The sequence below is a fragment of the Musa acuminata genome, chromosome BXJ1-5 (genome assembly GCF_036884655.1).
Source record: "Musa acuminata AAA Group cultivar baxijiao chromosome BXJ1-5, Cavendish_Baxijiao_AAA, whole genome shotgun sequence".
Classification (NCBI taxonomy): domain Eukaryota; kingdom Viridiplantae; phylum Streptophyta; class Magnoliopsida; order Zingiberales; family Musaceae; genus Musa; species Musa acuminata.
The window spans coordinates 35,014,682-35,086,770 of record NC_088331.1 but is presented as its reverse complement, the minus strand read 5'-3'; the positions used below and the strand labels follow the sequence as shown (position 1 = coordinate 35,086,770).

At 37.2% G+C, this 72,089-nt stretch overlaps 2 protein-coding genes across 4 annotated transcripts; both read right to left on the bottom strand.

Annotated features, from left to right (window-relative positions):
* Positions 1–32,918: 32,918 nt before the first annotated feature.
* On the bottom strand, positions 32,919–38,724 carry LOC103998339 (uncharacterized). 3 transcript variants are annotated; one of them, XM_009419788.3, is made up of 3 exons: positions 38,498–38,724; positions 35,298–37,446; positions 32,919–35,216 (listed from the first exon to the last, which is right to left on the bottom strand). In XM_009419788.3, exons 2-3 carry the CDS (start codon positions 37,414–37,416, stop codon positions 33,259–33,261), a joined length of 4,077 nt encoding a protein of 1,358 aa, XP_009418063.2. In that variant the 5' UTR covers positions 37,417–37,446; positions 38,498–38,724; the 3' UTR covers positions 32,919–33,258. The 3 variants fall into 3 exon arrangements, with proteins under 3 accessions (XP_009418063.2, XP_018674145.2, XP_018674146.2); XM_018818600.2 differs by lacking the exon at positions 38,498–38,724 and adding an exon at positions 38,365–38,492; XM_018818601.2 differs by lacking the exon at positions 38,498–38,724 and adding an exon at positions 38,417–38,484.
* A 12,901-nt stretch (positions 38,725–51,625) lies between these two features.
* On the bottom strand, positions 51,626–58,572 carry LOC135674151 (vacuolar protein sorting 38-like). The gene is made up of 6 exons (XM_065183686.1): positions 58,186–58,572; positions 57,311–57,517; positions 56,875–57,043; positions 53,538–53,701; positions 53,067–53,297; positions 51,626–51,998 (listed from the first exon to the last, which is right to left on the bottom strand). The coding sequence occupies exons 1-6, from the start codon at positions 58,414–58,416 to the stop codon at positions 51,882–51,884; spliced, it is 1,119 nt and encodes a 372-aa protein (XP_065039758.1). The 5' UTR covers positions 58,417–58,572; the 3' UTR covers positions 51,626–51,881.
* Positions 58,573–72,089: the final 13,517 nt, after the last annotated feature.

Genomic DNA, 72,089 nt, shown 5'->3' with positions numbered 1-72,089 from the left:
ATGATCATAATTTTTGTATTTTTATTTTTAAACATGTAATTTTCAAGAAAATTAGTTCTAAACTAAAAAAGAAAATATATCATAAAAGCATCAAGTAATTTCAAAATAAACCAAAGGCATTTTAATTACCTCAATGTCGTAAGCTAGTAAGGCGTAGTTTGCCACCTCGCTTTTGTTGACTTTCTCGTCTTCAGATGAGCTCGATTCATCCCAATTTTTGTTCTTCTTCTTGCGTTTAAAGCAAGTAGTTCCATTCTTTTTGCTTTTTAATTTTCGTTTCATTTGTAGTTTAAGTTCACCATCACTTGAGCTTATGCTCGAGTGGTCTTCAAATGTTCTATGTCCCAAATCCTTCCTGTTCTTTGGAAGGTGGTTCTCAAGTTCTTCACGTGCATTGCACGTCATTTCATATGTGATCAATGAACCAATTAGTTCTTCAAGTGGAAAATGGTTCAAGTTTTTCGATTCTTGAATAGCAGTTACTTTTGAATCCCAAGTTTTAGAAAGTGAGCGCAAAACTTTGTTAACGAGTTCAAAATCCGAAAAGCTTTTACCAAGTGATTTTAAACCATTGACGACATCCGTAAAACGGGTGTACATGTCAACAACGGTTTCGCTTGGTTTCATATGAAAAAGCTCGAAATCAAGCAGTAAAATATTAACTTTCGAGTCTTTGACTCTACTAGTTCCCTCGTGCGTGATTTCAAGAGTGCGCCAAATATCGAAAGCCGTTTCACACGTAGAAATCCGATTGAACTCATTTTTGTCCAATGCGCAAAATAAGGCATTCATAGCTTTTGCGTTTAAAGAAAAATTCTTCTTCTCCAAAACCGACCATTCGTTCATCGGTTTGGAGGGAAGTTGAAAACCGTTTTCAATGATATTCCATAAATCCAGATTTAGAGAAATTAAGAAAACTCTCATTCGAGTTTTCCAATAAGTGTAGTCCAATCCGTTAAAGAACGGTGGACGAAAGACCGAACAGCCCTCTTGCAAAGTCATTTCTCTCGGGTGTAAATCCGAAATGAGAAATACCCCGCTCTGATACCAATTGTTAGGATCGAGAGCACTAAGAGGGGGGGGGGTGAATTAGTGCAGCGGAAATCTTACAGTAATTTAAAAGCTAAAGCTGCGTTCGTCCGATAAAAAATGATTTCGATATAAAAGCAGAATCACAGTGCAGTTTGCGTCTAAGCGCAGTTTTGCGTCTAAGCGCAGTTTGCGTCTAAACACAGTTTGCGTCTAAGCGCAGTTTGCGTCTAAGCACAGTTTGCGTCTAAGCGCAATTTGCGTCTAAGCGCAGTTTGCGTCTAAGCGCAGTTTGCGTCTAAACTCAGTTTTACGTCCAAACGCAGTTTTACGTCAAAACGCAGTTTTACGTCTAAACGCAGTTTTAGGTCTAAACGCAGTTTTGCGTCTAAACGCAGTTTTGCATCTAAACGCAGTTTTACGTCTAAACGCAGTTTTACGTCTAAACGCAGTTTTACGTCTAAACGCAGTTTTACGTCTAAACGCAGTTTTGCGTCTAAACGCAGTTTTACGTCTAAACGTAATTTTACGTCTAAATGTAGTTTTGCTTCTAAAAGCAGTTTTGAACCTTGAAAAGCGTTTTACGTAGAAAGCAATTTGCAGTTATAAATGGAATCCGAATGTAAGCGTAAACTGCAGTGTGAAGATCGTACGAAAACACGATTTACGTTTGAATGCAGATTCTGAAAGATCAGAGCTTAGAAACTCGTTCGTAAAGGCGCAGAGGGCAGTAGCAATGTAGGAGGTTTGCAGTAATGATAAAGTGCTCAAGGTAAAAGCAAACCAGAGATTTAGAGTGGTTCGGTCAGTCTTGACCTACTCCACTTTTGGCTTCCTCCTCCGACGAGGTCACCGACGTCAACTAGCTGCCTTCCTTCAATGGGTGATGGCTAACTGCCCTTTTACAGTTTCTCTCCTTTTGACAGGCTCAGGAGACAACCTTTACAGATCCTTTCTCTCCTCTCTTTACAACTCAAGACTTAAAGAACAGAAGGAGGAGAACTTTAGGACTTTACACAAATTTGAGCTCTTAGAATCACTGAAAAGATCAAGAATTCGGTGTGGATCTGTATCCTTTCAGTGTTGAATGGGTGGGGTATTTATAGGCCCCAACCCAATTCAAATTTGGAGCTCAAAACGATCACATCCCGGAATTCCGGGATCAGGCGGTTGCACCTCTTGACTGGAGAGGTGGCACCGCCTGGCAGAGCTCGAAGACTGAGCTCAGGCGATTGCACCTCTCTGCCAGAGCTCGAAGACTGAGCTCAGTGGTTGCATCGCCTGGCAGAGCTCGAAGTCTGAGCTCGGTGGTTGCATCACCTGGCAGAGCTCGAAACTGAGCTCAGGCTGATGCACCTCTCTGCCAGAGGTGGTTGCACCTCTCTGCCAGAGCTCGAAGACCGAGCTCAGGCGATGCATCTCCTGTCCAAAGAGGTTGCACCTCTCTGCCAGAGCTCGAAGACCGAGCTCGGTGGTTGCACCTCTTGGCAGAGCTCGAAACTTGAGCTCTGGCGGTGCTACCTCTTGACAGAGGAGGTTGCACCGCCCAGTCTCGCTTGGAGACTGAGCCCTGGGCGGTTGCACCTCTTGGCTGGGGCGGTTGCACCGCCCAATCTGGCTGGGAGACATAGCCTGGGCGGTTGCACCTCTTGGCTGGGGCGGTTGCACCTCTTTTACTATTCCAGCTCACTTGGTTTGGCTCCAAACTTGGTCCAAACCAGTCCGAACTTGGGCCTAATTGGCCCCTACTTGGGTTATAGGATTAACACCTAATCCTAACCCTAATTAACGTGCTAACTATGAATTTAAAGACATTTTCTAAGCTATTACAAAGTCCGCAAGTCAAGACTTCTTCTAGCGAGCTTCCGGCAAACTTCCGGCGGTCTTCCGATGAACTCTCGGAAACCATTCTGCGGACTCCCGGCAAGCTCCTAGACTTCACGATTTGATCTTAGCGAGTTCCAACGAGCTTCGTCGGCAAGCTCCGATCTTTCTCGGCGAGCTCCGTGAACTTCCAACGAACCTTCCGGCGAGCTTCCGAAAAACCCTTCGGCAAGCTCCCAACTCATTCTCGGCTAGTTCCGGTAGCATTCCCGACGAACCTTCGGACTTCCGTCGAACTCTCGAACTCGCAACAAATCCTTCGCGCTTGACTCTGACACTTTGTTTCGCTTTATGTCTTCATTGTTATCATAGTTAATCCTGCACAACAAAACAAAACTTCAATCGAGACAATTAATCCTAAGCAATTAACCAAGTTGTCCGACATGTCATTGGTCCCTCGACGCTTCGTCCGATTCTTCGGCGCATCGTCCTCTCATGCAGCCTATTGCCCAATCGGCCAGTTGACTCCGCAACTCCGATATCCTTGGCACAATACCCGCTCTTCTTGGCCCGATGCCCGAGTCCACGGCCCGAAGCCTTCTGTCGATACGCCGACCGATCCACCGGCCCGACGTCCAATCTTCTGACATGTTCCTTCGGCACAACATGATTTTCCTGCTTTAATTGTCTCATCCTGATCGAAGCATCCTGCGTCACTCAAAACGCAGATTAAATCATAAACATATATCAAGTAGTTTCATCATCAAAATACGAGATTCAACAACAAACACATTAGAGTTGGAACTTCTCCTTTTTGTTGATGACAAAGGGGGAGAAGTATGATGTTATGCATAAGTTCATGATGACGTGTTGCAAGTATTCATGATGAATATTGCAATGACTTGAATTCAGTTTGAATTCAAGGTTCTATCAATATGGCATATTGATAGGGGGAGTTTGTTTAAACTCTAGGAGTTAAGTTTAACTCCGTCATCAATTGGTTGTTATCATCAAAAAGGGGGAGATTATTGAATCTCATATTTTGATGATGAAACCAATTGATAATTGTGTTTATGTTTTAATCTGTGTTTTGAGTGATGCAAGATGTTTCGATCAGGATGAGACAATTAAAGCAGGAAAAATCATGTTGGGCCCGAGGAACATGTCAAAAGATTGGACGTCGGGCTGGTGGATCGGTCGACGTATCGACAGAAGGCTTCGGGCCGTGGACTCGAGCATCGGGCCAAGAAGAGCAAGTATTGTGCCAAGGATATCGGAGTTGTGGAGTCAACTGGCCGATTAGGCAATAGGCTACAGGAGAGGACGATGCGCCGAAGAATCGGACGAAGCGTCGAGGGACCAATGACATGCCGGACAACTTGATTAATGCTTAGTATTAATTGTCTAGATCGAAGTTTATTTTACACGTGCAGGATTAACTACAATGGAAGTAAGATATGCAACAGGAGTTGCACCGGAGTCAAGACCATGATCATGTTACGGGTTCGAGAGTTCGACGGAAGTCTGAACGGTCGTCGGAGGTTCTACGGGAACAAATCCGAGAAGTCCAGGAGTTTGCCAAAGAAGCTCGTCGGAACTCACCAAGTGGATTACCGCAAGTCCAGGAGTTTGCCAGAAGTCCACCGGAGCATCGCTGAGGGTTCATCGGATGTTCGCCGGAAGTTCACCAAAAGCTCGTCGGAAGAAGCAATTGACGCACCGGAGTAAGTTGCAGTAAATGTCTTAAGAAATATCATAGTTAGCATATAGATTAATCCAGGAATGGGAGGTGATATCCCATTAACTTAATATGGGAGCAATTGGGCCCTTGACAGGCCCAAAGTGGGCTGAATGGATTAGCCCATTCGGACCTAGATTTCCTGGCCGGCGGTGGCACTGCCCAGGAGCTCAGTCTCCCAAGAAAACTAGGCGGTGGAACTGCCCCAGTCAGGCAGGGGCACCACCTAGGCTTAGTCTCCGAGTGAGACTGGGTGGTGGAACCGCCCCAGTTAAGTGATGGCACCGCTAGAGCTCGATCTCCGAGCTTTGTCAGGCGATCGTACCCCTAGGACCCCGGAAATCTGGGAGATGACATTTTTGAGCTCCAAATTCAAACCAGTTTGGGGCCTATATATACCCCACCCTTTCCTGCATGAAAGGGCACCGAAAATCCAATCTTACTCTGTGATTTTTAGAGCTCAAAAGTGTTGTAAAGGCTAGAAGTTCCCCTCCCTCTTTTCTTCCAAGTTTTGATCTTTCAATAGAGGAGAGAAAATTCTGTAAGGGTTGTCTCCTAAGCCCATCAAAAGGAGTGAAACTGTAAAAGGGTGGTTGGCCTTAACCTATTGAAGGAAGGCCTCTAGTGGACGTCGGTGACCTCATCGAAGGAGGAAGCCAAAAGTAGATGTAGGTCAAGATTGACCCAACCACTCTAAATTTCAGTTTGCATTTACTTTCTGTTCTCTATCTTAACTGCAAACTACCTTCATAGCTTTACTTTAACTGCACTTTGCCTAATCTAAGTTAAAGCAATTTCCGAATCGGCTTTCATACCGAAATCGCTTTTATCGTACGAACGTCGTATTTCGGTTTGCAATTACATTATGTTCTCTATCTTAACTGCAAACTGCCTCTATATCTTTACTTTAACATCATCTCGCTTAATCACAAGTTAAAGTGATTTTCGAATCGGCTTTCTTACCGAAATCGTTTTAATCGTACGAACATCATTTTAAATCGTCAAAAGTTTTCCGCTGCACTAATTCACCCCCCCCTTAGTGCTCTTGATCCTAACATGCAAGTCCTTGATATGTTTAACTATTGGTATCTACGACTTGATGTATTACTTGGTGAGCATTTACGGAGTTAGGAATATTAATTTGTCTGAATGCATGAATTTCATAAATTTCATTTTTGGACTTTCTTGATTCTTTGATCACTTAAATTTAGTGCTGAAAATTTTATGATACGAATTTTACATGATGATAAGATTGTATGCTTCAATAACATGTTGACTTTGATGTTGAAAATTTTGTGCCTTGATGCTAAAAGTTTCCATGATGATTAGCATGTTATACTTTCATGATTGTGATTTGAGAAGTTCTAATCATACATCGGATTCTTAATCTTTGAATACTACAAAGCACTAATGATTTTACCTTCATGAGTGGGATTGAAAAACTATGATAAAACATTGTCCGAATGCATGATTTTGTTATATTTTTCTTCCGGACTTAATGTATTTCTTGAATAAAGCTTTCATGAGCCTATGTCATATTGAATTTATTTCATATCCATGCTCCATCACTTAATGATTTTTGATACATGAAATTAATTGACAAATGCATCTCTCATGGACTTGTCTTTTGTGATTTTTTATTGAGAAATGGATTTGATGTAATCCTTCTTTCACATGAATTCCTTCTTAATGAAGGAAGACTTTTTTTTATATGAACACTTGCAAGGATTTAATTTCACATATATATCTTGATCCTTGTAAAAAATGAAGCATGATTTTATTATTTTGAATGAAAAATAAAATGAAACTCTCTTATCATTTTTAACTTCATTCAAAGTTGGTTCTCAATGGCTTTTCTTCACTTTCCTCCTTCATGCAAAGTTTTGATAATAAGTAAAAGGAAAGAAGTTAATGAATGATATCATGTCATGAATGCTTGAAAAATAATTAGTATGAATTTCTTTACAAGTTGAAAAATGACATAAATTTTTACCATAATTATATATATTGTTGAATTGTTCTCCTTTTTGTTGATGACAAATGGGGAGAAATATGTGGTAAATTGATGATAAATGTATGCAATTTTACACTTGAAATGTTTACATTATGATAAGATATCTAGAGCTTAATTTGAAATATTACAAATTGATATCTTGTCATAGAATGAATTGCTATGATTATTATCCTTCATATTTGAAATATAAGACTTGAAAATGGATATCATGCCTTGACATCATTTTCAGAAAGTTACATCATGATAGGAATCATGATGGGTGTATTAATAAGTTTAAATGAACTTAACTTATAAATATGTCTCTTGAATTCAAAGGCTTTGAATTCAAGAATGACTTTTCTCAAGTATGACATATAGATAGAGGGAGTTAAGGTTAACTCCGTCATCAATTGATTATCATCATCAAAAAGGGGGAGATTGTTGAATCTCAGATTTTGATGATGAAGCTAATTGTCATTTGTTTATCTAATCTATATGTTGAGAAAAGTGTGAAAGATTAACTATGATGGCAATAAGACATGCAGCAGGTGTTATGCCGGAGTCAAGATCAAGATCATGTTGGGAGTTCGAGGGTTCGTTGGAAGTTCTGTGGGAACCAGTCGAGAAGTCTAGGAGCTTGATATAGAAGCTTGTCAAAACTCACCAAGAAGATTGTCGCGAAGTCCAGGAGCTTGCTGGGAGTCTGCCGGAGCATCGCCGAGGGTTCGTCGGATGTTCGTCGGAAGTTCACCGAAAGCTCGCCGAAAGAAGCGATTGACGCACCGGAACACAGAATTACAGTAATCATGTCATAATTGTTATAGCTAGAGTATAGATTAAGTTAGGATTGGGAGGTAATCCCACTGACTTAATTAGGGGCCAATTGGGCCCTTAACAAACCCAAATTGGGTCGAATGGAACAACCCATTCGGACCCAGAATTCCTGGCCGGCGGTGGCACTGCCCAGGAGACTCGGTCTCCTAGGGATTCTAGGTGGTAGTACCACCCCTGTCAGGCGGTGGTACCGCCGGTAGTTATTGCTGCCAGCAATGGTACCGTCGACAGTTATTGCTGCCAACGGTGGTACCGCCGGAGCTCGGTCTTCGAGCACTGTCAGGCAGTAGTACCGTCCAGACTGAGTGATGGTACCACTCAGTGTCCGATGACAGGCGGTATTACCACCCAATAGTGGTGGTGGTACCGCTAGGACTCCGAAAATCCGGGAATGGACACTTTTAGGCTCCATTTTCAAACTCATTGGAGCCTATATAAACCCCACCCTTTCCTGCATGAAAGGGCATGAAAAACTTACTTTAATCTTGAGTCTTTGAGGCCTTAAAGTGTTGAAAAGACTAGAATTCTCCTCCTTTCTTCTAAGTGTTGAGATCATTCAAGAGAGGAGTGAAAACTTGTAAGGGTTGTCTCCTAAACCTATCAAAAGGAGAAAAGCTGTAAAAGGGTGGTTGGCCTTCATCTATTGAAGGAAAGCCTCTAGTTGATGCCGGTGACCTCGTCGGAGGAGGAAGCCGATAGTGGATGTAGGTCACATTGATCGAACCACTCTAAAATCTCAGTTTGTTTTTACTTTGAGCAACTTTCCTTTATAGCAAACTGTCTCTCCTTCTTACTGTGCTTTAAATACATCTACGTTCGCTTTGACATAAAACATATTCCGAGATCGGCTTTCTACGAAAACTTTACGAAATCTACGTTATTGTGATTTACACTACTGCAAATTACCTTAGTCTTCTCTTACATTTTCACTTTAGACTTCAAGCTCAAATTCCTTCCGAAACAAATTGAGTTGAATCGGCTTTAATCGAAACAAGGTTTTTGAAATCGTGAAAGTTTTCTGCTATACTAATTCACTTCCCCCCCCCCTCTTAGTGCGCTCTTGATCCTAACAACTTTCATATTGATGAAGATTAATGAATTTGGTACCATTATCAATGAGATGATGACCACATCCCAAATCAACTATCTAGTCATATTTGAAGTTGATAGATGTCATGGCCTCATCTTCAATAGTAGCATTGGAACAATCTTCTTTATTTGTAATATTTTCTCTTTTAATATTAACGTGATAATATTTCTTGATATAGCCTAACTTGACATATCTATGACACTTGATCTTCTTTCAATTTATACCATTGTTTGAAAAAGACCTTTGCTTGCTATCAGTGTTTTCCTTCTTCTCTTTATTTTTATCATTATCCTTTTTCTTATTCGTAAAAAAGACATCTCTATCTTCTTCGGAAGTAGAAATTCCCATCATTTGATGAGCTAAAGATTCTTAGGAAGCAAGAAGATTTTCCATCTTTATTAAATATTATTGTTGAATCTATCTTTAAATAGATGTAACGTAAGAAATATATATTTTTTAAAAAATCAAGAATAATATAATATTTCATTTGTGTACGGTTGTGTCATGCGATGGTACCGCCTAGGCAAGCAGTGGTACCGCCAATGCTCAAGGTGGCACGCGGTGGTATCGTGGTAATGAATCTTTAGAAATAAGCAAGATGAATAAGGTATCGTGGTGGCCAATATATAGATTATGAAAAAACCTTCATTCCTATGACAAGACTTAAAGCCAAAAGGATACTCCTTACCTATACATATTGTAAAAAAATTATTTTTTCCAAACCATATTCATAATTTATCTAAGGCTCTCTATGGGTTAAAGCAAGCCCCAAGAGCTTGGTAGGAGAGACTTAGTTCTTTTCTTATTCAAAATAATTTTATGAAAGGCAAGGTTGATACCACATTATTTATTAAATATTTTAAAAATAAATTTTTTATTATTCAAATTTATGTTGATAATATTATTTTTGGTTTTACAAATAAATCTTTATGTGAATCATTTGCCAAAAGTATGAGCCATAAATTTAAAATAAGTTTAATGGGTAAATTAATATTTTTATTAGGATTACAAACTAAGCAACTAAGTGTTGAAACTTTTATTAGTCAATCTAAGTATGCTTTAGATCTATTAAAATGATTTTACATAGATAGTGATAAGGCTATTAACACACCAATGAGCACTTCAATAAAATTAGATATGGACAATGAAGGAAAATACTTTGATCAAAAGACTTATAGAGGTATAAGATGTAGCTTACTATATCTTACTGTAACTAGACCTGATATAATGTTTAGTGTTGGGCTTTGTGTAAGATTTTAATCCAATCCCAAACAATCTCACTTTAAAGTAATAAAAATAATTTTTAGGTACCTAAAAGGAACATCATCTCTAGGATTATGGTATCCTAAATCTAATTACTTTGATTTGATTGCTTATATTGATGCTGACTTTACATGATATAGAATAGATAGAAAAAGTACCTTTGGAATATGTCAACTTCTAGGTCATGCATTTGTTTCTTGGTCTTCCAAGAAACAAAATTATGTTACATTATCTACGGTCGAGGATGAATATGTAGCAGCAAGTGCATACTATGCAATTAATACTTTAGAAGACTATGGACTTTATTTGAAAATCATTCCTATAAAATGTGATAATACAAGTGCAATTTATTTAACAAAGAACATTATTCAACACTCTAGGATTAAACACATTGATATTACATATCATTTTATTAGGGATCATGTTAATAATCATGATATATCTTTAGATTTTATTGACACAAACCATCAATTAGCAGATATTTTTACTAAACTATTGAATAAAGAATAATTCAGTTTTATTAGAAGAGAATTACGCATGTTAAATCTTCCAAACACATGAATTTTTCTCATATGATTATTTTAAAAATAAATTATTATCTTGATTTCTCGTTATTTATGACTTGATTGATCTCTCATTATTTAAATTTATATCTTTCAAGTTATGATTGAGACATTGATGTAAAGGGAGAAAAATAACACCATTGCATCCTTCCCTTTTTTTTTTATAATGACAAAGGGGGAGAGAGAAGTACTAGGTTATACATTTCAAAAAGAAGCAAAAACTTGCTAGCTTGCATATCTCAAAGAGAAGTAAAAACTTGCTAGCTTGCATATTTCAAAGAGAAGTAAAAACTGTTAGGATTATGAATAACACTAAGAGGGGGGATAAATTAGTGGTATCGTAAAAATTAAGTCGATTCAAAACTTTCGGCTTGATAAAAACGTATTGAAAAAGATATTGAAAGTGTGCTTGACTTAGAATAAGAGTGATAAGAAATTAAGACAGAAAACAATAGTAATGAAGAGCAACAAGAAAGTTCACACCAATTTTATAGTGGTTTAGTCATCGTGACCTATGTCCACTCCCGATTCCTCCTCCGTTGAGGCCACCGGCATATAGGTGGAGATCAACCACCCTCTTACAACACTTTTTCCTTTTTATAAGTTTAGGAGAGAACCTTTTACAAGCCTTATACCTCTCTTAGATTGATCATAAAGCTAAAGGAGGAGAAGGATGATATTTAGCACTTTTTCAACCCTTTTATAACCAAAATCTTAAAACTTTTGTTCACACTTTTCACGCTCTTTCATACAGAAAAGAGTGGGATATTTAAAGGCCCTAATGGCTTCAAAAATAGAGCCAAAAAGTATCTTATCCTCGATTTTTGAGGTACTAGTGGTACTACCGCTATTATTAGGCGATACCACCACCTATAGATTGATACTGGGTGATACCACCACCTAATCTAGGCGGTACCACAGCCCAGTCTGGACGATACCACTACCTGATAGAGTCTCGGAGACTGGGCTCTAGTAGTACCATCGCTTGACAACATTAACTGCCAATGGTACCATCGCCTCGTAGCATTAACTGTCGACGGTACCACTACCCAAACCACTTGGGAGGCTAAGCCTCAAGTGATACCATTGCCCAGTCTAGGTGGTGCCATCTCTTGGCATGTCTCCAAATGGCTGAATGGGCCATCCAACTAGCCCAATTCTGCCTTGTTAAAGGCCCAATTGGCCCCTAATTGAGTTAGTATGATTTCTCCCAAAACTAACTCAAATTAAAGTCCTAACTACAATAGTTAAGGCTAAAACAATTATGATACATGTAATCTAAGTTGTCTTACATGTCAATTATTCAACCGAACTCTCGGTGAACTTACGGCAAACTCCCAGCAATCTTTTGTCGAACTCCTAGCGAACTTCCGACGACCTTTCAGCGAACTCCTGGTGAACTTCCAACGAGCTTTCACTGCATCATCTGATCCTTCTATGTATCCCCCGATTCATCCAGCCCAATGCCCGATTATTGAATCCAGCCCAATTTCGATTCTTCTTTAATCATTTTGCCTTTCTCATGATCATAGTTAATCTTGCATCACTTATCTCAATATATGAATTAGATCATTAATTCACTAATTGATTTCATCATCAAAATCTGAGATTCAACAATCTCTCCCTTTTTTATGATGACAACCAATTGATAACGGAGTTAACCTTAACTCCCCCTATCTATATGCAATATTGAGATAAGGCAAACTTGGATTCAAAAGGAATCATGACCTTTGAATTTAAGTGAAACAATTTCGATCATAGTGATCAAATGCAATATATCAAAATTTCATATATTGTGCATCATCATAGTTTCAAGTCGTCAAAAGATAATATGCACAAACTCATCACTTCATGTATGATAACAAATCAATATCACTTTAGGCATAAACTATATGATACTAAAGCATTCATCACTTCATGTATGATACCAAAATTAACATCATTTTGGGCATAACATTCATGATACTAAAGCATTCATATTTTCAATCATTTTGGGCATAACATATATGATACTAAAGCACCATTTATCATTTCATGCATGATACCAAATTTAACATAACATACATGATACTAACGTATTTTTTAACCATTTATCACTTCATGCATGATACCACATTCAATATTATTTTGGCATGATTCCAAACATTCATCATTTCTCTCCCTTTGTCATCAACAAAAAGGAGAATCATTCAACAATTTATGCAAGTATTTTAAGCTATTCAAGTAAGTTTTACACAAATTTTTCCAAGCTAGCAAATTTATGAAATAAGAAGTTTAAGCAAAAACTACAAGATAACTACTTTTTATTCTTGAAATAGGCGAGCTAGCACTTTTGCTCAAGCACTTTTTAGTTATTCTTGAGATATGCAAGTTTCTTTCTTCCTTTTGTCATAAAAATAAAAGGTAGAGTAAGAAGAAGAAGAGAGGAATTCATTCCTCACAAGAAAAATCAAGTTATATAAACCAAATCCATGAAAGGATTTGAACCTAATCAAATCCATGAAAAATAAGTTTCATTGAATCAAGCTTCTACTATCGCAAAAAGAAAGGATTCATCATAAAAGATCAAAATGTGTATACTAAAAATTCATAAATCAAATTTTTATTCTTGAATTAGAAGGAAGAAGGATTCATAGGAATTGATTATCGCATAAAAGATCAAGTTTACTAAAAATCCATGATTAAAAAATTCTTCTTTCGTGAGTAGAGAGAGAAATAATTATAAGAAGAGATCATCAATTGAAGGAACAAAAATCCATGAATAAAACTTCAAGAAGGTGATAGGAAATGATCTCGATAAAAAGAAAACTCAATTTTCAAAAGCTGAGAAATCCAAAAAAGGTATAAGAGGAACTTATGCATTCAAAAGATTTAACATGCCTAAATCTTAGAGTGTTGCATGTATCATAATATCATCAAGAAGTGCATCATAATATTAGAAAGTACATAATATCAAAAAGTATATCATAGAGTGTAAGGATAAGGAGTACAACATATCAAGGAGTACAACACATCAGGGTACTATTGAGTTTTCTCCTTTATCAACATAAAAGAAAGGAGAAATATACAAGCTATTCAGGTAGTCATAAACTAAAATGTCTAAACAGAGTGTCAAGTTATCGATGAATTTACTGTATCTCAGTTAAGATTTGATTTTGACATAGTTTAATTCAATCCAGTCGAGTCACTATGGAATCGATAGATGAGGAGGGTGCTGGCTCCGTTGGAGGTGCTGCCTCAAAGGGACTAGTAGGAAGAGATTGACTTTCCTTATATATATGTGTTTCTAGTTCTGGTTCAGGTGGGGGAGGATCAATTCTCCTAGGTAATCTAGTCCAAATACCATTTCTTATTATACATCTTAATCTTCTTAATATGTTTCTGTTGATGATATTAAATCTATCTAGTTTCATAATTTCTTCATATGGTGGAATTACTATGTCATGTGCATGTATTAATCTAGCAATCAAGCCACCATATGGAAGTATCACATCTTTTGTTGACAATTCAATCATATTTTACCATATCAGATATCCAAAATAGTTATCATGTTCTTTCATAATTCAATACATTGTTCCTAATTTCATTTGACTAACTTCATCATGATGGTATTGCTTTAGAAGTAGAATACTAATCATGATGTGATGAAGTAGTTTTGTATTGAAAGATAGCAAATGTTCATAACTTTTTGGAAGGATAGACAAATTTGGGTTTCCAAAAATAGTACCTAAAGCCTCAAAGTATGTAATCTCAATCGATTTTGTGTCTCATTGTCTTCTAAAATAGCAACCTCTTCCTTTCTCAAGAATTCATATAAGGTTACAAATTACGCTATCCGTAATGGGTATGTGATGCCCTAAGAGATAAGTGGACACCCTATCGTGTTCATTTACATGCAAGTTATTATAAAACAATCGAAAAAGTCTAGGATAGATACTAATTTGAAGAATTGGAAGAATATCTAAGTTAGCAAATCATTGAATGTTTTAAAACCACTCAACTCTTCTAGATCTACATATTTTCCTATATGCACATTTCTAGACTCAAAAGTTAAAAATTTTAGGGCATGATTATATGAGTCAAATAATGTGGAGTCAAATGTGTTAGGATCAAGAGCACTAAGAGGGGGGGGGGGGGGGGTGGGGTGAATTAGTGCAGTGGAAAACTTTCGACGATTAAAAATGCGTTCGTACGTTAAAATCCGATTTCGACGTAAAAGTCGTTTCGTGCAGATAATAACTTTGAAAGTTTACGAAAACGTATTTGAAGTAAAGTAAGGAAGGCAGTTTGTAGTTAAGATAGAAATTAGAATGTAAGCGCAAACTGAAATATAATGTTTGTACGATAAAACTGATTTCCATCTTAACGCCGATTCAGAAAATACTTAACTATGAAACACGTTAGTAAATGAGTAGAAGGCAGTAAGCTATTGAGTAGGTTTGCAGTAAAGATAAGATGCTCAAAGTAAATGCAAACCGAGATTTAGAGTGGTTCGGTCAATCTTGACCTACATCCACTTTTGGCTTCCTCCACCAATGAGGTCACCGACGTCCACTAGAGGCCTTCCTTCAATAGACGAAGGCCAACCATCCTTTTATAGTTTCACTCCTTTTGACGGTCTTAGGAGACAACCCTTACAAACTTTTCTCCCCTCTCTTGAAAGATCAAAACTTGGAAAAAGAGGGAGGATAACTTCTAGCCTTTACAACACTTTTGAACTCTAAAAATCATAGAGTAAGATTGGATTTTCAGTGCCATTTCATGCAGGAAAGGGTGGGGTATATATAGGCCCCAAACTGGTTTGAATTTGGAGCTCAAAAATGTCATCTCCTGGATATCCGGGGTCCTGGCGGTACTACCGCTTGATTGGGGCGGTACGACCACTTGGCAACCCGGAGACTGAGCCTCTAGGCGGTGCCACCGCTTGACAGGGGCGGTTGCACCACCCAGTCTCGCTCGGAGACTGATCCCTGGCGATGCCACCGCCTGACTAAGGCGGTTGCACCGCCTAGCAGAGCTAGGAGACCGAGCTCAAGCGGTTCCACCGCCTATCAAGGGCGATTGCACCGCCCAGTCTCGCTCGGAGACTGAGCCCAGGCGGTGCCACCGCCTGCCTGGGGTGGTTGCACCGCCCAGCTTTCCTAGGAGACCCTCTCCTGGGTGGTGCCACCGCCTAGTAGGAATTCTGGTCCGAATGGGTTGATCCATTCGACCTAATTGCCCCCAGATTAAGTTAATGGGATCACCGCCCATTCTTAACTTAATCTACATGCTAACTATGACATTTCTTAATACATTTACTACAGCTTGCTCTGGTGCGTCAATCGCTTCTTCTGGCGAGCTTCCGACGAACTTCCAGCGAACATCCGACGAACCTTCGGCGATGCTCCGACGGACTTCCGGCAAACTCCTGGACTTGCGACGATCCACTTGACAATTCTGACGAGCTTCTTTTGGTAAGCTCCTAGACTTCTCGGATTTATTCCCGTAGAACCTCCGACGACCGTCCGGACTTCCGTCGAACTCTCGAACTTCCAACGTGTTCATAGTCTTGACTCCGGCATAACTCTTGCTGCATGTCTTTCTTCCATCGTAGTTAATCCTGCACATGTAAAACAAAACTTCGATCGAGACAATTAATCCTAAGCAATTAACCAAGTTGTTCGGCATGTCATTGGTCCCTTGACGCTTCATCGATTATTCGGTGCATCGTCCTCTCCTACGGCCTATTGCCCAATTGGCCAATTGACTCCGTAACTCCGATATCCTTGGCACAATACCCGCTCTTCTTGGCTCGATGCCCATGTCCACGGCCCGAAGCCTTCTGTCGATACGTCGACCGATCCACCGGCCCGATGTCCAATCTTCTGACATGTTCCTCCGGCACAACCTGATTTTTCCTGCTTTAATTATCTCATCCTGATCGAAGCATCCTGCGTCACTCAAAACGCAGATTAAGACATAAACACAATTATCAATTAGTTTCATCATCAAAATATGAGATTCAATAATCTCTCCCTTTTTTATGATGACAACCAATTGATGACAGAGTTAAACTTAACTCCCGGAGTTTAAACAAACTCCCCCTATCAATATGCCATATTGATAGAACCTTGAATTCAAACTGAATTCAAGTCATTGCAATATTCATCATGAATACTTGCAACACGTCATCATGAACATATGCATAAACTTATGCATAACATGTCATGTCATCAACATACTTCTCCCCCTTTGTCATCAATAAAAAGGAGAAGTACAACTATTCTTGTGTTTGTAATATAAGTTCAACTCATTACATGAAAAACATAATATTAAATTTTTATCATCATGCAATCTAGCAATTTTACAACATTTTAGAACTTGCAAGCTAGCAATTTAGAGATGTTCAAGAAAGCAACTCTTGCTTCTTGAAATATGTAAGTTTTACAAGCTAGCAAATTCAAATATATGCAAGTTGGCATATTTGCTTTTCTTAAGATAGGCATAATAGCACATTTTTGCATTTTCTTGATGTTTCAAGCTAGCAATTCTCGCTGATGTTCAAGATAGCAATTTCTTCTCTTTTGAAAAGTGTAATTTTTGCTTTCTTCTTTAATTGTGCAAGCTAGCTATCTCCCCCATTAGTCATTGTCAAAAAGAAGGGAAGACCCTTTTTAAAGAAGGGAAGACCCTTTATGTCAATTTCTAAATCATGACAAAGGTGAGTAATCATTCTTATTTCAAAATTCCATAATTGAGACAAACCTTGAATTCAAATTAAGGCAATTTTAATCATGATTCACATCATATGCAATACATCACATAAAAAGCATAAGTATTGCATGCATCATTTTAGCAACAAATCGTAGTATTTCATCACATGGCAAGATATCAGCAAGTAAAATTACGATGCAAGTTCTTAATATCTTAACATGATGCAAACATGGCATATGGCAATCATAGCATTTCAATTATCAATTTACCATATATTTTGATGCAAGCTTTTTTTGATATCTTAACATAATTCAAATTCAAATATGGCACTTATAGCATTAATTCATATATTTCTCATTCAAATATGGCACTCATAGTATCAATTCATATATTTCTCCCCCCTTTGTCATCAACAAAAGGAGAAGTAGCTCTAGCTATTTTAAAAGATATGCAAGTTTTTGTAACATGAAGCTAGATTTTCATCACAACATATAAGCACAAAAGCATAGCAAGATTCTTAAGTTCAATCATGGCAATTCAACACTTCTTGTGCAAAATTGCACTTTGCTTTTCTTTGCATGTTCTAACTAGCAAAAGCTTTCTCCCCTTTGTTTTTGTCGAAAAGAAGGGAAGAGTACAAGCTAGCCAACATTTGCCTTGAGCTAGCAATCTTTCTCCCCCTATGTCATTACCAAAAAGAAGGGAGAAATTAATGGCCAAAAAAATTTAATCATTATACAAGCCATATTACAAAATCATGTCATGATATCAAGAAAATTCAAGAAGGACATGATTCATTCGACAAGTCCTTATTTGTGATTCACATAAGGCATTTAAAGAATTTTTGAAATATAGGAGAATGATTAATTTAAGCATGCAATGTTTCGATCAAATTCAAGTCATGAATACCAATACTTTCATATTGTGAGTATCAATTCATGAATACCAAAAGATATTATTTGTGATTCCAAGTTTTCAAGATCAAGATTATGATTTAGATAAAACTCATTCAAATCAAATCGTTAACTTGAAACTCATAATCAAGTCATCAAAATCAATTTCGAGATTCACAAAATATCATGAAATCATTAATCTCGATCAGATGGAAAAAGTATTTTTTAAGTGATTCTTTTTCATCTAAGCATGCCTTAGTCTTTATATGCCAAATCAAGATAAGCATGAAAGTTCAAGACGTAAAGACAAAATCTTATAAAACAACTCATCAAGCAAGATTTTAAACATCTATTTTCAAGCCATATAAAGAGTAAGTCAAGGATTCAATTATCTCATGTCATGAATTCCAATAGACATCTCAAAATATCAACATCACATTAAAAAGATATTTCAAAAATATATATCGATAAGTGATTCATTTGTATCATTTCATGTTAGGATCAAGAGCACTAAGAGGGGGGGGGGGGGGGGGGGGGGTGAATTAATGCAGCGGAAATCTTTCAACGATAAAACACGTTCGAACGATAAAAACAATTTCGGTGTGAAAGCCGATTCTAAGATTACTTCAACTTAAGATCAAGCGAGATGACTTTAAAATCAATCTATGAAGGAAGTTTGCAGTTATGATAAAAACCAGAATATAAGCGCAAACTGAAATACGACGTTCGTATGAAGAAGCTGATTTACGTCTAAAAGCTGATTCGTAAATCACTTGATTAGGCGAGATGCAATTTAAGCAAGGATATAAAGGTAGTTTGCAGTTATGATTGAAATCAAAGTGTAAACGCAAACTGAAATATGATGATCGTACAAAAAAACATATTTACGTCTAAACACTAATTCGGAAAGTGCAAAGCTTAAATTCCGATCATATATGCGCAGAAAGTAGTAAGCTTTAGAGGAGGTTTGCAGTAAAGATAATATGCTCAAAGTAAATGCAAACCGAGATTTAGAGTGGTTCGGTCAATCTTGACCTACTCCACTTTTGGCTTCCTCCACCGTCGAGGTCACCGACGTCAACTAGAGGCCTTCCTTCAATAGGCGAAGGCCAACCACCCTTTTACAGTTTCACTCCTTTTGACGGGCTTAGGAGACAACCCTTATAGAATTTTCTCTCCTCTCTTTACAACTCAGAACTTGGAAGAACAGAGGGAGAAGAACTTTTGGCCTTTACAACAATTTTGAGCTCTAAGAATCACAGAAAAAGATCAAGATTTCGGTGTAAGTTCATGCTCTTTCAGTGCTGAATGGGTGGGGTATTTATAGGCCCCAACCTAGTTCAAATTTGGAGCTCAAAACTATCAATTCCCAGAATTCCAGGATCAGGCGGTTGCACCTCCTGATTGGGGCGGTTGCACCGCCTGGCAGAGCTCGAAGACTGAGTCTCTGTGCAGTGCTACCTCTTATCAGGGGTGGTTGCACCTCTTGCCAGAGCTCGAAGACCGAGCTCAGGTAGTTGCACCTCCTGACTGAGGCGGTTGCACCGCCTGGCAGAGCTCGAAGACCGAGCTCAAGCGGTGCCACCTCCTGTCAGGGGAGGTTGCACCGCCTAGTCTCGCTCGGAGACTGAGCCCAGGTAGTGCCACCTCCTGGCTGGGGCGGTTGCACCACCCAGTCTCGCTGGGAGACTTAGCCCAGGCGGTGCCACCTCCTGGCTTGGGCGGTTGCACCTCCCACAGCAATCAAGGTCCGAATGGGTTGATCCATTCGGCCCAATTTGGGTTTTTTAAGGGGCCTAATTGTCCCAAGATTAAGTTAATGGGATCACCTCTCATTTCCAACTTAATCATTGTGCTAACTACGTTAATTCCTAAGACAATTTCTGCAGCTTGCTCCGGTGCATCAATCGCTTCTTCCGGCGAGTTTCCGGCCAACTTCCGTCGATCATCCGATGAACCCTCGGTGATGCTCCTGCGGACTTCCGGCAAACTCCTGGACTTGCGACGATCCACTTGGTGAGTTCCGACGAGCTTCTTTTGGAAAGCTTATGGACTTCTCGGATTTGTTCCTGTAGAACCTCCGATGACTGTCCGAACTTCCGTCTTGTATTGCATATGTCATCAACGAACCAATTAGTTCTTCAAGTGGTAAGTTGTTTAGGTTTTTAGCTTCTTGTATTGCAGTTACGTTTGAATCCCACTTCTTAGAAACAGAACACAAAATCTTGTTTACGAGTTCAAAATCCGAAAAACATTTGCCAAGAGCTCTTAAACCATTGACGACATCCGTAAAACGGGTGTACATGTCACCAATGGTTTCGCTTGGCTTCATTTGAAAAAGCTCGAAATCAAGCATCAAAAAGTTGATTTTCGAATCTTTAACTCTAGAAGTGCTTTTGTGTGTGATTTCAAGAGTGTGTCATATGTCAAAACCCGTTTCACACGAAGAAACCCGATTGAACTTATTTTTGTCCAAAGCGCAAAATAAGGCATTCATAGCCTTTGCGTTTAAAGAAAAATACTTCTTCTCCAAATCCGACCATTCGTTCATCGGTTTAGAGGGAAGTTGAAAACCGTTTTCAACAATATTCCATAAATCCAAATTCATAGAAATAAAGAAAACTCTCATTCGAGTTTTCCAATAAGTGTAGTCCAATCCGTTAAACAACGGTGGACGAACAACCGAAAAACCCTCTTTAAAGCCATGAAGAGCTATTTCTCTTGGGTGTAAATCCGAAATGAGAAATACCGAGCTCTGATACCAATTGTTAGGATCAAGAGTACTAAGAGGGGGGGGGGGGGTGAATTAGTGCAGCGGAAAACTTTCGACAATTAAAACTGTGTTCGTACGTTGAAATCTGATTCCGATGTAAAAGTCATCTCATGTAGATAATAACTTTGAAAGCATACGGAAACATATTTGAAGTAAAGTAAGAAAGGCAATTTGCAGTTAAGATAAAAATCAGAATGTAAGCGCAAACTGAAATATGATGTTCGTACGATAAAACTGATTTCCGTCTTAACGCCGATTCGGAAAATACTTAACTATGAAACACATTCGTAAATGAGCAGAAGGCAATAAGCTATTGAGGAGGTTTGCAGTAAAGATAAGATGCTTAAAGTAAATGCAAACCGAGATTTAAAGTGGTTCGGTCAATCTTGACCTACATCCACTTTTGGCTTCCTCCACCAACGAGGTCACCAACGTCCACTAGAAGCCTTCCTTCAATAGGCGAAGGCCAACCACCCTTTTACAGTTTCACTCCTTTTGACGGGCTTAGGAGACAACCCTTACAAACTTTTCTCTCCTCTCTTGAAAGATCAAAACTTGGAAAAAGAGGGAGGAGAACTTCTAGCCTTTATAACACTTTTGAGCTCTAAAAATCATAGAGTAAGATTGGATTTTCGGTGCCCTTTCATGTAGGAAAGGGTGGGGTATATATAGGCCCCAAACTGGTTTGAATTTGGAGCTCAAAAATGTCATCTCCTGGATTTCCGGGGTCCTAGCGGTACTACCGCCTGACTGGGGCGGTACAACCACCTGGCAGCTCGGAGACTGAGCCTCTGGGCGATGCCACCACCTGACAGGGGCGGTTGCACCACCTAGTCTCACTCGGAGACTGAGCCTTGGCGGTGCCACCACCTAACTGGGGCGGTTGCATCGCTTGGCAGAGCTCGGAGACCGAGTTCAAGCGGTTCCACTGCTTGTCAAGGGCGGTTGCACTGCCCAATCTCGCTCGGAGACTGAGCCCAAGCGGTGCCACCGCCTGCCTGGGGTGGTTGCACTACCCAGCTTTCCTGGGAGACCCTCTCCTGGGCGGTGCCACCGCCTAGCAGGAATTCTGGTCCGAATGGGTTGATCCATTCGGCCCAATTTGGGTCTATCAAGGGCCCAATTGCCCCCAGATTAAGTTAATGGGATTACCTCCCATTCCTAACTTAATCTATATGCTAACTACGATATTTCTTAAGACATTTACTACAGCTTGCTCCGGTGCGTTAATCGCTTCTTCCGGCGAACATCCGATAAACATTCGACGATGCTCCAATGGACTTCCGGCAAACTCCTGGACTTGCGATGATCCACTTGGCGAGTTCCGACGAGCTTCTTTTGGCAAGCTCCTGGACTTCTCGGATTTGTTCCCGTAGAACCTCTGACGACCGTCTGGACTTCTATCGAACTCTCAAACTCCCAACGTGATCATAGTCTTGACTCCGGCGCAACTCCTACTGCATGTCTTTCTTCTATTGTGGTTAATCCTGCATATGTAAAACAAAACTTCGATCGAGACAATTAATCTTAAGCAATTAACCAAGTTGTCCGGCATGTCATTGGTCCCTCGACGCTTCATCTGATTATTCGGCGCATCGTCCTCTCCTGCAACCTATTGCCCAATCGGCCAGTTGACTCCACAACTCCAATATCCTTGGCACAATACTTGCTCTTCTTGGCCCGATGCCTGAGTCCACGGCCCAAAGCCTTCTATCGATACGTCGACTGATCCACTAGCCCGACGTCCAATATTCTGACATGTTCCTCCGGCATAACCTGATTTTTCTTGTTTTAATTGTCTCATCCTGATCGAAGCATCCAACGTCACTTAAAACGCAGATTAAGACATAAACACAATTATCAATTGGTTTCATCATCAAAATACAAGATTGAACAAAAGGTTTCATCTAATCTTCTCTTTCCTTTGTCCCTCGAGGATCTTCTAGGTGCCATGGAACTATATATATTAACAATGAGAGAGCTACATATAAGAAACAAGATCAATCAATGAATTGAGAGAAAAGTTTTAAGGATTACCCTTGTAGTGATCTCCAAGAGATTTGAGATTGATCCTTAGATTTGTAGAAGAGAAGGGTTTTCTTTGGTTTCTAGAGGAAGAGCAAGGAGAACGAGAAGTGGAGAAAGGTTTAGTGATGTGGAGGAGAGGTGGAGGAAGGTTTGGGGGCAGTTTTATCGTCGGTCCTAAAAGCTCCTTAATAGGGCACGTTTCGGGTAGTGGTACCGCCAACTGGACGGTGCTACCGCCTATGGTAGTGTGCTCTGGTGGTGTTACCACTGGTGCACTGCCTTCGGCTCATTTTCAAGCTACAATTTTATATTTCAACCTTTCAAGCTTCAATATTTGACCTTTAATAACTCAACAACCATATTTAACATTCTAGTAGTGTTAACATACAAGTCAATATCCGATAATATTCAAGCTAACATTTAAGCGGATGATGCCAATCCTATATTTAGCATTCAAGTCATCACTTTGCTTATTGAAAGTGCAAGCTTCACAACACTTTTGAGATGTGCAGGCCAACAATTTTTTGTCCTTATACATCAATGATTCAATCATATCATGAGACATACAAATCATAAATACAAGAAAATTTATAATACACTTTAAGTCATAGACATCAAGAGGTCTAGTGATATATCATAGTTTATTTGGATAAATCCTTTCCTTAGTCAAAAAGGGGCAAAATCATAGGAAAATGATTAATGAAAAAGTTAGAAATAAATTAAAAAATAATCAATATTTATTTAGATAAATGTTCTCGAGAAACAAGAAAATTATTTCATATATGGTACATCTCAAGTCGTAAACATCGACATATCATCTCATATGAGAAACTATAAGATTAAAAATAGCTAATGTTCTTTAGCTTAATTCGTTTTTATACTTAGTATGCTCTAGCATTCCATACACAAATCATTCATCATGATTTAAAGCCTAAAGATAATATTTATCACAAAAAACATCAAGATCAAAAGTATAGCTCATAATTCCAAAACATAAGATTTTAAATCATCATTACTTCAAATCCTCATGCATAATATAAAATCTTCAAGTATGATTTCATAAAGCATCCTCAATTAAAATCATTTTTTTTCAGCTAGTAAGCTTTGTGAAATGTATTGGATATGCGATCATAAGCCTCGAGCATCCACTATCAAAATTTTATTTTTACTCCTAACTTTCGATTGTAGAGATGTCTATAAGAAAGGTGGGTCCACTTTAGCTACTCATTTAGCTTTGAGTCCCTTATGAAAAGCTCTGCCTATTTTGACTAATGTCGTTGAGTTACTTAGGGTTCTTTTAGGAATCCAAACTAATTTGTGTAGACTATACATTTTAAATGGACATTTGTAAGCAAAATGACTATATTTTTCATAAAAATTATATCTTTCTCTAGGTGAAACATGTAATATAGGTCCTTTAACGAAGATAGTTAGCTTTTGTTGAGTGTTACTCACAAAGCCAATTCCTTCCTTTCTATAAACATTACCCTTATTAGCAAGGATCATGTTTAGAGATTTATTACATATTTTAATTTTTTTAATATTTCTTGTAGTAAAACATTTTTTTCCTAAGTGAATATATCTCTTCACACTTAGTGCAAGAAGCTAACATACTATCATCATACTCATTTTTTAATTTATCAAATTCACTAATAAGAGAAGCATAATCTTTTTTTAATAATTTATATTTTTTACTAACTAATTTATATTCATCAAACAAATTATAAAAAGCACTTAATAATTCATCAAAAGATAAATGAGCTTCGATCGAGTCACTTACCTCGTCGCCAAATGTCATTAATGTGTAGTTAGCAACTTCTTTGTTGGTTGGCTCCTTGTCTTCGAATGCACTTGAGTTGTCCCAAGTAGCTTTGAGCACTTTCATTTTCTTTGGTAGCTTCTTCTTCTTTTGGGGATAATCATTTATGAAGTATCACAACTTCTTGCATTCATAGTAGATTATTTGATCCTTTTTTAGTTCACTTTTGTTCTTAAAGTCTTATTTTGTTTTGTTCCTTTTTAATAATTTTTTAAACTTTCTTGTAAGGAGTGCTAAGTCGTCATCATCATCATCGTCATCACTTGAGTTTTTACCCAAGTGGCCTTCTTTGGTTCTAAGTGTCATGTCCTTCTTGTTCTTTGGAAGATTGTTTTCAAGTTCATCATATGTTATACACGTCATTTCATAGGTCATTAAGGACCCGATAAGTTCTTCAAGCAAAAAATTATTTAGGTCCTTTGCTTCTTGTATTGCCGTTACTTTAGGATCCCAACTTTTTGGAAGGGATCTTAATATCTTGTTAACAAGTTCAAAATCAGAAAAACTTTTACCAAGTACTTTTAGACTATTGACGACATCCATAAAATGGGTGTACATGTCTCCAATGGTCTCGTTTGGTTTCATATGAAACAACTTATAGCTATGAACCAAAAGATTAATTTTTGTCTCTATAACCCTACTTGTGTCTTCGTGTGTGACTTTGAGTGTGTGTCAAATGTCATGTACAGTTTTGCATATAGAAACCCGATTAAATTTGGTTTTATCAAGAGTACAAAACAAAGCGTTCATCGCTTTAGCATTCAAGGAGAAAGTCTTCTTTTCCAAATCATTCTATTTGTTTATTGGTTTGGAAGACTTCTTAAAATCGCTTTCAATAATGTTCCACAATTCGAAATCCATAGAAAGCAAGAAAATTCTCATTCTAGTTTTCTAATACGTGTAGTCCGTCCCATTGAACATAAAAGGATGAGTGATAGAAAGACCCTCTTGATTGCCAGCAAAAGCCATTTCTCTTGGGTTTTAAACCAAATAGAGAGTAACATTACTCTAATACCAACTGTTAGGATTGTGAATGACACTAAGAGGGGGGGTGAATTAGTGCTATCGTAAAAATAGGTCGATTCGAAACTTTCGATTTGATAAAAACGTATCGAAAAAGATATTGAAAGTGTGCTTGACTTAGAATAAGAGTGATAAGCAATTAAGGCAGAAAACAATAGTAATGAAGAGCCACAAGAATGTGCACACCAATTTTATAGTGGTTCGGTCATCGTGACTTATGTCCACTCTTGATTTCTCCTCCGTTGAGCCTACCGGTGTTCACTATCGGTTTTCCTTCCATCGACAAAGACCAACTACTCTCTTACAACACTTTCTCCTTTTTACAGGTTTAGGAGACAACTTTTTATAAGCCTCACACCTCTCTTAGATTGATCACAAAGCTAAAGGAGGAGGACACTTAACACTTTTTTAACACTTTTACAACCAAAATCTCAAGACTTTTGTTCACACTTTTGTGGTCTTTCATGTAAAAAAGAGTGGGGGTATTTATAGGCCCCAATGGCTTCAAAAATATAGCTAAAAAGTGTTTCATTCCTGGTTTCTAATGTACTGATGGTACCATCGTTATTATTGGGTGGTACCATTGCCTATAGACTGACACTAGGTAGTACCACTGCATAGTTTGGGTGGTATAACTACCTAATAGAGCCTCGGAGACTGGGCTCTAGTGGTACCATCGCCTAGCAGCATTAACTACCGATGGTACCATCGCCTAAACCACTTGGGAAGTTAAGCCTCAGGACTAGTCTAGGTGGTGTCACCGGTTGACGTGGCTCCAAATGATTGAATGGGCCATCCAATCGACCTAATTCAACCTTGTTAAAGGCACAATTGGCCCCTAATTGAGTTAGTAGGATTTTTCTCAAAACTAACTCAAACTAAAGTCCTAACTATGATAGTTAAGGCTAAAATAATTGTGATACACGTAATCTAAGTTGTCTGGTATGTCAATTGTTCAACCGAACTCTCGGTGAACTTCCAGCGAACTCCCGATGATCTTCTGACGAACTCCCAGCGAACTTCCGTTGAGCTTTCGACAAACTCTTAGCAAACTTCCAGCAAGCTTTCACTACATCGTCCGATCCTTTAGTATATCCCGCGATTCATTCAGCTTGATGCCTGATCATTGACTTCGGCCCAACTTCGATTCTTCTTTAATTATTTTGCCTTTCTCACAATCGTAGTTAGTCCTGAATCACTTATCTCAACACATGGATTAGATCATTAATTCACCAATTGATTTCATCATCAAAATCTGAAATTCAATAAAAACTTACACATTTCTGCTTTTTGTTGATGATAAAGGGGGAGAAGTTGACTATATTCTTTGTTGTTTTAAAATTTTGATGATTTAGAATTATGTATATAATGATATATTAACTCATGATTTGATATTATGATACATATAATGATATTTTAACTATGCATATGAAGTGTGAAATGATTATTTTGATATAACCTTTGTAAAGAAAGTCAAATTTAACTAGCATTAGCATTAGAAGGTTATCTTTTTCTAAATTCAAGTTTATTTCAATATGACATATAGATAGGGGGAGTTTAGTTAAAACTCCGTCATTAATTGGTTGTCATCATCAAAAAGAGGGAGATTGTTGAATCCTAAATTTTGATGATGAAATTAATTGATGAGTTTATGATATAATGAGTGTTTGAGAAAAGTACCGTAGGACAAACTTCAATTATGGAAAGACAAATCAATTAAAGCAGGAGAATCAGATGTTGGGCCAGAGTGGATCTTGTTAGAGATTGGGCATCGGGCTAGAAGGATCAAATATTGTGCCAAGAAGATCAAATGTTATGGGAGGTCAACATGATGATGGATTGAGCAATACGCCGAAGGAAAGAATGACATGCCAAAGTAAGATTCATGACATGTCGGACAACATAGGATTCATGATTGCAATAATTGTCTTATCAAAGTAGTTTAAGTGTCTTATTGAGTTTGTTTTGGGTGTAACCATGTCAACCTAATTAGGAGTTCATTGGGCCTATTGAAAGGCCAATTCATTGACCTTAGGTTAGGCTAGGCGGTGGTACCTCTTGTGAGTTGGAAAGTACATAATATACTTCTCTAGAAAACCCGACGGTGGTACCACCTAGTATCAAGCGATGGTACTACTAGAACACAGTCTCCTTGGCTATGTCAGGCGATGGTACCGCTAGTGCTCAGGGTGATAAGTAGTGGTATCACCCAATGCAGGTGGTGGTACCGTCGGTACCCCGAAAACCCGAGGATTTAAATTTTTAGCTCCATTTTTTAAGCCATTTAGGGCCTATAAATACCCCACTCATGCTTGCTTAATGCAACAAGAAATGGGAAAGAATTCTTGAGGATAAAAGTATTATAGACTCTTGAAAAGTGTTGAGTATCTTCTTTCTTGAGTTTAGAAGTCTTTCTAAGGGTGGTATAAGATCTTTTATAAAAGAGGGATGTAAAGGTTCTCTCTTGAGCCTATGAAAAGAAGAAAGTGTTCTAACAAGGATAGTTCATCTCCGCCCATTGAAAAGAAGATCGGTAGTGAAAGCCAATGACCTCGAGGGAAGAGAAATCGGGAGTGGATGTAGGTCGATATGATCGAACTACTATATATCTGGTTTGAATTTCATTTATACTTATTATTCCTATTACTAACTGATTTAGTTGCTTACTATATTTAATCACATTCTAAGTTAAACACATTTCCGATACGGGTTTCATCAATCGAAACTTTCAAACCGAAATTTTTTGAAAGTACTAATTTACCCCCACCCCCTCTCAGTGCCTCTATTATCCTAATAATTAATGATCCTATGAGTTCTTCAAGAGGAAAATTGTTCAAGTTCTTTACTTCTTGAATTATAGTTACCTTTGGATCCTAACTTTTTGGAAGAGATCTTAAAATTTTATTAACCAATTCAAGATTAGTATAATATTTACCAAGAGCTTTTAAACCATTAACAATATCCGTAAAATAGGTGTACATATCACCAATGGTTTCACTTACTTCATTCTAAATAATTCATAACTATGTACCAAAAAATTAATCTTAAATTCTTTTACTCTATTTGTGTCTTCATGAGTAACTTCAAGTGCGTGTCAAATATCATGTGTAGTTTCACATCTAGAAACACGAATAAACTTATTTTTGTCAAAAGCACAAAATAAAACATTCATAGTTTTAGCATTTAAAGAAAATATTTTTTTTTCAAGATCATTTCATTCATTTCTCAATTTAGAAAATTTTTTAAAACCACATTCAATGATATTTCACAAATCAAAATCCATAGAAATCAAGAAAATTTACATTTGTGTCTTCCAATTAGTGTAGTTCGTCCCACTAAATATAGGAGGACGAGTGACAGAGTGACTCTCTTGATTGCTAGAAAAAGTCATTTAATCTCTCTTACGTGTTAAACTAATTAAGAAAATCTGGCTTTGATACCAATTGTTAGGATCGTAAAGGCACTAAGTGGGGGGGGGGTGAAATAGTGCTTTCAAAATAAAGTTTCGATTTAAAAAATTTTAATCAAAAAATATACATCGGAAATATAATTAACTTAGAACATGATTAAGAGTAGTGAGCAACTAAATTAGTTAGTAATAGCAAGAAAAAATATAAAGAGAAATGTAAACCAGATTTATAGTGGTTCGATCGTCCCAACCTATGTTCTCTCCCAATTCCTTTTCCCTCGAGGCCACCAGTTTTCATTATCTTTCTTCTTTTCAATTGGCAAAGATCAACTATCCTTGTTACAACTTTTTCTCCTTTTCATAGGCTTAGGAGAAAACCTTCGCACCTCTCTTTTATAAGAAAACCACACAACTTCTCAATTTGACCTCTAAATTGAAGAAGAAAGAGTTTCAACACTTTTCAAGAGAGTTTACATACTTCAAATCATAAGTTTTTATACTTTTACTAAGCAATCATGAGTGGAGTATTTATAGACACCAAATGACTTAAAAAATAGAGCCAAAAATTTAAATCATCGAGTTTTTGAGGTACTAGCAGTACTACCGCTCGCGTCGGACGATACTACCACCATATAGAGCCTGGGAATATGGGCTCTAGCGGTACCACCATTGAATAGAGCTTAGGATTCTAGGCTCTAGTGGTACCACTACCTACTTGAGCGGTACTACCATCGGGATTCCCAGAAAAGCATAATTCGTGCTTTCCAAATCTCAAGCGGTACCATCGCATAGGCCTAACGGTACCACCGCTTGGGCCTAGTGGTACTACCACCTAACCCAACCCCAGGTCACTGAATTGGCCTTCCAATAGGCCCATTTTGACCTTAGTTTAGGCCCAATGGGCTCCTAATCAAGTTGACATGATTATGCCCTAAAACTAACTCAATTAGACTCTAAACAATTTCAATCAAGACTTAACAACTCTAATTACAATCATGAAGCCTTCAACACGTTGTTTGTTATATTATCTATTCATCCAGTACTTTATCCGAACCTTCGGTGCATCGTTCTTTCCTTCGATGTATTGCATGATTCATTATTATATTGACCTCTCACAACATTCAATTTTCTTAGCGTAATACCTGATCCTCTCAGCCCGATGCCCGAACTCATGACACAAAGTCCATCCTCCGGAATGTCGACCAATCCTTCGGCCTAACGTCCAATTTCTGATATGATGCTCTCCAGCCCAACGTTTGATTCTCCTACTTTAATTCAAGTCCATGATCGAAGTTTCTCATACATCACTTATCTCAAATGCTTATTAGTCCATAAACTCATCAATTGATTTTATAATCAAAATTCGAGATTCAACATAGCATACCGATCTATCCAGGTATCTTGATGTCCCTCTCGAGTAACTTATGATCGGGAATATTTAGGATCTGTGTTTATAGACGAATTAATCTCACTATCATGATCTCATCATGATCAAATTCTCATTGCATAGATCCAAAGACATCATAATATATTCATCATCAATATAAAGTGATAAAATGCTATAATAATAATAACCAAAAAGATTATGCAGCGTATCATGTGTCATCACTCACGTGATTGACTTGCAGGGCACTTGTAATTAGTAGGCTAGGCAAGACTTCTAATCTTCAATAGGCCCTTGGATAACGGTCGACCAAACTAGTAAGTGACGTTGAAATTATTTTAAATCATGACTCCCAGAATTAAGCTCTTCATGTTTCATTAAATATTTCTTTAATGTTGAAAAAACTAACTTCAATATCTTCTTCTACACTTGCACTATAAGAAAACATGTCATTAGCCATGGATTGTATGCTCAAACATTTAAATTTATCATTCAATGATAATTTATTGACGAGGTTGTCACTAAAAAGTTTTTTAATGACAAACTATCATTTGTCACTAATATATCCTCACTAAATCTCCTGTATATATAAATTGGTCATGGTATTGTCACTAATTCTGTCACAAATATTTTTTATATATGATAAAAATATTATGATTATCATAAATGATATTTTAGTTAATAAATATTATTATTATTATTATTATTATTACTAAAACTAATTTTGGTGATATAATATATTTTTTCATCAAAATTCATACGAATAGACTTAAGCAAGATATAATATTTTTATAAATAAAAGAGACAAATTTTTTCTTCGCCCTCCTAAGACAAACCCTAGTTACCGCTTGATGTAGTCGCCTGTCAATCTTCACTCATCGTTGTCTTTGGTATTATCTTTGGTTTCTCTATGATAATGTCCACCACTTGATCTAATATTCTTTGACATTCTCTTTGATATTTTAGTTGATAAATATTATTATTGTTGCCACTAAATCATTATTAATGATAAATCATATCTTCTCACTAATGTTTATTATGTAATATTTAAATTTATTGGTTTAAATAAATATTAAATTTAAATATACAATCTGGACTATAGGATTATATATGACAAACATCTTAAAATTATGATAGGACCATAAGAAAAACCCTAAATCGACTACATTATATTTAGTTAACCCTAGCTGCAATCGTTTTTCGTATTCTCAAGCATTCAATTGCTCCGTCATTGCTACTCCATCACCGTGTCTACATCGTTGTTCTATCGCAACGACTATATTGCCAATCCATCATGATTGTAGCCCTACTTTGATATTGTTGGTGTCTTAGCCACTCTATGATCATTTCTCTTTCACTGTGATGTCATAGATCTGTTCTTTCATCAATCAAAGGATTATGGTGCTTCTTTCATTTCTAAAACTTGAGGATCATAGCTTGATGATGATTAGGACCCAATGATATTCACTTGATTAGTACATTCAATGTTATATGCATAAACGAATCAATCGAAATAATCATGTGAAACATCACCCTATCTCATAATTGGACTTTGATTAAAGAAGGGAATCATTGCAAATGATGTTTGGATGGATTCGTAGAACTGCCTCAGAAAAACGTAGGATGGATATCCTCTAGTTTTCTAAAGGTAGCATAAAGACGAACTCAATTTTGCAATTGGATTTTTTTTTGTGGACACCACTGGGAGTTCTTATAAGTTTTCTTTACTTGTTCTCTTTATTTCTTTTACTGTTATGAAATATCAAATTAGAGTAATTAGTTATTTCTCTTTATTGAAAAGTCCACTTAGTTTCTCGTTATCGAACAAGATGTCCATTTTATCTTAAGAATGGCCAAACACTACCTTTTCAATCTTAAAAGAGGCATAAGCTCTCTCGGGTGGAGAAAAAGGCATCATTTTCGGTGAGGTCAAATGCCAAACAACTTCGTTAAGGCATATTTACACTCTTCGGTAATGACACCTTTCAAGGCATCTTCTCTTACGATTCGCTTCTTTAATCTAATTGGATATAAATCTATTTTATGATCAATCATCCCACAAAAATTAAGAATATTCTCGAAAGCCAAAAATCGAAAAAGAAAAGGAATCTCCCTCTATAGAGGATATTCTAACAAACTTGGCCCTGCTTGAAGATATTGAAGGGGAGGAAGTATGGAGAATCAAATCCTAGTGGGGATAGAGATGACCCTCTTAATGAGGAGTTAAAAAATTGAGTTTTCAAAGAAAGAGAAACAAAAGAAACAACAACCTCGTTCATGTCATCTTCGAGGACATACATACTCTTTAAAGTTTTGGAATAAAAGCTTTGAAAAAAATCTAAGTTCCCAAGAACTTGCCCTAGAGGCCAAGGCACCATTGCTGTCTGACAACGTCTTTCTCCATGGGATCTAATTCCAATGCAAGGTTTGAATTTTCTCTGATCTTGCATGGTTTAATTTCCATGGCCTCATCCACTGAAATCTTTTCAGGTTCCCACCCCATGAGCCTTTCGGAAAATACTAGCCCAAGAGAGATCAACATGATAACGAGTCCAAGAATGTCAACAACAAATGCATTCTTCACTCATCATCCTCTCAATGCCATTACACAGTAAGATTCACTTAGCGATAGAAACTAATTACAATCTCTTCGACTGACTGCAAACTGAAAAATGATATACATTGTTTAAAGAAAAAGCCAATAAAGTATCGACAAGCAAATCAAAAACATCAAGAACTCATTTGAGAAGAATCACCATGTAGAAGAAATCACTTCCCAGGAAAAGAAAAAAGCCAGTTTGATTTAAACCATACTACCCGAATGAACCCGATAACCAAAGAAAAGGAAAACCACAAGTCATTATCTGAACTTTAACTTGAAATTGAGCTATAGTCAGGCTTACTTTTGGATTTTCTGATTCTTCATTGAGGTCCAAGAGTTGGAGCCAAAATCTTCTGGCACTGTTCCAACCTCTAATTTAAGTTCATTTCGTTCCACTCTAGAGCAAGACTCCCGAATGTCATCACCAGGCCGCACTCCGAGGACCTCAGCTTTCAGATGCTCAACTGTTTCTTCTATGTCCTCAAGAGATTTTGCTCCAAGAACAAGGAAGTCTGACTGTATCTTCTTCGGCTCCTTTTCGGAAGGTATAACTTCAGGAATCATAGGTTTAAATACATGCTCTTCGGTAATTTGTTGGGTTGCCGAGTGGATGTCTTCAACAGATTTTGCTTCAAGAACAAGAAGATCAGTATCAGTCACTCTTTGCTCATGACCCCCTTGAGCAATGACTATTGCACGTGGCTCAAGCACAGAATCTGTTGCCAATGACTTGTCAAATCTCGAGTCTAGCAGAGATAACATCACATCTTCTTCATGAGGTCTATTCATCACTGATACCATTTCTTGAATAGAGCTTGATGCAAGGATTTGTAGCATAGGATTGTAAACAGTCCCCTCAAGGTCCTCATTAGATGACCAAAATGATGAAGTCCCAACTTCAGATTCCATGTCTTTTAAATTGTTTACCACTGAATGCAACTCTTCAGTTCGACCAAGGTCAGCACCAGAGGATATACTTTGTGACATATTGGCAAGCACACTAGATTTACCTATAGAAACTTCAGGCTCACGTGGACAGACATGCAAACCACAACTTGAAGGATCGGTACTTACACAATCGGATGAAACATCACTCGACATCATCAATTCAAATCCCAGTTGATCAGGTGTACTTTCTTCGGCATGGAAGTCCCCAACTTTATCCAACTCTGAAAGCAGGCTTTCATCTATATCTGTTGCTTCCAGGACCTCTGGATGGTTCTCATCAGAGCTTTCTAATTTATCAAGAACTTTTTTCCCACCCCAGACTGCATTCTGGATTACATCTCTTGACTCAGCTGAATCTCGACTTAACTTCACCTCAAACACAGACTCCATCGTAGGAAGCACTGGGAAGTCCATGCTTTCTGTTAGTTCAACCAACTGGAACTCGGTCGTTGCACCATGATGACTGGAAACATCAGTAATAAGGACCGAAGGACTATGTAATTCTAGCTCATGAATAAGAAAATCCCTACTAAGACTATGACTAGCTTCATCAGTGAAAGGGAATTGTTTGATGTCAAGTATATTCATATAAGGCTCTTCAGTTATCTGCAACCCAGATAAACAAATAACTTCATTAGGATTTGGGGAGCTTACTTCCTCTTCAGCAGGTTCAAGATCTTCTAGATTCCCCTCAGGGATCGGGTACAAGTCCAAAATGCTGGTATGAGGTTTTCCAAAATCATCAGTAAATGACTGGGACTGTATCTGAGGTTTATCTCTTACTAGCAGTTCCTTGTCAAATTTGGACAAAACCAAATCACCAGAAAAGTGTGAAACCTCCGAAAAAGAAGATGTTAAAGCATCAACGATCATGTTTCCTTCTTTTGAAGTGCTTGAAATCATATCAACCGTAGCACTCTCACTTGATTCAGTCACCAAGGAAGATAAATCATGAAAAGAAGACAAATCATTCACAATATCAAGATGCGGTGGTTCTGGAAACACAGGTGAAAACAAGTGACCAGAATCCCCTTGGACTGGTGAAAGTTCATTTTCAATAATATCATGCTGTCCAGCCTTATTGCTTTTCTTTAATCGTGTTTCATTTACTTCTGTAAAAACTATACCTTGAGGAGTCATCAAAAGCCCTTCATCATGCGACAGAAATTTTTCTACTGTGCTTCCTTTGATAGATAAAAGATTTATGAAGGATTTAACATCAGCTAAATCAGGTACTACTTGAGATGATTCCACTCCCAGAACTTCTGTTTGCATCCAAGATGAACTAGCACTAGAAGCTTCATTATCTGTGGAAATGAAAATTCACCAAATGAACCAACGACAAAGTATCAGGACTTTGCCAATGCATCAGAAAACAATTCTCTTACCTGCATCAAGCAGACCTCCATTACTTGTTGAAATTCGAGACATAGCTTCTTCTGTTGCCAATGTGCTAGAATCAGAGATGGGATACAGAAATTGATAGTCATCAGCTTTATTATCCATACCGAAAAGATTAGAATTTGAAAAAAATATTTCCGAGTGTTCCCTTGTTTGCTCCAACTTAGCCAATTCTTCATGGAAGGTACTTTTGGAAATCACCCCATCTGCCCCCGATGAAAATGAATAAGTTGCTTTGTCATGATTTTCTTCAATTACTTTTAATCCCTCACCATCTGAGATGGGTGCATCTATTTCTATTTCTTCTCTGGTATGTTCTTCCACCGATCCAAAATCATTATCTTGACAGGTTTCTTCAATGACAAATTTGGTGTCTAAAACAATTCCGTGATCATTAGTAACAAGATCATTCATCTCTTCCTCCACATCAATTGATTCAACTTTCCTTTTAGCATCATATTCAACAGTTGCGACAGATGCAGGAGTAGAACTAACCTTCAAGTCACCACTGTTACTGAATTTTCTCTGAAAAGAACTTTCCTCCTCTGGATCCATCCTCTCTGCCTCAAAATTGGGATCAAACCTCGAACAATGCCTTTCTTGCTCAAGTTCCATGCCTTCCACATTGAAGCTTCTGATACTTCTAAACATCTCACAATTTGGACTTGACATAAATTCCTTCTGCTCCCAATTCTCATCTATGTGGCTGCTATGTTCATCTGCCAAATCATACAGATAGTCAAAGGGGTTTCCTCTGTCTGCCAGACAAGAAGGGGCTGAACTGGGAATCGGTGGTAAGCCCATTGAAACTTCTGAATCATCAGGGGATCGGAAGGGATTATGTCTTGTTGCAGAAATGTGTGGTACATGGAAATGAAAGTGTGACACTTTATCCATGCTCGTTAAATAGTCGGCGCCTTTCGGATTATTCCCTGTCAGAAATCTTACGTTCTTTCTTGCCCTCCTCTTTAAGATTAAACTCTCCAATCGTTGACTCCTTTCTAACTCAAATGAACCAAGATCCGTGACATTCTTTTGATCATCTTTTGTCCATTCCACAGCAGCAATAGTTACATCATCTTTCTCCTCAAATGCTTCTTTATCTTTTTCATTCTCATGATTTTTAGCTTTATTCTCATTCCCATCATCATCTGATCCATGACCCAGTAATAACTCTTGCGAAGCAACATTTGAGTCATCCTTGGATATAGAAGCACACTGAGGATGTTCAGATCCTAAAAGTGGGTGAAGCTCATCAAGCATTGGAGTGGTATCAATCATAGAAGCACTGGGAGAAGAACTTTCTGTATGGTCTGATACAGAATCAAATGAAGTATCATGTCGATCTATATGCAGCCAAGGGGAGCCTAGAGTTGAATCAAATTGGTCATCCAAAGGAGCTTCAGCAATAGCCAATATGTGACCCTTTAATGGATCAGTTGAAAAAGACGCTCCAACTTCTTTACTCACTTCTTTTACTTCAGCTGGCTTTTCTACAGATATTCCTTTGCTTTCCAATATCTCCGGACGTGGAAGTTCTCTATTTTGAATCAATTTATCCTCATCTTGAGTCTCAAGCTTTTCATACTTGCCCATTAATCCTGCAGTTAGAACAATATCAGCTTTCTCATCTCCCTCAGATCGTGTAGATGTAGTACGTATGTTCCCCTCTGACTTATTATGGGTGCTATCATCTCTTTGACTCAATAATGCCTCTCTTTCTCCTATTTCCTGTATCTCTGTTCTATTTCCCACTTGGTTCTCAACCAAAAATCTCTCAGTCTTCTTGACAGCAAGATCCGTAGCAGTAGCCTCAATTTTCAAGGAAGAAACTTCCCGAGTCCCTTTGTCATCTTCGTCAGTTTCGGGTATATTTGGTGCACCATAACTTAGGAGGAGTCCAAGAAGAAGTGCTGTGCAGACGATAACAGGAGAAACAGAAACCAGAAAACCAAATAGCCTAGGAAAAGAACTATACAGCATAGGAATGCAAAGCACCAAACTGAAAACCAGAGGATGAGCACGAGATGATGTATAGCTAGTTCTGACAAACAATACCATAACCTTTTTGCTATGCACTATGAGTTCCTCTCCACTGATTGCCATGTGTCTTTTGCCTTCCTTCCCCCTCTAATGCTGCAGCCACAAGAAACGAGACCAATGAGAGCGGCAAAAGAAATCATAAAATCTAACTAAATTTTTCTGAAAAATGTTTTTCAGTATCCAGTGTTGTGAAAACCAATAGAATGAATCACCTAGAACACAAAAAACACACTAATAATAAAATCAAATCAATAGCAGAAAATTAGTCCCATGTTTGATTTTACAAGCAATAGCTCAGGAGTTGTAGAACCTGTGAAATTTGTACAAAAAACACTCAATTTTCTATTGATACACATTCTAATAGCTGGGAACAACAATAAGCCGAAAAAACAAATCTTGTCCTGACAATAGTAGCACAGGCGTTTGTTCTGTTTTTCTTTCATTGTTGGTTCGGAGATCCAATTAATAAAGCTATATATCTGTTTTCAAACATATCACCTAAATCTGATGGAACTGACTGGAGGTCCCCAAGAAAGAAAGATACGCTTGAAATAATTCCACCAGATCTTCCCAATCCTATAAGTTGATGATCATACGCACTAAGAGCCATATGCATGAACATAAGCTAATAAATTTATACTGAACAATCCAAAAGAGAGCTTTCTGACTGGAATTAATGGGTAAGCAATCGTATTGCTTCACTCTATAAAGCAAGCTGTCATCATTTGGGGTTTAGTCTTCGCTTGGTAACAATTCAAGCAGGAACGAGACACCACAAAGCTTGCTGATATGTAGCGATCGTATCGCAAAAGAATCGCTGCTAAGATGTACATATATATATATATATATATACAACACAGGATGATGACAACACTGGCAGTTCGAAACAACAAACCAACGAGAAGCCAAGAAAATAACATGAATACCTGTAATAAAGTAAAACAAAAATAAAAAAATTTAGTAGCAAAGCACCATCATATATATGGTGGAAAAGAACATCAATTCACACACCCAACCCATCCTCTTGCAACCAGTTAAAACCAAATCCTTTGGCAGCAATCACCTCAAAATGCTAAAGCCATAGTGAAATCACTAAGACAAATGCCCTGTAGCTGAGAATTCTTCCAAGAGAAGCACAACTGACCTGATTGCAACGGTGTAAGTCTGGATCTTCTCGGTGCCAAAAGATTTCAAGTGCCAAGCAGATGGGATTCCCACGGCATGATCTCAAGATAGAGCTCGACTCCCATTTCTCATGGCTTGGACGGTGTCGGTGGTTGGTTTTTGTTTTTTGGTCGTTGGGGCGGCGCTGGACGGGCCGAAAGGAGGGAAGAGAACAATACAGATTCTAAAGTGGGAAAGACAGAGAGATAAAGTAGAAAAGAGACACGGAGTGGTGGTCTATTCTCGCATCTTTTATCGAGTGAGCCATGGCCGGTCGGCTGGCATCAGCACATTGACATGGACGTCTGACAAGTTTAATTGATCTCCAATCATCTTCTTCGTCGATGAGAAACGTCACAAGAATAATTGTTGCCATTACAACGATTTCTTCAGCGTCGTGTCACTTTGTCACATTCAATGTCTGTTGCCCTAACAACCTGCACACAAGTTTCTATCCATCTTTACTCGGAAAATAATTAATAGGGATATAAGGCAGCAGTTATTCAAGATTGTAATATACAAGGATTGTAAACTAAATGTAATCGATGTTAAAACAAGGATGATCACGAAACTAAGTATATAGTAAGGAAGCAATTAGTCGGTCTCCTATTCCACCAACACCATCATCAGCATCATTTGGCTACAGTGGAATCCAGCGAGCAGCTATCGCCATCACTACAACTGTTGTTCCGCTCCCAGTCAGTCACACGCCTCACACGGCTCCTTTTAGACACGACCTAAGTAGTAAATTGATGGCCGGCAGGAATCCTCCGATTGGGAGAGTTGACCTTAAATGCTTGAATACGAAACAAATAAGACACAAAGGTTAGTAATAAGAATTTGCTAAAGAAGCGTATGTGTGCATCTTTTTTTTTCTTTTGATTTGTAAGTCTTCTCTCTTAGCAAACGTGAAAATTCAATTCATTAATACTTATCCTATTGTGAAGAACGGAAAATTGATGCGATAAAAGATTCTCGATAATAAGAGAATTTGGTCCTATCATATTATAGTTTGATTGTCCAATTTCAGATCTATGATCCTTTCCTAATAATAATGTTGTAGTATGACTTGGAGTGGGAGCATCAAATCCTCGTGTTGAGATCTTACAAGACTATATCGAAGACATACCCCGACAAAATCCTTTCGATACTTAAATTAGCAATAGAGTTTGGAAGATCTAATTTAATATAAAATCTAAGAAGAGTTGGATTAAATCAAAGATGACCATGAGAATTGAGAGAGCATCAGCAAGAATTAGAGATAAAAATTCAAGGTGATTATCTGAGTTATTCGATCATTATTATACATTTAATTATGTGTTAAATCTAGATATTTTAAGAATTATTTAGGATTCCTCCATCAATATAACCGTCCTCCTTTAATATAGTTTCAAGGTATTGGTCATATGTTACTGAAGTGTCAGCCATATCTTATTAAGGTGTTGGTCATGAGTTGCTGAGGTATCGATAGCCCATGAGATATCATTCCATCTTACCATCATGTAAGCCCCTCCTCCCCTATCGTGCTTCAGCAAGCAAAGAAGTGTCGAAATATGATGTAATCATCTAGGCTATAGAATCTACACATAAAAATGAGTTTGTAAATAATGTAATTTTTTTAGGTTGCCTAAGTAGCACTCAGGGCTGAATACACTACACTATCATCAAAGGTATCACTTTTGATCAATTCAATCATGCTATCATCGAAGGTAATGCTTCACGCCATTTCAATTGTGTTGTTGTCGAAGGTAGTATTTCAAGCCGATTTAGCCATGCCATTAATGAAAGTAGGACTTCAGACTAATTCAACCATGCTATTGTTGAAGGTAGTACTTCAGACCCTTTGATCATGTTATCATTGAAGGTAAAACCTTTCAATCAATTTGATTGTGTTATCATCGAATGTAGCACTTTGAGCTAATTCGATTATGTTATCATCGAGGATAACACATCAACTTGTTTCGACCATGCAATCGTCTGAGGTAATACTTTGAGTCGATTCAGTCATGTTATTATTAAAGGTCATCTCTCTCAAAGAGTTGGCTTGTTGGTTATGATCCTCGTCCCGCTCACTCCTTATAATCTTTATCATTTTTGGATATTATTTATGTGATGGTTTTGCTGTGGAGCTTGACCAATGTGTATAAGCTATATTTATTATCTTGACTTCTTGTAGGAATATCATGTGTAGTTATATTAGATCCAAGGAGATCTGGCTCCTAGCATACCCTAATCAAGACTTGGGATTTCACATAAGTGACTCAACAAAGGAGCTCCAAATAGTGGTCCGCCAAATGGTCGAGGATTTGGAGGGATTACAATCTATGTGGCGAATAATCTTTGGCCAATGGGGGGTTGTCACCTCTTTAATCATGACGGACCATTTGCTAACCGAAGGATTTGGCGTCGATAGCCATGGGTCACTCAGGGTCTATAAATAGGACTCTTCTTACACTCGCCCACCATTTACTTTGAAGTGCATTTAGAGCATTCGAACTTTCAAAGTAAAAATTTTCTTAAGAAAATAAGAAAGGTCTTATATGTCTTTGTTGGGTCCGACCCATAAGTGGGCTTGGACAATTGGGCCTATTGAGCCCAAATCAAATAAATTAAAAAAGGAGAGAGAAGGTGAGGAGAGAAGATATGATTCCAGCGTGCGTGCGGTGGCGTGCTGAGAAAAAAGAGGAGAGAGAAAGTAAGGTTTCTGAGTTTTTCTGCTTTACGATCGGTGACCAAACGTTATCAGTTTCGGCCCAAATTTTATGTGGAGAATCCTTGCAGCAAACTCTACAATCCTAACGGTGTTGATCTACAGTTTACCCTCTCTAAGGTACTTTTCTATGATATCCACTCCGTGAGACCTAGAATTCTCTTTTGAGGAGATCCATCGTGATGAAGATATGCTATTCTTGAGCCAAGATCTATGATCTTGATGTTATTATGATCCTCTAGTTATTCTAGAGAAGACCTACTGTAAACCTGTTATCATTATTATTGATAGTGGAAGTTTGAGGTGGACTGTGATCCCGTGGTTTTTCCCACATTGAGTTTTCCACGTTAAAAAGATTTGGTCTCACTGTGTAATTGATTTATTGCTCTATTATCTATGTTGTGCTGATTGATTTAGCATTTTGATATCAAGTTGGTATTTTGATGAGGAACCTATTTTGATACACAAAGAGGGAAAAGAATTATTCCGCATTAACAGGTTTCTTCCCAACAAGTGGTATTAGAGCATCAGGTTGTTTGGTGCTAGTTTTCTTGTGTGATTGAAATGGAGTCAGATGGTATGATTAAATTGAACTCATCAAATTATTCCACTTGGAGGCGTCTGATGGAAGATTTGCTCTATTGCAAAGATTTATATAAGTCTATCAAGGTTAAAGATAAACCTTCTACTATGGACGATGAAGAATGGGAAGTTCAACATAGAAAAGCTATTGTCTATATTAGAAGATGGATGGATATAAACTTGCATGAGCATATTTCAGATGAAATCAGAGCTGATGTTGTTTGGCAAAGGTTAGAAAATCTCTTTGCGAAAAAGACAGTGGGAAATAGAATTTCTCTCCTTAGAAGGCTTGTAAATTTGAAATATGAAGATGGTGGCAACATTGTTGAGCACATAAGCCTATTTCAGAGTCTTGCAAACAAGTTGGTTGCTATGAAAATGAATATAGATGATGAGATGCAGGGATTATTACTTCTCAGCTCTTTACCAGAAAGTTAGGAAACGTATGTGGTGACTATTTGTAACTCCACGCCAGAGGGGACTCTAACCATAGATATGGTTAAAGACAGTTTACTAAATGAAGATGCAAGAAGGAAAGAACATGATGAATCTTCTTCTGGTGTATTTGTTACTAAAAAACAAGAAAGACGTGGAAGAAGTCATAGCAGAAATTCATATGGTTATAGAGGAAGATCCAAGTCTAGAAGAGATATCAAATGTTTTCACTGTAATAGGCCAGGTCACATGAAGAAAGAGTGTAGATTTTGGAAGCGAGAACAGAATGAAATGAAGAAAAATGAAAAAGAGACCAATACAGTTGCTGTTGAAGGTAATATCACTATTGTTTGTGATGAAGGTTGTGTCAGTCTTGTAGCTCAGGACAGTAACTGGGTAATTGACTCTGGTGCTTCATTTGATGTTACTTCTCATGGTGATTTCTTTAGATCTTACACTGTTGGTGATTTTGGTAATGTTAGAATGCGAAACAATGGTACATCTAAGATTGTGGGTATTGGAGATATTTGCTTGAAGACCAGTATTGGGAGCAAATTAATACTCAAAGATGTAAGGCATGTTCCAGATATTTGTCTTAACTTGATATCTACATATAGACTTGATGATGAGGGCTTTGCACATTATTTTGGTGAAAGTAAATGGAAACTCACTAAAGGTTCTCTAATTGTGGCAAAGGTTCTCTAATTGTGTCATGGAAGCTAAGCTACACAAAGGAGAGATTAATGCAATTCGAAAAGGTGAAAGTATAGATCTTTGGCATAAGAGGCTTGGACATATCAGCGAGAATGGACTTCAAACTCTTGCTAGAAAGCAGTTCTTACCAGAGTTGCAAGGTACATCTCTTAAATCTTGTGATCATTGCTTAGTTGGAAAAACACATAGAGTTGCATTTCAGACATATCCATCATCTAGAAGATCTGATGTTATTGATTTAGTTCATACTGATGTTTGTACTATGCAAACTAGAACTCTTGAAGGTGCTCGTTATTTTGTTACTTTTATTGATGACCATTCTAGAAAAGTGTGGGCTTTTGCTTTGAAATCTAAAGACCAGGTACTCGATGCTTTCAAGGAGTTTCATGTCAATGTTGAAAGAGAAACTGGTAGAAAGCTAAAGTGTGTTCGATCAGATAATGGTGGCGAGTACAGGGGTCCTTTTGAGAATTATTGCAGGTTCCATGGTATCAGGCTTGGGAAAATAGTTCCTAAAACTCCTCAACAGAACGGTGTGGCAGAAAGGATGTACAGAACCATTGAAGAAAGGATTAGGTGTATGCTTTCCCATGCCAAGTTACCAAAGTCAGTTTGGGGGGAGGCTATGAGAACTACAGTTGACCTGATAAATCTTTCTCCATCAGTTCCTCTGCAAGGTGATGTTCTAGAGAGAGTATGGAGAGGAAAAGATATATCTTATAATCATTTGAGAGTCTTTGGGTGTAAAGCATTTGTTCATATTCCCAAAGATGAGAGGTCCAAGCTTGATAATAAGGCAAAAGCATGTATCTTCTTGGGATATGGTCATGAAGAGTTTGGATACAGATTATGGGATCCAGTGAACAAGAAGATTATTAGAAGCAGAGATGTTGTGTTTCTTGAAGACCAATTGTTTGATGATGGTGATAATGTTGAGAAGCCAGAAACCTCTATTTATATTCCTTGGAGTTTGGGTCCAGTTCCTTCACCTGTAGTTCATGATGATCATGGGGGAGATGAACAAGAAGATTGTGGTGAGAATACTAGTGATGATACACCTACAGTTGATGATGCTGAACCAACTGAACAGGCATCTCCACCACCAATTGAGATTCCATTGAGAAGATCCACTAGAGAGCGACAACCCTCTACCAGATATCCTCCACATGAGTATGTTATGCTTACTGATGGGGGAGAGCCAGAAACTTACCAAGAAGCTATTCTACATGAGAATAAGAGTGAGTGGGTTAAAGCCATGCAAGAAGAGATGAGATCCTTGCTTGAGAACAACACCTATGACTTGGTAAAGCTGCCGAAAGATAAGAAAGCTCTCAAGAATAAGTGGGTTTATAAATTGAAAACTGAAAATAATAGCTCACAACAAAGATACAAGGCACGACTAGTTGTGAAAGGATTCAGTCAGAAGAAAGGTATTGACTTTGAAGAAATATTTTCTCCGGTTGTGAAAATGTCCTCTATCCGAGTTGTTCTTGGTTTGGCTGCCCGCTTGAATTTAGAAGTTGAGCAACTTGATGTAAAAACAGCATTTCTTCATGGTGACTTAGAAGAAGAAATTTACATAGAGCAACCAGAAGGTTTCAAAGTCAAGGGAAAAGAAAATCTGGTATGTAAGCTTAGGAAAAGCTTATATGGACTCAAACAGGCACCTAGACAGTGGTACAAGAAGTTTAATTCCTTTATGATGAGCCAAGGGTATGATAGAACCACATCTGATCATTGTGTGTTTATGAAGAAATTTTCAGATGATGATTTTATTATTTTACTGCTATATGTTGATGATATGTTGATTGTTGGCCATGATGTTGGAAAAATTGAAAAGCTTAAAAGAGAGCTAAGTAAGTCTTTTGCCATGAAAGACTTAGGATCGGTGAGACAAATACTTGGCATGAAGATTCTTCGTGATAGGAAGAAAAGGAAGATTTGGCTATCTCAGGAGACTTACATTGAAAAGATTCTTGAAAGATTCAACATGAGTAAAGCTAAAGCAGTTTGTTCTCCACTTGCAGGTCATTTCAAGCTGAGTTCAAAACAATGTCCTACAAGTGAGAAAGAAAAAGAAGAAATATCCAGAGTGCCTTACTCATCTGCAGTAGGCAGTTTGATGTATGCTATGGTTTGTACTATGCCAGATATAGCTCATGAAGTTGGAGTTGTTAGCTGATTTCTCTCAAATCTTGGAAAGGAACATTGGGCAGCAGTGAAATGGATATTAAGATATCTAAGAGGTACTTCCAGGTTGTGTTTATGTTTTGGTGATGATGAACCTGTGTTAGAAGGGTACACAGATGCAGACATGGCAGGTGACACTGATTCCAGGAAGTCCACTTCGGGATTCTTGATGACATTTGCAGGAGGAGCAGTCTCTTGGCAGTCTAAGTTACAGAAGTGTGTTGCTCTATCAACCACAGAAGCAGAATACATAGCAGTTACTGAAGCCTGCAAGGAAGCTTTATGGATGAAAAAGTTTCTACAGGAATTGGGCTTGAAACAGGAAGGATATACTGTTTACTATGACAGTCAGAGCGCTATTCACCTCTCCAAGAATTCAACATATCATTCTAGATCCAAGCATATTGATGTGAGATATCACTGGATTCGTGATGTGCTTAAGATGAAAGAATTACAGTTGGAAAAGGTGCATACCAATGATAATGGTTTAGATATGTTGACAAAGTCTTTGCCTAAAGAGAAGCTTGAAGCATGTAGGCGAAGAGCGGGCTTGGTATAGCCCACCATATGAGCTGGAGGGGGAGAATTGTTGGGTCCAGCCCGTATGTGGGCTTGGACAATTGGGCCTATTGAGCCCAAATCAACAAATCAAAGCGGCGTGATGAGAAAAAAGAGGAGAAAGAAATAGAGAGAGAAAATAAGGTTTCTGAGTTTTTTTGCTTGACGATCAGTGGCCAAATGTTATTAGTTTCGGCCCAAATTTTATGTGGAGAATCCTTGCAGCAAACTCTACAATCCTAACGGTGTTGATCTGCAGTTTACCCTCTCTAAGGTACTTTCCTACGATATCCACTTCGTGAGACCTAGAATTCTCTTTTGAGGAAATCCATTCTATGTGACGAAGATATGCTATTCTTGAGCCAAGATCTATGATCTTGATGTTATTCTGATCCTCTAGTTATTCTAGAGAAGACCTACTGTAAACCTGTTGTCATTATTATTGATAGTGGAAGTTTGAGGTGGACTGTGGTCCCGTGGTTTTTCCCACATTGAGTTTTCCACGTTAAAAAGATTTGGTCTTAGTAATTGATTTATTGTTCTATTGTCTATGCTGTGCTGATTGATTTAGCATTTTGATATCAAGTTGGTATTTTGATGAGAAACCTATTTTGATACACAAAGAGGGAAAAGAATTATTCCGCATTAACATGTTTCTTCCCAACAGTCTTCTAGTTTAATCTCTTTCTCCTCTGCTTATAGATCAGACTCAAGCGAATCACCAAATCCTATCAGCTCCTTCGGTGTCACAAGTTAAAGTTCCTTATTTGAAAGGGTTGAGGTTGTTACTAAGAGGGAGGTCGTTCCTTCGGGACAGTGAGATCCTGCCATCTTTGAAATGATCATTCAATTTTAATTGATACATTCATCTCAAGGACTTAGAAGAAATTAGGAATAATTTCTATATTCTAGTCAAGTTCAGTTTTTTCATAACCTTTTGAGTGATCAACCCTATATGTTGAATCATGATCTCTACACATATATTGATGCATTAGAGAGCTCTGATTCTCCCTCAATCGTTTGTTTGTTAAGGTCTTTTAATGATGGAGGATTTTGTCTGGTCATGTGGTGCCTAACACTTGATGTTACCTTGTGATTTTTGTTGGGGAATGATGAAGGATCAACATCACTCTAACATTGCTTGATTTGTTTCAAGAGTTCAATATACTTTCTTTCAGCTTGAAGTGGCTATAAAGTCAATATCTTATGTTGCTCATGTGGCACCGAGCTTGAATAAGAGCTAGAAACGAAGGTTTTTTTTTTATTGCTTCAAGAAAAAGGTGGCCAATAAACTTGTCATGGGCTGATCAAAAGTTTATCAATGCCTCTTTGAAGCCGAGTGGGTTTTACAAGAACTGCATGATAATGCTCATGCCCTGTCCAAATACAACACCATCTAACAGATGAACAAATAATGGTTTGTTGAAATAGCACTAAGTCCCACAGGAGGGGGTTGGTTTTGAGACTCTTCCCCTCACAGTTTTTGGAGTCTATTATTGATCTAAGTTTGTAGACATGAACTTCTATAACATCATTCTCTAAGCTGCCTTAGACCATGGGAAGAAGAAGTACGCTAGTTCTTCCCAATCCTCCTATTGAGGGGAGAGGGTTGAGCACGAACAGTGATATAGGAGGTAGAGTCGTAGTCACCTGTGAAGATCTAGACCTCATCTAAATCATGAATTAGGCATAGTAGCATGCCCAAGGAGGAGTGTCAGGCCGTGGCATAAGACGTAATGAATAAACAACTATGATCTTGGGAAGAGTTTCAAACATATGCCTCTCCACCGCCACCACTATCACCCAATTAGCATGTGCCTCTCCTTCCACGAGGGAAGAGTTTCAAGCGCTCCCAAGTCCTCCCACTTTTGGGGATCTCGGATGGAGAGGTCATAGTAATAAGAGCAACACCAGCAATATCAACAATAGCTACAAGGGGCGAGACCCTACAGCTTGTCGAGCCCCTCAAGTGGCCCATCGACTCAGTGTGTTCGAGTTCCACCCGAGAAAGCAAGACTCAGACAACTATGATCAATGCTGAGGTGGCTTGAAGGGGGTGTGGCCTCTCTCTCTTTCAACCTGCATATGAGTAAGACGAGCTGCTAGTGGGAGGTTCTGCATGAGATTACCACGTGGAATCGAGGTATAATGCTCCTGGGATTAACAAAAGATCTATATGTGAGGTTGAGCGAGGACCTTTTCACCGATGCCCATAAAAACAATATCATGGTAAGGACCAACAACCACTTCTCCTCTTAGTTCAATGTTATAGTTTTCCATACTAACTTCACCATTTCTTTTATATAGAATCATTATATTACGATGGTATTGATAGATTACATCTCATATACATCAATTACTATACCAACCTTGATAAAGGAGCAGGACTAACTCTAGAATAAAGTCACCAAGTTTGAGAAGAGAACAACCGAAGTAGAAAATAAAGTCATATTTATAGCCTAACTCCATATTCCAGCCAAGGAGTCCAAGAAGCATGTGGAGGTGAGGCGATAGGCATTTAGTGAGGCATATGCAAGAGTAGGTGGCAATCCTATAATGATCGATATGGACATAATTTACATTGTGGAGTGTGATAAAATTTATATTTAGTTGTTTATCTAAGAAAATATCAAAATCATCATTCTAATTATTGATAATAAACAAAATACCATATTAATATTCATTTAAATAATCACACAATCAATCATAAGCAACACAAATACAAACATACAACCGGAGATTTCAAGTCGTCAATTTTAGTGTTCTCGTTCAGATATTAAAAAAATTATAATTATGTTCAAAAACACTATAAATGGATAATAAGAAACTTCCTTGTATTCTTTTCATTGCATACAATGTCAACATATAAATATCTTTGGGCCTTAAAATTGATATGGACATAAATTTGAATTGAAAAGTTTGATAAAACTTACATCTAGGAATTTCATGTAAGAAGATATCACAAACAATCTAGCTATCAATAATAAACAAAATATCACACTAAGGTTCACTTCAACAATCAAACAATTAATTATAAGCAGCACATGCATAACCAAAAGAGATTTCTCAAGTCATAAGAATTCAGTTATAATGTTTTTGAATGTCATTATATATAAAATACTATAAATATATTCAAAAATACTATAAACGAGTAATAAGACATTTGTAATTTTTTCCATTGCATACAATGTCAACATATCAATATCTTGGACTTTAATATTGATATGGACATAATTTGAGTTGATGAGTTTGATAAACTTATATTTAGTCATCACAATCAGCATTCTTATTATCTATAATAAGCAAATACCATATTAAGATTCACTTAAATAATTAAATAATCAATCATAAACAACATATACACAGTCAGAGGGCATTTCAAGTCATCAGAATTCAGTTATTGTGTTTTTGAATATCATTATAATATTTTTGTTCATATACAAAAAAACACCAGTAAACGGGTAATAAGGCATTTGTGATTTTTTCCCTATTGCATGCATTATGTTTATAACTATGTTCAAACACACTTGTTGTGTGTTTGTTCAAATAAAAAAAATCATAATATTTACAACTATGTTCAAAAACACTGTAAACACTTGTGATTTTTTCCTGTTTCAGACAATGTTTATAATTATGTGCAAAAAAACTTGTTGTGTTTGAATTCAGATACAGAAAACTTAGTGTTTATAACTATGTTCAAAAATAATGTAAATGAGACATTTACTGTGATTATTTCCTATTACATATAGTACCAACAAATTAATATCTTAAGATTTAATATTAATATGGATAAAATTTGAATTGAGGAGTTTAATAATAACTTATATTTAGGCAATTCATCTAATGAAACATCAAAATTAACATTCTAATAAGTAAAACACCACAGTAAGATTCATTAAATAATCAAACAATCGTGGACACGGACGGATCCACAGGGTGTGGGTGGGAGCTGCTGAAGGGTAAGTTTAGGTATTCTGGGTATTATGGAAAGGAGGTGGAATCGATCGTAAATTTTAGAAATAAAGGGGATGTCCAATGGTATTTAATTTCAAAATTATGATTTTCAAATATCACATTTCAAAATTATGAAAATAAAAATAATTTTTAGTTACAAATATCATATTTTTTTAAGAAAAGATGATAAGCCTTAGTAAGATGATACGATTGCTCCTTTATGATCTAGAAAATTAGTATTTAAGCCAAAAAATAGTCGTTTTAATTATTTTAGATAAGATTGCATATATTAACTCTCCCTAAATCCTACTAGCCTTTTGGATATGCCTTTTTTATAATTTTCTTTAGACAAAATTTTCTACATGAATTTTTAGAAAACAAAAAATTTCTAGAGAAAAATTCAATTTCCTAAAAAGAAAGTTAGGTCATAACTTTATTATTCATATATCAAAAAAATAAAATTTTTACCATAAGGAAAAAAATTCATATTAGAATTAATTAATTTTAAAATTATGATTTCCAAAGTTACAGTTTGTACCAAAAAATCTCTTTAACATAATTAGATATTATTAAAATTTTCTGAAAAAATAAATATTAGCTTTCTATTTTCTATAAAAAAAATTACGAGTTGTGAAGAAAGGATCTGGTATTTTAATATTTTTAGGAGGCAAATTTTTCAATTTAATATTAAATAATTTGGCAACTGTACACAAAAAAAAATAGAGCAACATATTAGCTTAAAAATAAAGAATAATGTACTTCGCTACACAATTTATAAGTAAGCATAAGATCATAAATTTGTTTGAGAATGCTCATTAGATTTTTGGTTTTTTTAAAAAAAAAGAAGAGTAAGTGATGAGATTTGAGCTTAGGATATATATTACTAGTTAACTCCTTGCCTTTCTAAATACGATAAATTTGATTTGAGACACTACCACCACCGGATCAATCAATATTTTAGATATAAACTTTTGTGTTTCACTTATTAAGTTATCAGAGACAGAGATGCATGCGTACAACCAATTTCTGGTTGGTATTAAAGGGACTAACATCTTCAGTGCCTCTTAATCCGAACTACACAATGCAGTTTTTTTTAGATTGTTAAAATAGTTATTTAGACTGTTCACGATTTGATAAAAGAAAAAACAACAATTAGTGAGAAATTAAAAGAGAAAGTTAAAAGAAGGAGAAAGAAAAAGTAGGACACATTGTCCTAACATTTTATGTTTCTCTCTCCTTTGGACTGTAGCCAAGATGAAGAAGATACGATCGAGTATATTATCCTAGAATTTCTTTTAACAAATTGAGGAGCAAAAATGAGAATATACAAGTCATAATAAGCATCAGTGTCATTTTATCTGGAGACGACACCGGACTCCATTTAAATAACATGTTCTATAGTATCTACTTACTATCTTTCACAAAAACCATTTGGGACCGTCTTAGCGAGTCTCTTTGCTCACCTCAAACCCTCCCGACCGACCGACCTACTTAAAGCCCCACCACAAAGTTCCTGTCATTTTACCAAGATTCTCAAGTACATGAATTTGGAAAAGAGGAAACGAAAAGGTCTACGAAGGGTGAAGGGTGAGACCTGCAGCTAAACGGCTATTGGAACTTCCTCCTCTTCGAGTTATTAAAATCAAAACCGCACTGCCTAAGAGGCTTGAATGAATCATCTGCCTGTCTCTAATAAGATCTTGTAGAAAAAATTATTTTGAGAATTGTTGCTTGTCTCTGATAGAGACGTAGAAAATACAGTCATCTTGATTATTCCACAGAATACATTAGTTTGTATTAGAACTCTCTGTGTTCCCATCGAGATCCTAAATTTCTCAAGCCGAGCTTCTGTCCGTCCGTCGATCATCAATCAAAATATTTTAACATAAAAGTTAACCATAGACCAGAATCTTGAAGCACAGAAGCATTAAAAAGAAAGATGATACAAGGAATCAGAGAGAAGACTAAACACCAAGCATGCAACATTTTGCATTTTATAGAATGAAAAAGTTATTCAATATGAGATAATGATTTCACAAAGAGTTCCCATACAAAAGTTATATATAAAAAAAAAAACTTTTTGAATGAGAGTGACCTTAAAACTCCCATGTCTTCTTTCAGTGGACTCGGCCACAAAAGTTGTTCCCAATATATTAGTGAAGATAAGTAGCTTCGAAAACATTACAACAATGTAATCCCACAAATTGGTGCACATAATCTGTCACCAGCAAATGTACTCCTCCGATTGGATGATACGCATAAGCTCCTTCAAATTGGCTAACACATGACGTGGCCCCAAACTCTGAACACCAATATAATTCAAAAGCTGCTCCAAATCCTACATAGGCCATAAAAGTTAAAAACGAGTTACAAGCACGTAAACTTTCAGTGCCCTTTATACCGGCAAGACCTGTCCAAATAATTATTTGTGCATTTCTTTTTACAAATCATATAAGATTACATGCATACACTAGTGGAGGTATTGACTGAAAGACCCACACATTCTTTCAGTTCTTGCATCGACACCGTACTGGCCGTTGGCAAAGGTTTGATAAAAATAGTTCTTAAAGCGATATGATCCTAATACCAAATTGCAAGAGGAAAAAACTTTTCTGTTACCCAACATTATTTATAAGTAGGAAATGCAAATGCTGGGAGAAACTATTTACAAGAAACAAATTTTAAAAATGACTATGTGAACTGTATAAACCTGCTGAATGAAAGGTGAAAATCAATAACAAAGAATTAGCAGAAGATGAAAAAAGCAAATCCAACATTTATCACCAACAACCTCTAAGAACAGTAAATTTACATCCAATTAATACCAAAATCAAGTGTCTTTTCATCGAGCACGATTCTGTTTTCAGTAGAGAATTTCAGAAGCACTTAAGAAAAGAACATATTGGCATTAATGAACAAGTTTTGATGGTTATAATAATGAACAAATTTCAAAGGTTGTAAATATAACTTCCCTCTGGTATTTACTCATTACAGGGAACTTATAGAGTGGCTTTCTGGTTTTAGAATGATTACATGAGTTTACTGAAATACATTGGCAACCCAAATTTTCAGATTAAAAATATCTTTCTCTTGCAGAAAATCACTTGGCTAGGTGGTCTGCACAAATTTACAAGTTTCACATAGCAGTGAGAGTCAGTTTTCTTTCTTGCAGCTCGACTTTTCAGTTTCATGTGAGTTCTTGTTCATATCAACTCATTTTGGTCGGGAAAAGCTTGAAGTATTGTGATAGTCACTTAAAAATAAACCTTATAAGTGCCTTACTCTCATCAGATAATATCATCATAATCATGGATATTACTGAAAAGATGACTCTTGGTTAAATGAAGAGCGTTTGTGATAGATTCCACAATAATTCAAAAAGAAGAGAACAATACAAAAAACAAACCTTGTTCAGCAAAAATATTGCATAGGTTGCTCTTGTGGTATATTGGCCCTCTAGAAAAAGCGGAAATTCTGTGGGCTTGGCAGTCATGCTCGTCGATGCCAGATTTGCCACCAAATCAGACGAAGTCATCTCAACTAAAGGTGCATAATCATGAATGTATGAACGTGAGCCTCCCAAGCGCAAAGGATATCGAAGAGGCACATCAAGGTATGATGAAATAAGTGAGACTGCCTATTGAGACAAGTAAACAAACAAGCATGAATTAAAAGACACATCTATTCTATTCCTGATATATGTTGAGCACAATCTTCAAGTGACATGCTTAGAAGGAAGAAACTTAGCTATATTTTAAATAGCTTTAAGGCAAAAAAAAAAAAAAAAACAAAGATTGAGGAACAAAACTGTCAGTGGATATTCAGTTAAGTCAAGCCATTATCTTACAAAGGTCAAAAATTCAGATGATAAACTTACATGTGCAACATAACCCAAAGCATTTGCAGACTTCTGGACCTCCTTCTTGTCACCAAAAAATTTCTTTTTTGAAGGAAGTATAGTTAGTTGGAGACCTAATATTGTCAATGATGATGAGTGTGAAGGTCTGGACTCATTTGGTGAGGGTGATCCAGTAGAATATCCTGAAAGCAATTTTGTTCATCACAATGACTACTAATGTAGACAGAAAACACAGTGCAGACACATTAAAAGGATCTCATTAAAACAATAAAATTAATGGTTATGCTCTTTCACCTGTTTTTCATCTTATACAAATATACAATAATAAATAAAATTAAGGCATCAGATGCAATACAAAGCTATCCACAAATATAACTTTAATAAGTTAAATCAAAATTTTGCAAACATAAACAAAGATCTATTAGCTTTAGCAGATGGATGTTGTATATGCTTATTATTTAAGCAAAAGACAATACCTTTGCATTAATAACCAAGAAGTTCTCGGATTCAGACCACTTTCTATAGAATGCATTTTTTGTCTAAAATCTTGACACCACAGAAGGATAGTATTCTCAAATCACTCTTTCCACTAAAGTTAAAGCAATTTAAAATAAAAAAGAAGATATATTAAATAAAATCCGATAACTAGTCCTACATCAGACAGAATTCTTTGAAAGATTAACATAAAGGACAAAACCCAAGAAAAAATAATAAAAATTAATCTAAACCGTAAGGCTTGGCAACAAAATGAAATAATGTTAGGAGCTTCTACAGATTAGAAGGTTACACATTATTTTCTACATGACGTAAGTGCCTTGTCCTGAAAAGAGAGTTTGTTTCAAATCAGGAGGCTGTTCAGAGTCAACAACACCAAGCTACATTTTCTAAAATCAGACTTACAATGTGGATTTGGTCATGCAAATGACCATCAAGATCAAACTAGGTGTGCCACATTGAGCAATATAAATTAAAGGATTGGCTTTTGAAAAAAAAATACCATCTAAAAATCTAAAAATTTAAATAACCAGAAAAAAAGTTTAAGAAAATAAAGAATTAGAAATAATTTAAAAATTCAACATAAAGACTAACTAATATCTCTATCTTGTTCTACCATATAATATATTACCATATTTATGTAATATGCTAATTATATATTTAAATGTAACCATGAAACAAAAGTCTTTATTAGTATGTTTTGACTCAGAGGGTTTATATTTCAACCCCACCAATTGGTACAGACTGACAAACCTGCTTATGTACTAGTATTGTTTGATAAAATATTTTAGTTTTCATCATAATGATTGGTTCAGACCAATACTTACCAGTCTGATTGCCAACCAATATGCAAACCGATAATTTTGCCCATTACAGTATGTGGACTGGACAATTTCATCCAATTTGTTTTGATACACCCAGTACACTTATCATTTCAAGTGTACAGACCAGAGAACATAACAGTACGAATTTGCCGTGTGCAGGTCTCTCCTCCTCTCAAAAAAGCGACAAGCCTAGCTTTAAAATCTAGGCACAATGTTGAACAATGAACATCTGGTATAGATGCCTCGGTTTCAAACTTCCTTTAATGCAATCAGGCCAGACTTTCAAAGTTGTTGTAGTTGTACTACTCAAAATCTGTATCAAGTTGTTTCAACCAAAGAAGTGTTTTCCTCTGCATCACTTTAACTCCATGTCAATGAAGTTCAAGCACAGTGACAAAGACATTTAGTAAAAGCAGATCACCCTGATTCAAGGATCAAGATGTAAGATTCCTGACCAATATCATGCTTGAGATTAGCAACATCAACCGTCCTCATCGCAGGAAAATAAGGGTAGTTGTTACAACACAATTTGGATCCAACAAACATGCCATGTTAAAAAAATCTATGGGGCCTTGTATGAGGCAGCCAAATCTATTCCAATAGGACCAATCATGGTGGTTGACTTCACAACATACGTGGATGTTGACTTGATGATTTACAAGGCCTATTTTGACTAAAAGGTGATATGGATTGCAGCTGACAGAATTCGAAAGACTCGATGGTCAAAGGAAAATCTTATTGCATTTGGGAGATGTTCCAAATCCATCTCCCTAAACTAAGTTGGCAGGTAGTACTAATTCAACTAGAACTAAAAATAAATTTTGATTGTCTAAGTCAGTATGGACCAGTATTCATCAGTCTGACCATGGACCAATGCTACACCATATTGATCAATACTGGTTGGGTTTTTATCCTGGTAATACTTAGCAATATGGATTAGCATACTGCATAGTATACAGGTACCATGCTGGTCCAATCAGTTACCAGAACCAGTATCTCACCAAGATTTAATAGGCACCTTTTCCTAATCCCAAGGAAGTGGTACTATAAAGATGCTATGTGCATAATGTTATTGTACTGGAATAGTATTATAGCATGAGATTATCATGTCTTGTGTATTAAGTAGAGATGCCTAAAGAACTTGGATGGCCAGTTATGCAGATGATTGCAAGGTTTCGAGACCTACGCTTGAATGATTTTTTTACTTCATTGCAGCAACTTCATGTTATTATGTAGTTTACTCTTCTAGATAATAGATCTAGAAATCCACTTCCGTTATGAACTAAAGAAGGAAGTGTTAGAGGCAAAACTAAAAGAAAGTGCAAAACGCCAATATGGAGCCTATTTGAAGGTGCTGGCTACGGTAAAGATTTTGAAAGCTTATGGCAAGGTCCTAGGCTCGAATTCCGCATTCACCATTTACCTTATGCAAAAAAAAAAAATGAAGCCTATATGTAAGACTATAACACTAACTTTATTCAAATTCTTTGAACTGGTTCAATATTTTTCCTATTAATTCACTAGAAAACATTCTATGAATTAAGTAGGGACCCAATTAGCAATTACTATGGAGCAACTACATGATGATTTGTACCACTAAGCTTTGTTTATAACAATATCCATTTATCACTAGTCAAACTAGGGGCTATAAAATTTCTTTTATTGTTTCTTATAAAATGTTAGCATACATCTACCTGTCATTACACCATAATTCCAAATTGACTCACCTTTAATGGTGCATTTGTGAGTCTTCTTTTAACATGTCAATACCACAATAAATGGAAATCCCTCATTTGATTGAGGAAAATTACCCCTAAATTTTCATCAATGTATTCTTTTTTATTTTTCTTTTTTGTAGTAACTCATGCATCCGTCTCAACAACGTGGTCTTCTATATGTTGTTTCGTACTTGTCCAATGATCTAAAATTTAAGCGGGTAATTATACAAGATTATATTTAGCCTCTGTCAATTAATTTAAAGATGAGAACTTACCCATATACACAGATTGATAGGATTAACAAACTTAAAATCTTACCATCAGAATGTGAATCAATTGTCTCCCCAAATGCCTGTTCGTTCATACCCTTGACTGGGTAAAGTGTTGAAACCTGAATTATCATATGTTGTTGCCTCAACCGTAGCAGCTTCTGCAGGTTTTTCAGATTACCATAACCCCTTTCTCCAGATAGCAATCTATTAGCTTCCTACACCAAAAGAATAAGTGGGCAGATTAGTGTCATAAGTTAGTTGGCCTAAACCAATAAAACAGAAAAACGATACAGCATTTCTTGAATAATTAAAATCAATTACAGGAATCAACAACTTAATTGTTGATTTTAATTCTTGAGTAATTAAAATCAGCATTTCTTGACTAACTGCTATAGGAATAAAATAAGGATACACATGCACCCAATCTTCTCAGCATTAAGTGCTCTTTAACTCAGGGGTGCCTATTTAATTAATCCCAGTACCTGCAGTTGCTGGTGGGCTGCATCGAGGGTCTTGCCAGCTACCAGCAACATTCTGATGGCAGCAGAAAGCTGATCCTTTTGGTTCTTAACATTTTCTGATGTCTTGTTAAAGTGCATTGAAGAACTTGACAATGCAAGCCTCTTAACTTCCAACTTCTGTTTCATTTCCTCTAGCTCATTGTGTTGACGTATTGATTCTTTCCTCACCTGTTCACCATATTACCATGCCGCTAACCAGTGAACTAATTAGCCAAAGCTCAGAAAAGTGACATATGCAGAAGAAACCAAGCAATTACCCGACAAGAAGAAAAGGAAAGTTGCTATAATAATAATCACCAAATCGAAACAGAACATTATTGCAATGATAGTTCTGGAATCAACACTGCAACAACCTACCAAAAATGTGAATTATCTCATCAAATAAAACTACCCTCCTAACAATTTGTTTTCACCGTATATAAACAAATATTTATTCAAGAAGAAGGCAAAAGATATGATCCAGTTTGATTCTAGCTCATTCTATGTTCAGCAACTCTACTGGAACATGTGGTGCTGAGGGAGGAGCTGTGATAACTAATATCAAAAGGAGATACAAAGGAAACCATTTTGAGTTAAAAATGGCAGTCTTTACTATCTGCTTCAACAGTTCCATGCAAATATTTAGTGAAAAGGAAATTCTGAATCCCAATAAATTCAAGGGACTGGTCCCTCGATTTAATTTGATACGATCATTGCAAACTAAAATTCGCGAGATAAGAATGAAAGAGCCAACCAGTTGTCCTCTGACTGAAACCAAGAGTGTCAGAAGGCTAAAGACGAAATCTTTCCGCTAAAATCGAAACCCTAGAGACATGATTGCCAAACACAAAACCTACCTCGATTATCGATTCCAGCCGCCTGGCGAGGGACGCCTTCCTCTCCTTGGCCTTTCCAAGGGCCGATGAGAGGCTCCAAAGGCGAGCAAGCTCCTGCTGCAGGTCCTCCCAGTCGACAATCTTGGGGTTGTCGGCGCCTTCGATCGCCTCGCCGTCAAAGTTCATCCGAGTGGCCACGTCCGTGGATCCATCGGGGGAGCGATCTGGTACGTTGATCCCGTCGGTATCCATCGGCGAAAGAGTTCTTCATCGTCTCTGAGGGGGAACGACGGCGGTGGCCGAGCTCATCAGAGGTAATTCATGTCTAAAGTGACCCGAAATGGGGAACGTGGGCAGTTCGGGGAACCTCTTCTTTTGGTGCGGGGGAAAGGAGATCGATGCGATGAATTCCAGGGCTAATTACATATTTATGTTCCCTCTGGTGCTTGGATTTTAAATAATTATATTTTTAAAAAAATTAATTCTAAAATTACTATAATTAATTTTCTTTTTTATATATTGGTATCCTCATAATTTAAAATTACTATATTTGACTCTTAATTTTAACAACACCATCTCATCCTTTGACGAATCCCCTGCACGTGACATCATGTGACTAATCCCCATCAAAGTGACGCAAAATGAACATTGTAACTTTAAACTTCATCTACCAGTTTTTACCAAATCAAAACTCGACTCGAATCCTCATCGAAAAATTTTAATTAGGGTCCTGTTGAATCCCGCTTCCACCGTACCCGCCCAGCTCGCTCTGCCCAGTCCCAGACACCACCGTAGCAACTCGGCGTCCTCCTCCTTACCTGCATTATGGATTACGATAAACTTCAAAGAGAACTTGGTGAGCTCTGTGACCCTCCTCACAACGTATGGTAGCTCTTGGAGACCTTCTGCATGCAGCTTGGTTTCTGCAGCGTCAAGCTCGCGGGAAGAGAATTAGATGACCTGTTGCCGGAGCTTCACACGGGGCACCGCAAAAGTTCACCGCACTTTGAGACAAAGATGGCTGCAACGTAACATCATCTGCGGCTTGTTCGCCAACTGAAGCTTAATGATCGCTCCATCACAGCGTCATGGGACACACCAGAGACCATCATGTTCGACGAATTGCTCCTTCGGAAACCGAATGATCTCAAGATCCTATTGGCCTCCTTTTCACCAAGGCTAATGGATCTGGCTGCAGCAAACCAATTCCACGAGAGCAAGAAGAAAAAGCCCATGGAAGTGCTGCCCTTGTTAGATTCTGAAGGACCATAAGATTGCCAAGTTCCAACTACAATAACCATGTCATGGAGCAGTAAAGCTAGCATCATCGCATATAACATCAAGAAACGTAACCCTTCTCCCTCTCCAACAAATATATGAAGAGGCAGAACAAAGAGGGAGTGGAACCCAACAAATATATATATATATATATATATATATATATATATATATATATATATACACTACAGTACACCTTACTGGAAACTAAACTCCGTGAGCTAAGTGACTAGGTTGATGACGTATGAGCGTATAGTGGGTGAAATAATTATTTTATTTATTACTTAATCGTTAATTCTGATGTTATGTGCATAAGATTTCATTAAAGAAATATGTTATAACATACGTTCGTCATCCACCCGTAATACTTTTGTGAACGGATAGTTCATCATTTTTTTTACTTGTATATAAGTTTACTAATATATTTTTATCTTATTTTTATATATTTTATTTAAAATTCTAAGTAATTTATAGGATTATAGAGCCATCGCTCACCAGAATGAGCAACACTATCTCATAATGACTCGTATCGTAAAACATCAATCATCTCAACATCCTAAAACCATTTGGGTGGCATAGAGCTAAAAGGGAGTTTGGGATATTGTTAGGCATTGATTAGATTTACAAATTTTTACATAATGCCTATAGGAACTTACCAACATGTCCGACACCCGATGATTAGTTGTTTGTAGACTTGTGACTATTCATTTTACTTTCTAAAGTTTTTGTTTTCTCTTTCTTCTCTTTTTTTCTCATACATATCAAGTGTTTATTGAATTGCTTATAAAGTTACCCTCTTTCCAAGATATTGAAACTTGTCTATCACTTATTTTCGGAACTAATCAATTTATTTTTTTATAAAACCTTCAAGACTTGAGCGAGGTTACAATCAAGCTAACTTTTACGAATAAATAATACAGTAGTGCTTCACAACTTAAGTAATTCTAACTAAGTTGGGACATTGTGGTATTGGAGTAGGCAAGTAGTTCAAGCAAATAGTGAAAGTTCATAATCTCATCATAGCGAAGCACCATGGTGAATTGAGTAAGACGAGGCAAGCTAGACCATTGTCCTAAGTAGCCATAGGTGGGTTATAAGTGCAAACTCGCACTTAAGATTTTGGAGCTACTCAAGAGAAGTGCGATAGCAAAAATGACAAGCGAGAAGTTGATTCTTCTCCGTAAATAGAGGAAGCATAATCTAGAGTGCCAATTGAAAAAAGAAATCATAAGAAAAGACTTACAATTGTAAAAAATTATCTTAATATTTTCAAAACGAGTCTAGAGGAATTCTACCAAGGCCAATAAAAACTTCTTAGGATAAAGAACTTGCAAGATGAGGTGAAGTCTTATATCAATAAGGTCGAGTCCCGAGAAGATCGATTAACGGAAGACACCAAAGTCTCGAGTACATGGTGGAACTCACGTCTAGAGTTATGTTGCTTACAATGGCTCTTAATGTGGGAGAGAGTAACACCCACGTTGCTCTATCATAAAGCTTGAAGGCACCTATACTATGTTGCTATTGGGGTATTAGAGATGCAAAAGAGCTTAAGAATTTTTTATTTAACATATAATAATACTTTTGAGCTACAAGGCTCAATTTTGAGGAAATATTAAGGAAATCAAAGTTTAACCATGTATCTAAATATGGATACAAAAATTTGGTAGCGAACACATTGGGAAGAGATCTAACAATGTCGGTGTCAAGTGGATACATAGGTGTACTTGAAATGGAAGTTAAGAACTTAGTTCATACCTAAGAATATAGAGTTTCTTGCAAGAAGAAAACTGAGATAACTCTACCAATGCACTTTCATTTGGGACTATATAAAGCGATTTTCAACATTGATGTTAGACATATAAAACATGTTTAAGAAGATAAGTCTAATAGCAGATAAGATTTCCTCAACTGTATAAAAGAATCTCTGAGTAGTTGAGGAAAATCCTCTATGCTGCAGCACCTTATCACCATCAATGCTGCAGCACTCATTCTCTTCAAATTATCCGAAAGCAGCAACTATACATATTAGCGGGCATAACTTTTCTAATCTTCTATTTGGATATGATCTCCTAGGCTATGATGATGACTCTCTCTAGTGTCCACTTGTAATAGTCAACATCACAGGAGAACCAAGTTCAGTACCAAATCCAAACCAAAAACTATAGTTACATCAAGATCACCTTATCCTCCAAGCTATTCAAGCCTTCATCGCTAGGTCTGTCGCCCACTGATATCTTCATATACGACTACTACAGAAGCATGGCACAAGTTGCAAACCACCATGGCAAATCACTAAGGTACTCGCATGCTCAGACTTCTATTAAATTTGATGACAACGAAACAAGAGGGAAGTACCATTACTGACTATCTACAAAATATCAAAGTTATCATTGATAACTTAGCTTTGATAGGTCATTCCCTTAGTGATGAAGAAGTCCTAGTCCATACCCTTAGTGGCCTAGGAAGCGAATACAAAGAACTAGCAATAGCAATTCGGGCACGTGACTCACCAATATCATTTGAAGAACTCTATGACAAATTGACTAACTACGAGACGTATTTGAAGCGCGATGACAGGTTGCTCGGACCAACTATCACAGCTCAAGTCAGTCAAAAATCCAAAAGGAAGAGCAATCGATATAATGAGCATGTCAACAAACGTTTGGCTATGCTACCTCCTAACCCTATGGGTCACAAATCAAACCCCCTCATTCACATCATCAACACTTCAATCATCACTATCAAGGTGGCAACTTCTATAATCATTAGCCCTGGAGTCCTGACTTTACTAGCCAATAAAGAGTCATCTGCTAGTTATGTGACAAAGTTGAACACTCTGCGAAGGTCTATCGATCTCGACCCAAACTTCATGCTCCATCATGGTGGTCTCAGGCAAATCTCATGACTACTCTAACTACTCGGCAACCTAATTGGATTGTGGACTCTAGCGTCTCTCATCACATCACCTTTGATCTTCAAAACTTGTCCATCCATAACAACTATGGCGAAAATGAAGATATCATCATCATGGATGGTAAAGGAATTCTCATTACTCATATTGGTTCTACATCGCTTAGTTCACATAACACAATATTTACACTAGATGATGTTTTGTGTGCACCTCACATCAAACGCAATCTCATTTCTATTTCTTAATTCTACAACTAAAATAATACATTAATTGAATTCTTTCCTAAATCCTTTCTTGTTAAAGATTTGAGTATAGGGGCATCCTTGGTCCGAGGCCAGAGTAAGGACAACATTTACGAATGGTCATTAGTTACACAAATCACCCAGCCTACTACCTACTCTTTCGTCGTAGCTCCAATTGATGTGTGGCATCGTCGTCTTGGTCATCACTCATCCTCTATCTAGCAATTCTCATTTTTCTCTTCCTACTCTTAAAACCAATAGCATTATATCCTATTGTGATGCTTATTTAAGCAATAAAAGTCATAGACCCTCTTTTGGAATCTCCTCTATATCATGCTCTAAACCTTTTGAAATTATTTATATTGATGTTTGGGGTCCTGCCCCAATCACTTCTTTTGACAAGTTTAGATTTTATATCATTTTCGTAGACTACTTTACTAAGTATACATGGTTATACCCTCTCCATCATAAATCTGAAGTTTTAATAATTTTTTCCAACTTTAGAAGGTTGGTCGAGAACTTCTTCCAGTCTACAATCAAAAGAGTTTACTTTGACAGTTGCTGAACGCAAATATCGATATATAGTTGAAACCAGTCTCACACTCCTCCATCAAGCCTTAATGCCAATAATTCTTTTGGTCTACGGCCTTTCATACTACCGACTACCTCATCAATCGTATGCTCACTCCAGTCCTTTAGTACTACTCACCATTTGAAAACCTATTTCATAAATCTCCAAACCTTCAAAAACTCAAAGTATTTGGCTATTTATGTTATCCATAGATATGTCCCTATGCCTTGCATAAGCTAACATCAATATCTAAACCTTGCATTTTTATTGGATACTCTCTTGAAATAATACCTTTCGATGCTACAAACCCTAAACTCAAAAAATCTTTATATCACGTCATGTTATTTTTGTGGAGTCTACATTTCTATTTCAAAACCCTGAGTCTCCTGTTGTGCACCCTACTCCAACAACTATACATCATTGGAGTACATCGCCAATCTCGTCAAACAAGTCTCCCACAATATCACCCGGTCATTCTCCTCAGGATCTACACTCTCTTCTTCTCCCGATTCAATAGCTCATCACTCCCTCCATTACTCCTCTCTCTTCTTCATGAGGTTCCCTTACTACTGAAGTAATGCCCTCAATAACACAACCACTATCCTTATCCTCTTCTGAGACTAGTGACACTGAAGTACCTCCAACCTATGTTAATACATCTCCACCGCCCATACCTATAACACAACATATAGTCCTTGGACATCCAATGACAACACACTCCAAAAATGATATATATAAACCACGATAAGTCCTGGACCTACACGCCATCACAAAATCCTCGTCAGAGACCAATGAACCTACCACAATTACTCAAGCCCAAAAATCTCCACACTTGCGTAAAGCTATGTGTGAAGAATATGATGCCCCTATCCATAATTCTATATTGACTCTTATACCCTCTTATCCCACACAAAATATCATCGGGTGTAAGTGGATCTTTCGAATTAAGCAAAACTCAAATGGATCCGTTGCCAGATATAAAATGCGTCTAGTGGTCAAAGGATTTTATCAATGCCCTAGTGTTGACTTCACAAAGACATTTAGTTCTATTGTTAAACCCATAATAATCTGACTTATTTTGAGTTTAGCTATCTCAAAAGGCTGACATTTACGACAACTCGATGTTAACAATGCCTTTTTACAGGGGAATCTAACTGAAAATATCTTCATGCAGTAACCTCCTAGCTTCATCCACCCTCACTATCCAAGGTATGTTTGGTAACTACAAAAAGTTATTTATGGACTTCGTCAAGCTCCAAGAGCTTGGTATACAGAACTTGGCTCATTTTTTACATCAATTGGCTTCATCAATTCCAAGTCTGATACTTCGTTATTCCTACGATAACAAAATGGAAGCACAATATATCTTTTGGTGTATGTGGATGATATTATTGTCATAGGCAATGATCTCTTAGAGACTCAAGCTTTTCTAAAGCAATTGGCCGATCGATTCTCCCTAAAAGATTTAGGAACCTTGAACTATTTTCTAGGAATGGAAGCAACATTTATATCTTTAGGTCTCTTGTTATCCCAAAGGAAGTATATTCAAGATCTATTATCAAAGATAAACATGCAGGATGCAAAAGAGGTTACAACTCTCCTTTCTACTAGTAAATCACTCAAGCTATGTGATGGAAGCCCTTCTACGAATTCTACTCAATACCGACAAGTCCTTGGCTCCTTACAGTACTTGGCTCTCACCCGCCCAGACATCTCATTTGCAATCAATAAATTATCACAATTCATGCATCAACCATCTACTACGCATTAGTCTATGGTCAAATAAATTTTACGATATCTTAAAAAGACCCTCAATCATGGCCTTTTTCTCCGCAAAAATGCTCCACTCCATCTCCATGCCTTTGCCGATGCTGATTGGGCAAGGAACTTTAATGATAAAACATCTATGTCAGGATATATTATTTTCCTTGGAGCTACTCTAATCTGTTGGAGTTCTAAAAAATAAAAGACAAGTCACATGGTCTACAACTAAAGCTGAATATCGTGTCATTGCCACTGTCACTTCTGAACTCAATTGGATCATAAATCTGCTCAAGGAACTCAACGTCAACTCTATCGTTACTCCTACAATATATTGTGATAATGTTGGAGCTACCTACTTATGTGCTAATCCAGTGTTCCACTCCCGCATGAAGCACATTGTCATTAACTTCCACTTCGTGCGAGATCAAGTTGTCTGACATCAACTACGTGTTTCTCACGTGCATACGGTTGATCAACTAGTAGACTCACTCACAAAGTCTCTTATCTGTAAACTATTTTCACTGCATCGGTCCAAGATCGGCATTCTTAATAGAAGCTCAATCTTGCGAGGGCATGATAGCAAATAAGATTTCCTTAACTACGCGAGGAAATCTCTAAGCAGTTGAGAAAAATCTTCTTTGCTAATATGTATAAATAGTCATCAAGTTTACTATCTTAAATATACTTTATAATTACATCTCATATTCTATCAAAGCCATTCAGCTTCCTCGATGGCCTTAAGTCGTAGGGATAATAGGAACTACATCAAAGGAATATCATTGACTTGGTCGGCATAATCATAGCTACAGAAAGGCTCACAAACTTTATTCCCAAGGGAAGATGTCTATAATCGAGCAAACGAAAAAGAGTTCCCATAGAGGGTCGAGTTTAAAAGGCAATGCCTCAAACCTAACAGATTCTTCTTATGTAGAGAACCATACATGGTAAGAGAGTGCCCATAAAAGCAAGCACTTAATACATTGACAACATTAATCCATACCCCCTAGATCGAATAAGGGCAAGATTGTCACCCTTAGTTTGAGTAATTTGGAATCTAGCAGCCATGATGAGTAGTAAAGATATGGGAGCAATGCATTTATTAAATGCATTATAGTGTAAATGAGGGAGAACATAAAGATAAAGTAATAAAAAGTAAGAGCAGCATGCTGATGTTTATGGACATTAAGCTGAATGGCGAAACAACATGTGGAATGGTGGACATGGGCACTACCTATAATTTTATTATTGATCGAGAAGTAAGGTGACTTGAGCTAAACCTAGAGAAGACACCAAGTCGGCTAAAGGTTGTGAACTCAAAAGCTAAGTAGATCTTTAGGCTGGTGAAGGGGGTCTCCATCAAGATCAGGATGTAGAGCAAAAGCACAAACATAATGGTAGTGTCATTGGACGACTTCTAAGTGATCCTCATAATAAAGTTTATACACATAGCAAAATTGGTGCCGATGTTATTCCTAAACTCTATATGCTTAATGGGAGGCGATGACCCCTACGTGATTCAAATTTCTTTATGAGGAACCAAGGACCCAAAATAAATATCGACTTTATAACTAAAGAAGAGGGTGCAAAAAAGTGAATTAACTTTCGTGATTGTAGTAAGGCTAGAGCTACTTGATATGGAAGCCACTTTGAACCTACTATAGTGCTGGACATTTTAAAAGAGTTCACAAATATTATGCCACTTGAGATGTTCAAAACTTTGTCACAACATAGAGGAGTGAAGCTTCCAAGGAGACCATCATATCACATGGCCCCTCTAGAGTTGGTAGAGCTTAAGAAGTAGTTAAATAAATTACTAAATGGTGGTCTCATTTGCAATTCTAAAACACCATTTGAAGCTCTAGTCCTCTTCTAGAAAAAAAAAAGATGAGAGCTTTTGATTAGCTGTCGACTATCAGGCCCTAAATAAGGTAATGGTTAGAACAAGTATCCTATCCTGCTCATCACATACTTATTCGACCAATTGGGCAAGGCAAAATATTTCTCTAAACTTGATCTTCAATTGGGGTATTGGCATATGTGCATAGCTAAAGGCGACAAATCGAAGACTACATATATGACTAGGTATGGAGTGTTGGAGTTCTTAGTGATACCTTTTGGCTTAACCTACTCTCTGGTCATATTATGTATGCTCATAAATCAACTATTTAAGGAGTATATAGACAAGTTTATAATCATTTGCTTTAATGATATCATTGTCTACAACCAAACGCTTGAGAAGCATGTCAAACACCTTTAAATAATTTTCAAGATTCTCAAGGGAAATATTTTATTAATAAAAAGAGAGAAGTACTACTTTGCTTAGGTAGAGTTTTATTCTTGCAGACATCGAATTGGTGAAGGTTTTATTTGGATAGACAAATTAAAGGTGCAAGCTATGGTGAAGTGAATAACACTAAAGAAAGTACTAGAGCTGAGATCCTTCCTTGGTTTTATCAATTATTATTGGTGCTTCGTAGCTCTATTGATGGAGTTATTGAAGAAGGAGCAACCTTAGTGATGGTCAAACAAATGTGAAGTAGCATTTCAAGACCTAAAGGCTATTATGTTAGAAGAATCGATACTCAAATTACTATACTATAGGAAGCATTGTGAAGTCCATACAAATGCTTCAAACTTTGCTAATGGAGAGTACTTATGCATGAAGGTTACCTAGTGGCCTACGAGAGCCATAAGCTTAATAAGATCGAGTGGTAATATCTAGTGCAGAAGAAGAAGATGAGAGAGGCGGCCTATTGTGTACGAGTATGATGATATTATGTTCTTGGAATGCGATTTATATTAAGGATAAATAATATCATATTGAGTTACTTTTAGACTCAAAAGAAGCTCTCCCTAAAGTAAACACGATGGTAGGACTTTTTAGTTGAATTTGACATAACAGTGGAGTATAAGCCTGAAAGAACAAATGTCGTGACCGATGCATTGAGTGGCAAAGTGAAGCTGGTGAATGTCATGCAACTAGAATGAAGAGGCCAAGCAAGTCAACTGCAATCCAACTTTCTTTCTAGGATCAGGGATAAACTATATAGTAATTCTCAAGCAGTAACCCTAATGTAACTAATCAAAGAAGGTAAATTATGATGATTTTGGATCCAGGAGGGACTCGTCTACATTAAAGAGAATAGAGTTTATGTTCTTCGAACAGATAATTTAAGATGTAAACTCTTGAAAGAGTGTTACGATACCCTTTGGGCAAGATATTTAAGTATTCATCGAAAATTGGCTCTCGTGAAGAGTGTAGGGAAATCTATAAGTGACATCATATGCGTAACGGAAGAACAAAAAATAAAAATCCTAAATTTTCACAAAAATATTTTATCATCATGTGAAGATTGGCGTGCAAAGCCCCATGAAATTAAAAACCATGTGTGAGATAGTTATATTACCTAGGGAGATCATATATCCCTGAAATCCTATAGATCTGCGGGAGAGGATAAAGGATGTCAACTGTCCTCCTCTCTCTCTAATGGTGATCCACACGGTAGGGGTTGTAAAGATGCTCTTCAAATCTCTATCAAATCTCCCCACCTACTAGTTGAGGAGAAGAAGGGGAGAGGAGAATAGGAGGCAGTAGTTAGAAAGGCTCAACCTGTGGTCCTTTGGTTCTCTCATATTTATAGAGGCCCCCTATCAACTTAATTATAATGGACCATGCCCTATCGGGTATTGGATCTTCATTCAACTGTCCAAGTCTCTTATATTAGTGGGTCTCTATCCAATAATTTTTTATTGCTCTTATTGGATATCATTCATAGGATCCAATAATTCAGGAGCTTATTGAATATCCAATAAAATAGGGACTCCAGCGGATATCTTATATTCGAACCTCTACTCATCGTAACACCTACCATATATATGTAACCCTCTAGGCCCAATATTGAGCTGGTCATGAGTCATGCTTATCAGAACTCCTTTTGGCTTAGTGAATTATTATCTCCATAATAATTCACTCGACTTATCGAGTGTAGACGTACTAGGCCACTACGTTGTAGTTCCTAGATGATATATGAGAATCCAATCAATTAGACCTGTTTATCCTTAGTTACCATATATCTATAATCTCTCATCCATTTAATATCTCAGAGACCATATACCAGGCATAGTGTTGTTAGGCCCTCATAGTTTCTACTTGAGTCTCGCTCTAATCGGATTCTCCTAGAGAACTATTTCTCTCTCAATCTGAATAACCATAGCCAAGGATTTGTCTAAGCAAGAATACATTGGATATTTCTCTTATGACACCAAGAGTAGATGATCCTCTATCGACACTCAATAGCCCCCGTAAGGTTAGCTACCACTCCCGATGATTGGCTGTGTTAGATCTATAACTTATAGACCTATACATATTGTATCAAAGAGTGGAGTACTCATATAGGATATCCTTAGTATCTTAAGTTTAAGAACTAGATACACCACTATGATGACGGAATCATTGTCTAACAATAATGCATCATCAACTCTCCAGCATTCTGGGAAGTAGATCAATCAGTGAACTCATTCTCCAATGAGCATTTGCACTGTATCCCTAATATCCCTACATGAGCAGCTATGTGTTAGTCATAAGTGTCCTGCAAGCCAATCACGTGAGTGATGGCACTTGTGATTTAACATGTAGTCTTTATGCTTATTATTATTTAGTATTTTATCACTTTATATTATATATTTTTTGAATATATTGTGATGTCTATGAATCTGTGCAATAGGAACTGGATCGTGATGAGATCACGATAATGAGACCGATTCACCTTTAAACACAAATCCTAAATAATCCCGGTCATAAGTTACTTGAGAGGGATATCGAGATAACCGGACAAGCTGGTGTACTATATACCCGTCCATATGATGGATGTAGTTGGTCTCATAGCTGCTCGTGTGGGGATACTAGGGATATAGTATAGGTGCTCATTGGAGAATGAGTTTACTGATTGATCCACTTACGGAATGCTGAATCGTTGATGATGTCTTATTGTAAGACAATGATTCTATAGTTCCAGTGGTGTATCTGGTCCTTAGGCTTAAGACACCAAAGATGTCCTATATGAGTACTCCACTCTTTGATATCGGATTTGTAGGTCTAGAGGTTACAAATCTAGCACAATCGATCATCGGGAGTGGTGGTCAACCTTACGAGGATTATTAAGTATCGATAGAGGATCATCCACTCTTGGTGTTATAAAAGGAATATCCTATGTATTCTTACTCGGACAAATCCCTAGCCAGGGTTATTCGGATTGAGAGAGAAAGAGTTCTCTAAGAGAATCCGATTAAAGCAAGACTCGATTAGAAACCGTATAGGTCTAACAGCACCATGCTCTGTATATGATCTCTGGGATATTAGATGGATGATGGACTATAGGTATATAGTAATTGAGGATAGACAAGTCTAATGGATTGGATTCCCTTGTGCCATCTGGGGACTACGGCGTAGTGGCCTAATACGTCCGCAATCGAAGAGTCGAGTGAATTATTATGGAGATACTAATTCACTAAGTCAGAAGGAGTTCTGATAGGTATGACTCACGGCTAGCTCGATATTGGGCCAAGAGGGTCACACACATATGGTAGACATTGCAATAAGTAGAGGTTCAGATATAAGATATCCGCTAGAGCCCCTATTTTATTAAATATCCAATAAGCCCCTAAATTATTGGATCCTATGGATAAGATCCAATAAGAGCTAATGTGAAATTATTAGATAGAGATATACTAATCTAAAAGGCTTGGGTAGTTGGATGGAGATCCAATACCCAATAGGGCAAGATCCATTAAGGTTAAGTTGATAGGAGACCTATATAAATAGGAGGGAACTAATACTTCATAGGCTAGAGCTTTTTAGTTGCCTCTCATATTCTCCTCCCTCTCTCCACCTCATATAGTAGGCTTGGAGTTTTGAGGAGCATCATCGCAACCCTACTGTATGGATCACCGCTAGAAAGAAGGATGCTTGACCTCCTTTACCCTCTCTTAGAGATATGTAGGGATTCAGGGATATACGATCTCCCTAGGTAACACAATCTTTAATATACGTAGTTTTTTGTTTCGCGAATTTTGTGCACCAATCTTCGCACGACGACGAACACACCTTTGGAAATTAGAGATTTTATTTTTATGTTCTTCCGCTATGCATATGATGTCGCCCCCCAAGATTTCCTAATAGTGATATCAGATTCATATTATTCGTGCGAAAGATTAGTTTTGAATTATGTTTTGGAGAAGCTTTTGACATCAAAATCGTTAACGCAAAAGCAAGAAAGGGCATCATCTGTTAGGGATTTTTGGGCAAAAGATAATTTTACCCCTCAAAATTTTAGAAATTCTAAGTTCTGTCCTTTGTCCAAATTATGAAAATACCCCTCATAATTCAAAAAATTTCCTACATATCCCTAATTTCAAAAAATATTAATTAATTAAAATTTTAATTGATTATTATTTTTATTATTATCTAGTAGTCCTACATGATGATGATATTGATAGAGTATCCCATCCTACTAAGAGATATGTGGGACATATTAGAGGAGAGGATGTTGAGGATATTGATTCTCAGACCTACGAGGAGGCTATTATGAACTGGAAGAGGAACTGCAAAGAGTACCTTGCAGAAAGGGCGAAATAGAAGCTTGGAGAAGCTTCAGGTACATTCATGATCAATCTCCAATTCTCAGATTTTTGTGATAGTGCATTGGTATTAGATACCAGTATTGCTTATCACATCTACAATTTATTGTAAATTCTAGCAAAGCCGAGGGGAGATTGACGAGAGGAATATTGCATAAAGGTTTATTTATGCAAGACACTACTCCACATATCATGAATGTAAGTGTCTAAGAGGAAACAAGATGAGGTGAACAGTGCATACCTATGGCATTATAGGCTAGGTCATATCCATGAGGGAATGATTCAAAAGTTGCTAAATGATGGATATCTAGATTCATTCGACTATGTGTCATATGCAACTTGCGAGCCTTGCCTTCGTGGAAAACTGACCAACTCTTCATTTAGTGGAACTGGAGAGAGAGCCGCTGAGCTATTGGAACTCATACATAGTGATGTATGTGGACCCATGTCAACTCATGCCATTGGTGGTTACTCCTACTTTATTACCTTTACTGATGATTTCTCAAGGTATGGATATGTA

What these genes read in the sequence shown, in the direction of transcription:
- LOC103998339 (XM_009419788.3), bottom strand. Translation starts at nt 37,416, where the DNA reads ATGGCAATCAGTGGAGAGGAACTCATAGTGCATAGCAAAAAGGTTATG. An exon ending in TGGAGGTCTGCTTGATGCAG is followed by an intron (nt 35,217 to 35,297) that starts GTAAGAGAATTG and finishes TCATTTCCACAG; the next exon opens with ATAATGAAGCTTCTAGTGCT.
- LOC135674151 (XM_065183686.1), bottom strand. Translation starts at nt 58,416, where the DNA reads ATGGATACCGACGGGATCAACGTACCAGATCGCTCCCCCGATGGATCC. An exon ending in GGCTGGAATCGATAATCGAG is followed by an intron (nt 57,518 to 58,185) that starts GTAGGTTTTGTG and finishes TATGGTGAACAG; the next exon opens with GTGAGGAAAGAATCAATACG. An exon ending in CAATATTTTTGCTGAACAAG is followed by an intron (nt 51,999 to 53,066) that starts GTTTGTTTTTTG and finishes TGGCCTATGTAG; the next exon opens with GATTTGGAGCAGCTTTTGAA.